This window comes from Mustela putorius, unplaced genomic scaffold (assembly GCF_011764305.1).
Source record: "Mustela putorius furo isolate JIRA1106 unplaced genomic scaffold, ASM1176430v1.1 tig00000281_pilon_pilon_pilon, whole genome shotgun sequence".
NCBI classification, from domain to species: domain Eukaryota; kingdom Metazoa; phylum Chordata; class Mammalia; order Carnivora; family Mustelidae; genus Mustela; species Mustela putorius.
The window spans coordinates 15910984-15983072 of NW_025421343.1; the positions used below are offsets into that span (position 1 = coordinate 15910984).

At 42.2% G+C, this 72089-nt stretch overlaps 1 pseudogene and 2 gene segments (V, D, J or C); all 3 read right to left on the bottom strand.

Annotated features, from left to right (window-relative positions):
- Nucleotides 1–2791: 2791 nt before the first annotated feature.
- LOC101672758 lies at nt 2792–3799 on the bottom strand. The segment is given in 2 exon segments: nt 2792–3249; nt 3653–3799. Coding segments are annotated over 2 exon segments (507 nt in total).
- Nucleotides 3800–14214: 10415 nt separating this feature from the next.
- LOC106004760 lies at nt 14215–15306 on the bottom strand (annotated as a pseudogene). The gene is made up of 2 exons (XR_006606525.1): nt 15258–15306; nt 14215–14855 (listed from the first exon to the last, which is right to left on the bottom strand). The product of XR_006606525.1 is annotated as an immunoglobulin kappa variable 2D-29-like (transcript).
- A 12170-nt stretch (nt 15307–27476) lies between these two features.
- LOC101673031 lies at nt 27477–48462 on the bottom strand. The segment is given in 4 exon segments: nt 27477–28187; nt 28579–28989; nt 47775–47950; nt 48348–48462. Coding segments are annotated over 3 exon segments (288 nt in total).
- Nucleotides 48463–72089: the final 23627 nt, after the last annotated feature.

Sequence of the window (72089 nt, forward strand, 5' to 3'; positions counted from 1 at the left end):
TTGAAAGGAAGGAACACTGACAGGTTCATTCAACTTCTGGAGGCAACAGTTTCTAAGACATAGTCAAGGAATACTGATGTAGTCCTCAGGCCAGGTGACAGGCAGCTTTGAGTGGCCCAGAGAAGCCCTGGGCTGGCTCTGCAGTAGGTCAAGCATGCAGTACAAATAGCCAGGACACCTGGACCATGAGGATACAGAAGACTTGAACAACACTATCCACCATTTTCATATCTTTACCATTTAAGATAAACTCCACCAAGCAATAAGAGAATACATACTCTTTTCAAAACATTTGCTGAGATAAATCATACTTGGGGCACCAGATAACTCAATAAGCTTAAATAAATTCAAATCATACAAAGTATATTCTCTAAATCCAAGGGATTTGTACTAAAAATTAGTAATAGGAAGCTACAGAAAAATCTTCAAATACATGGAAACTAAAATAACACCCTACTAAATAAAACCTGGGTCAAAGCAGAAATGAAAATGGTAATCAGATAGTATTTTAAAATAAAGAAAGCATAGCAGATCAAAATTGGTGAGTACAAGAGCGAGAATTTGTCCTGAATTTATAATGCTATGTTATCTACAAAACTTATTTACTGTTCACCTCTGTTTCTACCTTGACACAAGTCAAAGAAGCAGAAATGAAAACAACAACAAAGAGACCTTTGCTCTAGGAAATTTACATTATAGAAATGTGGGATTTGATGTGTACATGTCTGGGTTAGCAGTAGTGAACTCCTATCAATCTGGAAGTAAAGTCATTCATTAGAGACTTCAAAAGTAAGAAGACTGAGTCAACAGGTAAACTGTAAAACTGCTCAGAGACAATTCAGTGATAGGGAAGTCATGATAGGGTTATCACAGAATATCCTTATGGCACTGTACATATGTGAGTCTCCTGTGAGCTCTGACTTGCTCAAAAGCCAAAACTGACACAGTGCAGACAGCTTTCCATTCTCTGATGATTAGTGAGGATGATGATCATGGGACAAAGGCACTAAGCAGTGCCTCAAAATGAATAAGTGGAAGTAGGTGATGTGCAGACATACTAGGGTCTCCTCCAAGTGACATGACTGGGCTTCTGAGCAGCATAAGGTCAGAGGGAACCAGAGTGGATGCTCCAGGAAGGTCATTGTGGTCAGTACCTTCAAGGTCTTTGGAACCTAATTGCCCTCAGTGGGGAGGGAGGAAGAGGCTCTGGGAGGCTCTCCTGCCGTTGTCCTGGCCCCTGTTTACCAAAAGGAGACCCACTAGTCGTGACAGATGCCTGCATGACCACTACCTCAAAGGCTCCACAGCCATTTCCACCTGACCCTGCCTTCAGATAGATGGTCCATCAATTCTCCTGCCAACCTAAGAGGCTGAAACTCCTTGGGAGGTTTGTGTTCAAGGCTCTAACACTGCAGGGTACTTTGGTGTCTTACTCACAGAGTATGTGTGGAGTATTTCAAGCTTCCATTCCAGTGAGTATGAGGAAGAAACTGTCCCAAACCCATAATCACTAAAATGGGCTGGACCCCAAGAGTCCAGGTTGCAATTTCATGGAAGAGGAGTTGAGGAGGTTGCTCTGGTTGCTGCTGGAGTCACCTGTGGTTGTGTGTTCATTGCAGTATGGAAGGGTGTCCCTGACCTAGCACAGCATGATGACATTTTCTCTTGAAGGTGCAGAGATGAAAGCTGGGGACAGAGTTATCAGAATGTGGGCACTGGTTTCTAAATGAAGGAAGGAAGCCGAAAGGTTCACAACTGTTTTCTAACTGAAAATATCTTATGAAAACCCTAAAGGGAGTTGACTATTCTCTAGTAAATATATAATGAATATATAATGAATATATATATGAATATATGAATATATAATGAATTCAATTTTTGAAATTTCTTTATAATATAAGATCAACCATGTAGTTGTATACTATAAGGAATTAAAGAAGAGCAAACTAAACCCAACGTTAGCAGATGGAGGAGATTACAGAAATTAGAAAATATATTAATAAAATAAAATTAGAATATTGGGAAAATATACTACAGTTTGGTTCTTTAAAAACAATAAGATGGGGGCACCTGGGTGGCTCAGTGGGTTAAGCCTCTGCCTTCAGCTTAGGTCATGGTCTCAGGGTCCTGGGATCAAGCCTCGCATCGGGCTCTCTGCTCAGGAGGGAGCCTGATTTCCCCTCTTTCTTTGCCTGCCTCTCTGCCTACTTGTGACCTCTCTCTCTGTGAAATAAATAAATAAATAAAATTTTTAAGAAACAATAAGATTGGCAAATATTTAGCTTGCTGAAGAAAAAAGAGAGAAGACTCAAATTAATGAAATCAAATTTGAAAGTGCAAACATTACTACATTTTACAGAAATAAATGGACAGTAAGGGATATTACGAACCATTGTACATCCACACATGGAATTTTCCATATGAAATGAACAAATTCCTAGAAATATACAAGCTGACAAGAACTGACAATGAAGAAATAGAAGAAAGGCAAAGACCTATAACTGGCTGGAGAATGACTCGGTAATCAAATATGAAAATTGTCAAATACCAACAGAATTCCACTTTCATTTCCAGGAATGGCCTCTCTTCTCTGGCTTTCCCGCTGAGTTTGACTTCCAGCCTTATACAAGGCAGGGAGGATCAGATGAATTTTCATTCAGCTCCTCCCTCTGTCCTGGCTGGTGGCTTAGAGCTCACCTATTCTCCCTGACAAGTATGTCATGTCAAGGTTGTTTCAGGTGACACCCATAAAGGATGGTGCTGCAGTGCAGCCTTATTCATGGTCCAGAGCCTACAACCTCAACCCAGTCCCTTGGGGTCTCCAATGTCTTCTTATACTGACTGAGAGAATCTGCTGTGCCTGCTCCACAGACAACACATGTGGGTAGCTGGGCCACAACAAGCAGGGAGTTTGTGTTTGGGGCTGAATCACTGTGGGAGGATCATGTGTACCTTGCATGCAGTAATAAACTCCCATATCGTCAGCCTCCACCCTGCTGATTCTCAGGGTGAAATCTGTCCCTGACCCACTGCCACTGAACCTGCCCGGAACCCGAAGGAAACGGTAGGAAACCCCATAGATCAGAAGCTGTGGAGACTGGCCTGGCTTTTGCAGGTACCAATACAAATAAGTGTTTCCATCACTGTGTAGTAGGCTCTGACTGGCCCTGCAGGAAATGGAGGCTGGTTCTCCGGGGGTGACGGGCAGGAAGAGTGGGGTCTGTGTCATCACAACCTCCCCACTGGACCCTAAAGTAAGAAGAGAGAAGTGCAAAGTTAAGTTCAAACATTGTGGGTAATTTCCATAATTTCCCTTTTGCTCTTTATTTCAGACTAACAGGCCTTTTAAGAGATTTTGATTCAGAACTCAAAACTTTCCAATTTCAAAAAAGAACTAGAGATTGGCAAGACATAGCAGGGGCTTAGAAGTCACCTAAGCCCTCCCCATCTTCAGTGCCATGAAATCACCAGAGTACATACAGGTCCTTTTCCCTAGGATTCTTCCTCTCCCACAGATCTAAAAGTCACAAGCCCCATCCCAGTAGGAAGATACCCATCTCACATGGAAACAGAATTAATGTGGGAAAGAGCGGTGCCCTCAGGGTTCATCCTGCCCTCCCATTTTCCTTCCTCTTTGGGCACCTGTCCTTACCTGGAAACCAGAGCATGAGGAACCCCAGGAGCTGAGCAGGGAACCTCATTTTGGCAAGTTAAAGGGATGAGTCCTGGTAGGTCAAGACAAGTTGAGAGTTGACCTTTTATCTCAGGCTGGCAAGGGAGGGTTCTCCCTAGGGGACAACATCCCCTGTGGGTGCAGCCAAATGGAAAGAGCCTCCCAGAGAAGGGTATGACCTCTCATGTGAGCAAAGTGACATAAAAGATTGTCTTTGCTTGGAACAAAACTAATAGAGATGTAATCTATGCTACCTAAGCAGTAGGAGGGATATATTTAAATGTTTCTTTCTGTTTCCCTGTTACATTTCTAGTTCTTCAGCTTTTTCCAGGCCCATTTTACATTTTCATTTTAAAAGGCCAACCCTGAGTAGCCACAGCAATCTTGAGAAAGAAGAACAAAGCTGGAGATATCACAATCTTAGCCTGCAAACAATACTACAAAGCTATAGTAAACAAATCAGTATAGTATTGGCATTAAAATAGTAATAAAGGTCAATATAACAGAATAGAGAGCCCATAAATAAACCTGTGCTTATATAGTGACTTAATTTATGACAATGGAGGCAAGAGTACACAATGGGGACATCTGTTCAATAAATGGTGTTGGGAAAACATGACAGCTACATGCGAAGGAATGAAATTGGATCACTTTCTTACATCACAGTTCAAAATAAACTTAAAATGGATTGAAGACCGAAGTGTAAAATTTGAAACCATAAAATTCCTTCAAGAAAGCATAGGCAGTAATCTCTTTACCATTAGCCTTAGTAACGTTTTTCTAAATACATATTTTTAGACAAAGAGAATAAAAGCAAAAATAAAATATTGGGACTTCACCAAATGAAAAACTTTTGCACAGCAGAGGGAGCCATCAACAAAACAAAAAGGCAACTTACTAAATGGGAAAGGATATTTGCAAATAATACGTCCAATAAGGTACAATATCCAAAATATATAAAGTTCTTTTACTACTCACTACCAAAAATCCCCAAATAATCTGATTAAAAACCAACAAAGAATCTGAATTTACATTTTTCCAATGAAGACTGGGGTTGGCCAACAGACACATAAAAAGATCCTCAACATTACATCGGGGAAATGCAAATCAAAACCACAATGCGATATCCCCTTACACCTGTCAGAATGGCTAGTATCAAAAGGAAAAGAATTAACAAGTGTTGGTGGGGATGTGGAGAAAAAAGAACCCTGTGCAATGCTGGTGGGAATGTACATCGGTGAAGCCACTGTGGAAAACAGTATGGAGTTTAAACAGTGAAGAGTTTCCTCCAAAACCAGAAATTAAAATTCTCCGTAAGTTAAAAATAAGAATACCATACTATCCAGTAACTCCACTACTTGCTATTTATCGAGACAATGAAAACACCAGTTTGAAAAGATAATATGCAGCTATATGTTTATTGTGGTATTATTTATAATAGCTTAATATGGAGCAACATAAGTGTCCATCAATAAGTGAATGGATAAGAAGAGGTGGTATACACATACAATGAAATATTACTTAGTCATAAGGGACAAGGAAATCATGCCATCTGTGACCACATAGATGGACCTAGAGGATAGTGTGCAAAGTGAAATAAGTCAGACAGAGAAATCCAAATGCCGTATGATTTATTTGTATGTCAAAACTAGAAAGAAAATGGTAAAATAACAAAATGTAGAACCCAGACTGATAAATACAGAGAACAAACTAATGGCTGCCAGAGAGGCAGGAGGTGGGGAGACAGGAAAGATGAACAAGGGGTGAGGGAGGTACAAACTTCCAGCAATGGAAAGAATAAGTCACAGGGAAGAAAGTACAGCCCAGGCAATAGGGGCAATGGTATTAAAATAGTGTCCTCTGATGACATATGGGAACTGCACTGCGGTGATCAGAGTGTAATGTACAGGTTCTTGAATGACTGTGGTGTGCACCTGATGCTGATGTCACATTGTATGTCAACTAGACTTCAAAACATAAGTAAATAAAAGAAAATAAAGAGGAATCATAAATAAGTAAAGGAGAGAAAAGAGACTGACGCCATGGACTAGTGGAATAAGAACTAGTACTCTTATGTAAATACTTTTTATTACATATTTCCATTTATTTTGACATCATTTTACACTTAAAAGAAATTTCAAAATTATTAAGATTGCTTCCCTCCGCTCTCTCTCCAGCTTTCCCTAATGGGAACAGCTTACATAACCTTACTATAATTATCTTAGCCAGGAAATTAACACTGATACAATGCTATTGATTAACTAATTAATAATCCTTCTTTGGTTTCACTAACTTTTCCACTAAAGCCCTTTTTATGCCCTAGGATAAAATCCAAGACCCACACTGCCTGTAGTTCCATGTCTCCTTACTTTCTCCAATCTGTGATGATTATCTCCTTTTTGTGTATTCATGACCTTGAAACCTTTGCAGTGTACTGGACAGTTCTTTTTGGTTTGTCCTGCTCATCGGGTTTGTGTGATGCTTTCTATTGGTTGGAATAAGATTTTCAGTTTTGCAAGAATATTGCAGAAGGAATATAGCATCAGTGCCTCATACTAGGAGTTACCTGTGCCAACATTTCTGATTACCTGGATAATAAATGAAGATGGCTATTGAAAACCTTTTTGTAAAGAAGCCCTGGACAAACACATTCAAAGGAGCTACATTAAACATTCTCCTTATTTGGTCATATGTTGAACTTATTGGGAAGAGTGTATTTCTGTCTGAGTCTACCTGTGTTTTTGTTTTTCAGATTTAGTTATGTTTACACATGCAACCCAATCGACAATATTTAAGAAATAAATGATGTTAACTCTTAATGTCAAATGTTTCTCTGATGGTCAATGACAACTTGGATGTTAATAGCTTGGAGAAAGGAAAAGAGGAATAGGATGGATGAAAACATGGGACTTATGAAAAGGGGATTTATTAAAATACCCACCAATGCTTGACTGTTATTGTGTTGTTCATATAAGTGAAAAGAGTTTTCTACCACCTAATGTGCTGCAGAAATAAAAAATAAAAAATCTGGTTACATAATTCACTGAGCTACTCCCTACTAGGGAGATAGAGACACAAATTTCATGGTAGAATTGGTGCCCTACCAGGATTCACAGAGTTAGGACACTGTTCTGACAATCTCCCCTGAAGACTATGTAATCCTACCTCTAGCACTTTTTTCAATAAAGAGATGATCTTCCACCTGTTGTTTCTGATCTGATCAGTGAGATTGTGTCTTTTGATGATTGTGCAAGGTAGAAATGAGGGGAGGGAGCAGACGTTGTGTCCAGCAGGGAGGATGGCAGAGCAGGGCCGATCAGACTTACTGGATATAGTGAGTCTGACTTGGGATTTGGGGAAAAAATACTCTCCCTGGGGCCCCAGCACTGCCTATAACACAGTGAATGTGCAATGAGGCTGGGAGTTTGGCAGTGAGATCAGGGCAGAGCAGACCTGTGCTCCTGGTGTCAAGAAGAGCAGGGGTCATTCCTTCAGGGATCAGCATTGCCTGATCCAAGGAGAAGAGAGTCAGCATGGAACCATCTGTGAGCAGCCTCAGCCATACAGTCCTAAACACTGGTTGTCTAAAGAGAATGTACAGATGCCTGGGATGGTCCAACTGTGGGGTCAGTTGGCCAGACCCATTTTGGGGGTGAATAATGTGAGTATCCCTTCTCACTCTTAGGGTTCCCACATGTCATGAAGGATCAATATTAAAAGAGAAAAAGTCACAAAGTGACTTTTGATTTGGTCTTGAGAGATGTCCCTTCTGCCCAGTTTTCCATGCTGGCTGCAGCTACTGGTCTAAATCTAACCAAAGCCCCTGTTTCACCAGTCACCCTGTTGTTCACTGAGAGGCTACGTGCATAGTTGTGAAGTGTGGGGAAACCAGTCTACACCAGTTCTCTGGTGACTGCGGATACAAGCAAGTGTGAGTCTCGTCAATGGGCTCCCAAAGCCATGGTCATGGGCCTGTGAGAGCCTGCAGGCTTCCCACTTTCTCAGACCTGGGTGAGGAGCACCTTGCATGGTGTCCTGATGGCCCGTCAGGGACTACTCCACGCTCCTTTCCTTTGCCAGAGGGACCTCTCACCACAAGTCTTTCTCATGTGTGCTCTCTGGGTGGGCCATTTCCCCAGAGTTACACTCTGTCCAGGACAGTGTTTGATGGAAGGAACTTGTTTTCTGCTGAATCAAATGTGGTATTTTGGAACCTTCACTAAGTGCTATTTTCCCTGTCGCCATGGAATCTAATGGAAACATGGGTGGCAGGAGGAGATGTGACATTACCCCTGGGTGAAAAGGGGAATCTCTGAGATGTAATAATAAGTGGTAACAAGGAATAATAATAACATTATAACATCAGACTGTGCTCTTGGTTGTTAATACCAGACACAGCCAGAGTCATCCGGGATTCCCGTGGTACCCGTGCGCCCTCTTGTGGCCACATGGAGGGAGTAATTCTGAGGTTTTTTTTTCCTGTTCCTGAAAGTATCATTTCTAGGATAAAGTGAACTTCTTTCTTGTGTATTTTCAAACATATATTATTTATGAGGCTTGTAACAAATAATAATTGCTTTCCAGGTTCTTTGGCAGAGTGTGGCCACATGAGGTAGTGATTCATAGTTTTAAGTTCTGAATTGTGATTTCCCCATCATGTTTGGGATCCAAAGACCTCTGAGGCCATCCAAGATTTGGCTGTTCCACAGCTTAGGAAAGGAGAGACTGCAGAGTCACGAGAATCGGAGTCCAGAGCGATTCAGTCCCTCTGTACATATATTGCATTTCATTTTGATCTCTCAGTGTGCTGTCTGGGGCTGACTCCAGACTCTCCCACTGGCTGTCCCACTCCCCTGGGAAGGACTGTGAGCAGAGTGATGGCTGGTCTTCAAGTTCTCGGTCTGAGTGGAACTCACCTTCACTCCTTTCAGCGGTCTTAGTGGGGCAGGGTGGTGACTGCCCGATGAATATGGAGGGAAGGGACACCCTCTTCTGTGTCTTACACTGATCATATCTGGCAATTTTAAGGAGGTTTAAACCAATATATGCTGAAATCACAACCTGTTTTCCCAAATCTATATTGAATAGAGTCTGAATGGCAAGAGTAGTCCCTTTCTTTGCTGCTTTGCTCCCCAGTTCCACAAAGGTGATGGGCCTGCCATGTTTAGGGCTTTGTGGGTGTCCTCTGCATGTGTCCCTTCACCTCTCAGCTGGTCCCCATCCCCGTGCTGTCCCAGTACTCCAGCTAGTCCAGCAGGTCTCCCAGTGTTTGGTCTGAAACTGAATGAGTGCTCTGCTCAACCTGTAATGGAGGACCTTACAGTTTATGAAGCTATAATTCAGATAATTCAATGAAAGCACTGTTTTAAAAAAATTTTTTTTATTATGATATGTTAGTTGCCATATAGGACTTCACTAGTTTTCAATGTAGGGTTCCATGATTCATTGCTTATAATACCCTAGTGCTCATTGCAATATGTGCCCTCTCTAATTCCCATCACAGGTTAACCCACTCTCTTCTCCTCTAAAAACCTCGGATTTTTTCCCAGTGTCCATAGTTTCTCTTACTTCATCTCCTCCTCCAATTTTCCCACTTCATTATCCCTTCTTTCTCCTAATGTCTTCCATTCTATTCCTCGTGTTCTACATATGATTGAAACCACATGATAATTATCTTTCTCTGCTTGGCTTACTTCACTTAACATAATCCCCTCCAGTTCCATCCAAGTCAATGTAAATGTTGGGTATTCATCCTTTCTGATGGCTGAATAATATTCCACTCTAAATTATGAACTGCATCTTCTATATCCACTCATCTATTGAAGGGCATCTCACTTCTTTCCACAGTTGGGCTATCATGGGTATTGCTGCTATGAACACTGGTGTACATGTGCTCCTTCTTTTTACTACATCTATATCTTAGCAGTAGTATAATTGCTGGGTCATGGGGTAGCTCTATATTTAACTTTTTGAGGAAACTCTATGATGTTTTCCAAAGTGCCTGTACCAATTTGCATTCCCTCCAACAGTGTAAGATGGTTCCCCTTTCTTCACAACTTCTCCAACATTTGCTGTTTCTTGCCTTGAGGATTTTTGCCATCCAAACCATTCTGAAGTGGTATTCAGTGTGGTTTTGATATGAATTTCCCTGATGGCTAATGATGCTGAACATTTTTTCATGTCTCTGTCAGCCATTCGTATATCTTCTTTGGAGAAGTGTCTGTTCATGTCTTCTGCCCATTCTTTGACTTGATTATTTGTTTTTTTGTTTGGTTTTGGTTTTGGTTTTGGTTTTGGTTTTTGGTGTTGAGTTTGAGAAATTCTTCATAGATCGTGGATAGCAGCCCTTTATCTGTAGTGTCATTTGCAAATATCTTCTCCCTTTTCATGGGCTGCCTCATATTTTGTGGACTGTTCCCTTTGTTAAAAAAAAAAAAAAAAAAAAAAAAAAAAAAAAAAAAAAAAAAAACACTTTCCCCTTTTTTGCAGGAAGATTGTCTATTTGATAGTTTATAGGAGATTACCACACACTTGAACCTTTGGGAAACTGGTGAACATCCTGTCTAGGTTCTCTCTGTTCCCTGAGTCTCTTTCTGAAAGAAGGAACAGAATTTCATTTTTGAACATTTGTTGTAGATGCATTATGTAGTAAATCCAGATGGAAGTATTGTAGTAATTAATTTACTCTTCAGGCAATCCTATGATTAGGATGATTAATGTCCTCCTGTATGGATGAGAAAATGGACACAGTTGTCTGAGGGCCTACTGTTAGCACCCAGGAGCATTCAGAGTCAGAGTTTATACTCAGGCATTCCAGCTCCAGAGCTCACACTGCCCCCTGGATGCTGCTTTCATTTATCCTTAGAGCACTATTTGAAAGTGCAAAAAATGTAATCTGCTAGTAGGGCTCATTTCCATGTTCACAGATAGGAAGCCAGAGAAGATACAGCTCCTTGTGGTACCAAGGTGCCTGCTGTTCCTTGTACCCTGGGCACAACTTGAGTGTTTCAATTGTGTGTATTGTGACCACTGTTAGGTCGGCAGCCCCAGGAATGCAGGAGGAACAATAAAAATGGCCCTAGGCCGTCATATTCCAGGCCTCTTCCTATACCCATGACTCTCCTGCCAGAAGGAAATATGCCGAGGACATGTCACCATAAGTAAACCAATACCTATGCAGGAAAAAGGAACATCAGTACTCCCCCCCTACCCTCCAATCACCAAAAACCTTATCTTATATGGCTGTAAACCTATGCCCTGTCTTAATCCAAATAAAAGACCCACTCGACCCCCTCCCAGGCGCAACTTCTCCAACTCACCTCTCTTGAGTCACAGAACCTCGCCCGAGGGAGCCTTTAATAAACCTTGCCTTGTGTCTATCTTGCCTGGTGTCCTGTGTATCTCGCCTGTAAAACCTTACAGCTGCTGTTACAGAGGAGCTTGTTTGGGTGTAGAGCTTTGCTTAGAGCCAAAATCTTCTAGCAGTTTCTGTCACTGCATGTTAAAACCAAAGGAGAGTTTTCTGACTTCCAAACCTGGATTTTAAAAATAAAGAAGCAAGTCCAGAAGAACGAGAGCACCTAAAATTATATACCATATTCCAGAAGACATGAATAGATATTTCTCCATACAGACCCCAAGAAATGCAAGAAAGATGCTCCACATCATTCATCATCAGGGAAATACAAATCAAGACAATGATGAGATAACATCTCACACCTGGCAGGATGGCTAGTATCAGAATGACAAGGAATCCCAAATGTTGGCAAGTATGTGGAGAAAAGTGACCCTGTGCCCTGTTGGTAGGAGTGAAAATTGGTGCAGCCACTGTGGAAACATTGTGGAGGTTCTTCAACAACCTAAACATAGAAGGACCATAAGATCCAGTAATTCCATTGCTGGGTATTTACACGAAGAACACAAAAACACTAATTCAGAAGATACATGTGGCCCTGTGTGTATTGCTTCATTATTTGCAAGCCAAGATATGCAAGCCACACAAGTATACAATCACAGAGGAATGGATGTAGATGTGGTATATGTAAACCATGGTATCATCCTCCATCATAAGAGAGAATGAGATCTTGCCATCTGTAGTAACAGAGATAGAGCTAGAGAGTATTATGCTCAGTGAAATAAGACAGAACCAAATACTACAGGATTTCACTTATTGTGGAATCTAGAAACAAAACAAATCAATAAGCAAAGAAGCAGAAACACACTCATGACTCCAGAGAACCCACTGATGGTTGCCAGGGGGAGAGTGGTGAGGGGACGGGTGAAAGAGGTGAAGGGAGTCACGAGGTACAAGGTTTCACTTATAAAATAAAAAGTCAGAGATATGAAAAGTACAGCGTAGGAAATATAATCAGTAATAATGGAATAACACTGGCCCCCGGGGACTACACTTATGTGGTCAGCATTGAATAATGTGTAGAATTGTTGAATGACTATGTTGTACTCCTGCAAAATGTGACAAATTTCATGTCGACTATGCAAACAAGGAGGAAATGAATAGTATTCCTGGACGATTCCACTGAGGACAGCTCAAGTCTGCCCCAGAAGGACAGATATAAACTGTGTTCCAGATAAGTTAAGCCTTCCTGACCAGAAGGCTCAGCTGCCATCACCACCCAAGACTTCACAGAGTTTTGATGGGAGTACTGGTTGGGACAAGGAGTCTACACTGAGAAGAAGATCATGTAATAATAGACTCGTGATTATGGCAACCATTAATGCTACCGTATATGACATCACTCAAGGGAGTCTGCTGGGGTATGAAATCCTGTAGCTTCTGGAGACTCTCCTGCAAATGTGCTATGCATTTTGATACAGTGACCATAAGCACAAGATAAATGGGTTTGGGGGCACTTGTAGGCTCAGTGAGGAGAGCATATGACTCTTGATCTTGGGGTTGTAGATTTGATGGATGTGGAGAAAATGTTTAAATATATGTCAAAATAAAAGAAGGAATGAGTTTTTAAACCAAGGGCAGAAATTAAGAGCAGGGTCTCTAATCTCTACACAAGGTGACCAGCTGGGGAAAACCCGAAAGACCTGATGCAGCAAAACCACTTCCCTAACCAAGGGAGCCTTCCCACCCCAGGACAGTTACCTTAGAGACAGAGAAATCTTGTTCTATTCAGTCAACCCTATTTTAAGATTTTTGTGTTTCAGTCAATTTGATTGTGTTCTCATTCTCCTTGGTGTCCTCTCTCACTTTTATGACATCATTTATGTCATTTATAACATCACTTTTTACTATTTTATTTTGAGTACATCACCTTTGAGATACGAGCATCATGTAGGATTCCTTTATCTACGTCAGCACGCTGAGGGAGCTGGACTTTCTCTCCTGTCTGACATTGAAGCAGAAATTCCAGATCACAAGGTTCCATCAATCATGTGAGAGCAAGAAGACTATGACCCTGCTGAGCATCAGGTCTTCCTGCTTTACTGTGTTTGCTCCCAGTGCTGCCATAATCTCTTTCCATCTCATCATGCATTTATCAATATTCTAAATAACATTTTGTTTTCTAATTTAATTTCATATAATTTTTTATCAGTGATCTAAAATTCATTGTCTACTTTATTAAGTGTCATAAACTCCAAGGTCCGTGGGCTCCAGGATGCTGTATTTGTAGATGCATTTTTCCACACACCGTCAAAGCTTCCAGAATTGACCCATTGCATTTAGTTGTCCTTGACATGATATTCATTATCTTGGAAGGGATGATCATCTCTAATACACTTTATTTTCTCAACTAGAACTAGGATCCATTGTTCTCTCAATTTCATCACTTTACTTCCATCATACGTGTGATGACATAACGACATGACCAATTGTGGGGTCAGGGGTGATGTTGCTGCACTCTTGAATGGAATCTATACCATGCATAAATTTTCTATAGATTTATAAAACATTTATCATTCAGGGTAATTTTTGGTTAGTGGTCACATCATTTGAAAATAATTCATTTATTTTTTGTTCAAAATCTTCTCTTACTATACTTGAGAATCAGATTCATCTTATCTACAGCAGCGTTCAACTTCAATGTATTTAACACCCTTACTTACCATTTAGGAGAGAAGGAAAAATCCCATATACTCTGGCCTTTCCTGTGATGTAGAAAGGTAATATTTGTCTCTATTATAACTGTTTACTGTTTATTTTCAAAGCCTGATTTTGAAATTGCAAGAAACCCCTTTTCACTCAGACAAATGTAATTGAAGGAAATCAAAGACAATTGGCATTGGAATGTTATAATAACCAATGATTTGAGATGCTTATTTTGATTTTATCAGAATTAGATATTTCTACTGAGTTTTCCCACCCAGACTCTCCTGAGGGCAGCTTGTGCAGATTGTTCTCTGAACATATTAAAAGACAGATAGTGCAAGTAGTAGAGAAGTAGGAAAGGAGATGGTGAGAAAATACTAATATTACCAATATTAGCAAATGGTCCTATGGTAAATAGAGCATAAGCTGTTTGTTCCATAGGTGTTCACTTTTCTGTCCCAGATCAATGTCACCTGTCTGGTTACTGGAGTGGTTACATTTATTTGAGACACACGGGCATAGCACAGAGTATTAGAGGAGCCCACAGGAGCTCCTCCTTTCACTATAACCAGCTCCTCATGGGAGAGGACCCCCTTAGTTCCCTGCAGCTTCTACCATGCCAGGCGGGAGGCTATTGGGGCCTCAACATGAGGAGCATGACGCCCAGCTGCGAGCTGCTCCCCCAGGGCCTCCAGCTCCTTCCTGTCACACAGACTCAGAGAACGTCCTGTGAGCTCCCCAGAGAAGCTGCTCACTGGGGCAGCCAGGACCCCAGGCAGGAGGTTTGTGTTCGGGCCTGTACCACTGTGAGAGGAGACTGTATACTTTGTCCGCAGTAATAAATTCCCACATCATCAGCTTCCACCCGGCTGATGGTCAAAGTGAAATCTGTCCCTGACCCACTGCCACTGAACCTGTCTGAGACCCCAGAGAAACGTTTGGAAAGCAAGTAGATCAGGCCCTGTGGAGACTGGCCTGGCTTCTGCCGGAACCAAGTCAAATAGGTTTTTCCATCACTGTGCAGGAGGTTCTGATTGGCCTTGCAGGAGATGGAGGCCGGCTCTCCAGGGCTGATGGGCAGGGACAGTGGGGTCTGTGTCATCACAATTTCCCCGCTGGATCCTAAAATGAAGAGAGACAAGTGCCAAGTTACATACAAACATTTTTAATGATTTCCATTGTTTCTATCTCTTATAGTTTAGCTAAAACACTACTTTGTTTTATTCCCATTACTTGGGGCTCCGAGTGTGCACCAAAAATGCACAATCACAATAATCAATCTGAGATTGGCGAGAGGCCTCTCATCATTGCTAACAGCATCCACCACTTCTCTGTCACAGTCCCCACCAGAACACATGTCCTTGTTCCTTCTCGAATCTTCCTCATTCTCCCAGATCTACACATGCCCGAAGGACTAGTCACACGCCTGCTACAGGCACAGGGAATACACTTGGAAGCATCTGTGCCCTCACAGCTCACCCTCCACCTCCACTAATTCTCTTCCTCACCCCATTCTGTCCTTACCAGGAAATCAAACCATTAGCAGTGCAAAGAGTTGAGCAGGGATCCTCATTTTGAGAAGTTGAACTGAGAAGTCTTGGTAAGTCCAAGCAAGATTCAAGTTGGTCTTTTATGTCACACTTGCAAGGGAAGGTCCTCCCTAGGGTACACTATGCAAATCTCCTACTGGGTGCAGCAGTGGGGAAGGGGCAGGGAGGAGGTAGGAGGGGCTTAGCTTTCAGCAAAGTGACATAAAAGGTCTTCTGTGTTGGGAAGAAAATCACAAAACTCATCTCCATGCTAAGTGCAGCAGTGGGAAGAGGAATCCCAATGTCCGGTCCTTTAAGCTTGCCTTAGCTGTAAAGAAACAAGTGAGGATCCTCTCCCACAGGGTTCTTAGAGGGCAGGATCTGGCAACACCTTGATTTCAGACTTCAAGCCTCCAGACCTGGGAGAGAGTACAATTCTGTTGTTTGAGGCCACCAGGTTTGCAGTACTTTGTTAGGACAGCCCTAGGTAATGATGTGCCCACTATCCAACATGAAAATGTAGATTACAGGAAGTAGATTAATAGTGAGAATCCTGTTAGGTTGGATTTTACGACAGCCCCAGTTTTCAGAAACTCTTTTTTGCAAAAGTCTTTAAAATGTGTGAGTTAGGAAGTATTGCCTATTTTGGTGAAATTAGCATAAAACCTCTCAAGTTCTCCAAATTCTTTTTTTTTTTACTTTCAGTTTTAATGAGATAGAAATGATATCCAGTACTCTATAGATTGAAGGTGTATAACACAGTGACTTGACTTACTTTTTCTGCTACTGCAATTGATGCAATTTTGGAATGTTGGTGAGGTCCCTGGTTGATGGCCAAGAAAGAATTCTTGAGACATCTCTGGTGTAAAAGGGTGATTTTATTAAAGCCTGGGCACAGGAACCCTGGGCAGAAAGACCTGCTGCCCTGAGGTGTGAGGAGCAACTGATTATATACACAGGGGTTGGGGTGAGAAAATATAAGAGAAGTTTCAAAACGACATTTACATGCTTAAAAGAGGACTCACAGGAACCTGGAGGCCTTGCTTTTTCAAACCAAGTTTGTTTTTGCCTCTAGCAAGGTGTTAGGGTCTGTGATCAAAGGAAGGAGACTGATACAAAGTGAAAGTCAAGCAAAGATTTATTTAGCACCCAACATCAAAAATCAAACCGACCAGTCAGGGCCATCTCTTACAAAGAGGCGATGACGACAAGGACCCTGACCCTGACTACTTCCCTTACCCGATGATTCCCCCTATCCGACGACTCCCCCACCCAACACGGAAGCTCCTGGCAGTGCCACTCTCCAGCGAGGCCGCTCCCTGGCGAGGCTCATGATGCTCCAGATGACTACCCCAATGATCCCCACACTCCCAATGATGCTGCTCCTAACGACACTTACGCTCCCACTCCCAACGGCCCCAACGCTATCACTACTACTTCCCTGCCTCACAGACTAACCTTTATAGAGGTGGTTGAGCCGGCCCATACACCGGTGGCCAATGAAATTGCAATACACAGGGAAAACTGCACAGTCATGCTAGGTCGGCAGTACGGGTGACCAATTGAATTTCAATTTACCATAGTAAATATATGCACACCCCACTGATTGGATGTCTCCATCTGCCCTGGACTGCCCCTATATCTGTTGTTTGCAAGCAAGTTCCTCCAGGAGGGGCAGGATCAACCCAAGCCCACAATGAAATGGCTCCTCCTGGTCAACCAGGCTCCTACACAAGGCATTAACATGAAGACTGTTGGGAACTTCCTAGAAGAGCATTGTGCTCTGCCTCCCTTAGGTATTGGTCAGTGGACTGCAGGTTATGTTACTGTTATTCACGTTTCCTTCTGCCTTTCTTTCCCACATCATATATATAATAGAATATTATTCAGCCATAAAAAGATGAAACCAAGCATTTGTGACAACTTAAATGGACCTGCAGGACATTATGCTAACAGAAATAAATCAGACAGAGAAAGACAAAGAGTGTATAATCTCACTTATAAGTGGATTCTAAATGAAAGAAACAAACAAAAACAAAATTGACTCCAAAAAATCAGATTTATGGTTACTGGAGATAAGGGCCTGAGAATAGGGGAAGCAGATGAAGCTGTTGAAGAGGTCCAGACTTCCAGGCATAAAAGTCTCTAATTCTTATTGGCTGTTTCATGTCATAATCTGTTAACCTAAGATATGCAAAAAAATGCAAAATATTTTAAGATTCTCTGTCAGAAAAAGGCTATGAAGTGTTTCTGTACTATTTATAGACAGAAAGTACAACATTTGTAATTCTAAAAAGAAACTCTGTCACTCACAGACTTACTTACAAAGTATACTTTGGCCTGGACAACAAAACCAACCCCCATCCAACACCAGTTACTCCACAGCACCTAGCAATAATAAGACTTTGTACAGGTTGAAAGAACAAGGAACATGAGGTCCAGCTCAGCACCAGTCTCAGAATCTCCAATCTCAACCATTGTCCACTGAATGAGGAAGGACATAGGCAGGTAGTTCTCTTTGTACTTTGTCTCTATTGTCAGATGCTGTTGGTCTGAGCTCCATAAAGCTGGAAGCCAGTGTGTGACTGTGTGTGACTTGGAAAGACTGTCTCTGGGCACTGTGTTCTCTAGAATTTGTCAACCCATGCAGCCAGGCCCACACTGCTTTGGGTGAGATTACAGACATGGAGGCCTAGTCATATCCTGGAAGCAATGGGAAGACCCTCTCTCTGATGAAAGGGGAGTTGGTTTGTCCTTGAGGGAGATCAACAGGCCCAGCAGGGAGCTCCCTGGGCAGCAGTGGGGCTGGAGTGCACTGCAGAGCCCTGAGTCACCTCTGACTGAGGCTGGTTGCTTTGGACAAATAACTGAGAATGGTCAACCACAAAAAGTGAACTTCATGGACAGCTTCTGGTGGCAGAGAACTCAGGAGAGACTCCATGAACATGTTTACCCGCTGAGTGTGCATGGTCTCTGGAAACACTGGGAGAAACAGGTGTCCTTACCTGTCTGACTGCTCTGGACCCTCGAGGCCACATTCCCCCTCTGCTTCACATGAATCAGCATCCAAATGTCTAACTCACTTTTCTTTCCTTTCTTGGGATAAGTTTAAATATCGGATAGAGATCACACCTGGTCCATAAAGATACATGTGGTGATCATGTGCTAGATGGAGGCTTCTTATCTGTGAACAAGAAACTCCATGTTGATCTGAGTCACTCACAGACTAACCAGACAGAGTAACGCAACAAGTCCATTGTCTGCCTGAGCATCCTCGTGAGTCCTTCATTTCTAGCATTCTGCTTAAGGATTAATTTTGAAGGAATGGGCATCTGTCCTCAAAAGAAGTTTTTCCTTCAAAACCACAGCCTGTGTGGAAGTTAATAATATTTTCCATCTCTTTGCAGGTGAGGTTTGTCTTTTGAACTTGTATGAAGTTCTGGCTGACTCAGAAATGGGGATGATGGCAAAAGACAGGAACATTCTCAAGCCAAATCAGGGATTCTAGCTAGTTAAGTTTTAGTTGAAGCTGCCTGTGGTAGGAGAATTTGCACCAATTTTTCGCCAAGACCCCAGAAAAGAATTACTTTTATTTTTCATTATAAGAGACAGGCTACCTGAATAAAAATGGAGATTATAAGCTGAGAACTCTCAAGTTTTATGCTGCTTTTTCCTTATTCATCAGCTTCAGGAACCTGTGCAATTTTTCTTGGAATTTCCACTAGGGAAATGTTAAGACCCTCTGCAAATCTGTATCAAACTCAATGGCTTCAACCGATTCCTGAAATCCATGGAAAGGCTCCTTCACCACTTCTTTTCATTGTCTTTTAACAAAGATGGAATATTTAGAACATCAGCAAGACAAGCACCAAATGATGGAGTTAGTGGCCATTCCTGATCTTGTAATAAAAATACAGTCTCCGCATCTGTAAAGGAAATGGCTATTTTCTGCCATAGGAGAGCAGGAGCCACATGATGGTGAGTGTCCCATCTCCTCAGTCTCTGTTGACCAGGAACCAAGGATAACCCAAAGGTCAAATGTTTTTGGAAGCATTCCCTGCCAAGGCTTTCTATGCTTCCAGAAATGTGTATGTTGACCTTTCTAGAGCTCTTACTAGGCCAAGTAGGGAACAAGGATCATTAATAAATTAAAATAATCTGGAAAAACTGAATTGTAACCTAAGTGGAGTGGACACGGGAGGAAATCACAAAACTGAACAAGAAGCTCTAGGTTATGACAACTTGTTAGAAACTCCCTTGGGCACAGCTCCCTCCTATCTCCCATGTTTCACCTAGGAAATTGGGAACATCCTCAACCTAGAGAATGGCTCTCTCATATGCTGGATATTCAGCAACCCTGGGGGAGATGTCAAAGCAATTATGAAAATATATATTAATCTATTGTAATGGGGAATCTGCACCAAAATCACTTATTTAACACTTAAAAACAAGAGAGGCCTACTGATTTTATGTAAAAAGTTAAAGCAAATATTTGCTAGTCACTGACAATCCCAAGGATGAGAAATGGTTAATGGAAGTAACAACTTCTGTCTTTGGCTTAATGCTCGGGTTTCAAGATTTCCATCATTTGCCTTGGTTTCAAACTATATTGCAGTGTTGGTCCCAACAGCAGTTCGTTTCTACTCAGGATATGAAGAAGAGAAGGATCATGAACAACGTGTTACCAGATTTGTGTCAGTGATAACATTTACAGAGAGAGAGATGGAGACCTAGGGAAAGAGAGCGTGAGAGACAACGAGGAGAGGAGGAACACAATTTGAATAAACATCCTCATAGCAATAGAACCTTCCAGGTGATAGGCAAATGAGGAACAACTTTGACCAGGACCTGCCCCAAGAAAGCAGCAGGAATTCAACACTTGACTTGGCTGCCCCCTAGTGTTCCATTGGTGTAAAGACCAGGCAAAAGCCAGATTTTAAGGACAGATAGTAACTGCACATTTCACACCCTCCTGAGTAGAGCCACAATGCAGAAATTGTGTCAAGACAAACAGAATTCCTTACAAATGTTATGGTATCTCGTTCTGCAGGTGCTGGTGACATTCTGGATGTTGTCTTGTTGCTAATTTCCTCCAATCAGTATTGAGGCATGAGATGATGGCATCTTTAGACTCTGGGCTGTTGCTGGAGCACAGGATGGGGCAGAGTTTCACAGCTGTAGGAGATTACTGTACATCTTGTCCGAAGAAATAAACCCCAGCATCCTCAGCATACACTCTGCTGATTTTCAGAGTGAAATCGATCCCTAACCTGCTGCCACTGAAACTGTCCAGGACCCCAAAGTCCAGGATGGAAGCCAAATAGATCCGGCTCAGTGGAGACTGGCCTGGATTCTGCATGCACCAAGACAAGTGTTTTCATTACTATGGAGGAGGCTCTGACTGGCCTATAGGAGATGGAGGCTGGCTCTCCACGGGTGATGGGCAGTGAGAGTGGGGTTTGCTTCATCATGATATCCCCCCAGATCCTAAAATAATGGAAGGAAATGCAAGATGCACACAAACATTTTGAGCCATTTACATAATTTTACCTTAATATTTATTTCATGCTGAAATGTTTGATTGATTCCTCCTCATGTGCCAAAAATATCCAATTTCAAAAAAATTACAGACATTTTAAGGCACAAAGGGGTCTCCAGAATTCTCCTGCATCAGTGCCTTCTTTGGCACAGTCGTCACTACATCACAGGTTTTTTTTTTTTTTTTTTTTGTCCTTTTCATTCTCATGATTTAATCTTTGTTAATTATTTCAGGTTAATCATTTTTTAAAAAAATTTATCTTTACCATAATTTTAAAAATAACCATTTCTACAAGGCACAAGAGTGATTCTTTCTTTTTCAAGGTCTCCATTAGACCTATGGTCATTGTTCTTTTTAGGTGGTTCCTAACTTTGCAGGCTAAAGGTCAAATTCTGTTCCTTGGAGCATGAACAATATGCCTTTAATGCATGGTCAGAATACACAAGCAGAGCAGTGGTGTCCCTGTAGCTCATCCTCCCCACCCCATTCCTCTCTCTCATTGTCCCTCTGTACTTGCCAGGGACCCAGAGCACAAGAAGCCCCAGGCACTGAGCAGGAAACCTCACTTTGAGAAACTGAATGGATGAGCCCTGTTAAGTGAAGGCAAGTTTAGAGGTGACCTTTTCTCTCAGATATTTAAGTGAAGGTCCTCCTTAGGAAACAATATGCAGATCTTTTGTGGGGAACAGCAGTGTGTAGAAAGAGACAACAGAAAGGTAAGAGGATGATCTTGACAGCAAATTCACATAAAGGATGTTCTGGGTTTGGAGGAAAAGCAATAAAGATACAGTGCTTGTTGCCTAAAGAAGTTTGAAGACAGATCTGACTGTGGAAGTCTTGATCTGTGCTGATGACCCAGCACACCTGCCCTGACACCATAAGAGAGCACAGACACACTGATGATGGAGACATGTGTGTCTCACTAGGTTCAACCACTGGGAAGTGAAGGGCTATCTTCTTGGTTTCCTGCAAGCTCAGCTGTAGAAGCACATAGGTCCCAACAAGTCTAGTATTGATCAAGAGAGGGTCTCTAAAAACCAGATAGTGCTCTGCTAGTGCAAGTCTTGTCCAGTATAGGTTATTACCAGGATAATTGTTGAAGAATGTGAAAGGCAAGCATTAGAACTGCCATTACAATCATATAAAAAATGGGCAGAAGATATGAACAAACACTTCTCCAATAAAGACATACAAATGGCTATCAGACACATGAAAAAATGTTCATCATCACTAGCCGTCAGGGAGATTCAAATTAAAACCACATTGAGATACCACCTTACACCAGTTAGAATGGCTAAAATTAGCAAGACAGGAAACAACATGTGTTGGAGAGGATGTGGAGAAAGGGGGAGCCTCTTACACTGTTGGTGGGAATGCAAGTTGGTGCAGCCACTTTGGAAAACAGTGTGGAGATTCCTCAAGAAATTAAAAATAGAGCTTCCCTATGACTCTGCCATTGCACTCCTGGGTATTTACCCCAAAGATACAGCTGTCGTGAAAAGAAGGGCCATCTGTGCCCCAATGTTTATAGCAGCAATGGGCACGGTCGCCAAACTATGGAAAGAACCAAGATGCCCTTCAACGGACGAATGGTTAAGGAAGATGTGGTCCATACACACTATGGAGTATTATGCCTCCATCAGAAAGGATGAATACCCAACTTTTGTAGCAACATGGACAGGACTGGAAGAGATTATACTGTGTGAAATAAGTAAAGCAGAGAGATTCAATTATCATATGGTTTCACTTATTTGTGGAGCATAACAAATAGCGTAGAGGACATGGGGAGTTAGAGAGGGGAAGGGAATTGGGGTAAATTGGAAGAGGAGGTGAACCATGAGAGATTATGGACTCTGAAAAACAATCTGAGGGTTTTGAAGGGGCAGGGGTGGGAGGTTGGGGGATCCAGGTGGTGGGTATTGGAGAGCGCACGGGTTGCATGGAGCACTGGGTGTGGTGCAAAAATAATGAATATTGTTACGCTGAAAAAATAAAAAAAATTAATAAAAAAATGTAAAAAAAAAAAAAAAAAAAAACACCTGCCATTCCTAGTCACCTAGGGAGTTCAACACCATGAAAGGACTCTGTCAAAGGACTCAACAGGGAAAACGGGTTATCTCCTACAAAGAGAGCTGTAAGTCCAGTTTAAGTAAGAGGAAAATAGGAAAGATTTAGGTATCATGCATGTATATAAAATTCCTGGTCATCAGTGGATGAGCGTATAACCCATCATCTTACCTCACATACATCAGATTCATCAAAGCAATTTCTTAATGGAAAGACATCTGAAGATAATGGTATAACATAAACAAGGACTATTTTTATATCTTTTCAATTTTTTTCTGGTTTGTGTTCAGGAAACTTCTCTTGTACGTTCATACAGTGTTTCTCATCATGTAGAATAGGTCTTTTCATGGTTTCCAAGTTCTTGTTCCCTCTCTGGTAAAACCAAAGTCTCCCCCGCTGACTACTATGTGTCCCAGCCATGGCAGGGAGTCTAGAGTTCCATAGAGATTTCATGTGACAAGAGCAAGAAGTGGAGCCGTGGTTTTATATGTCCTGGGGTCACACTTCCCTAGGACAGATGTTTTCCTGAGATTTCCTTCAAAGATAGCCACTTCTCAGGGGCATCAGATTACCATACAGTTGGTGATTGAAATAGGGTAGCCAACTGAATATTCTTCTCTTGTCAGTGATGCAGGTCATGATTAATTGAACAGCTCGTGAGAAATGGAGCTTATTTTAAATTGCTTCTCAAGGATAGTCGCTGTCCTAATAAAAGAGAAAGAAAAAAGGAAGGCAAAAAACAAAACAAAGAAAGAACCCTAGAGCAGTTGAGAAGTAGAGTGTGTAGCTCTATGTAAACTTGGGTATCTTAACCAAAGTCATACAAGATTGCCACGAAACACAAGCAAATAAATAGAGTTCTAGATAGGCTTCTCAAAAAAAGCTTGCTTTGATTTTCTTCTGGGAAATCCTCAGAAATTAGAATTTTTTACAAAAGATTTTATTTCTTAAGTAAGAGAGAGAGAAAGAGAGCACAAAGTAGAGGGAGTGGCAGACAGCAAGAGAGGTAGACGCCCTGCTGAGCAAGGTCCCAAGCTGGAGTGGATCCCAGGACCCTGGGATCATGACCTGAGCCCAAGGCAGACACTTAACCAACTGAGCCACCCAGGCACCCTGAAAATAAGAATTTTTAACAAGGTTGGAAAATACAGTTGAGTAAAAATGACACAAACTTTTAACTATTGACCTCTATGGTCAGAATCTGGGTAGCCAGTAAGAAATTAACAATGAGGGGGCAGGGCTCTAATGAGTGTCACATATTTCATTACTTACAGTTTTATTTACTTTTTCCTTTCATTACCTTTTGGAAATTTTGTGTGTCTGGATTTCTTTATTATGCTAACTAATTCAATTTGGGGTCTTCTGAAAAGTTTAGACTCCTAGTGAATCATGCTGGAGAATGGAGTCAAAAACATATGCAGCTTGAAAAGAAGAAAAATTAAACACCAGAACAAACATGAAAACAAAAAGAGAACAATATCACAGGTCTTTTTTTTAAGATTATTAATTAATTTATCTATTTGACAGACAGAGATCACTAGTAGGCAGAGAAACAGGCAGAGACAGAGGGGGAAGCAGGCTCCCCATTGAGCAGAGATCCTGATGTAGGCTGGATCCCAGGACCCTAGTTCAGGACCTGAGCTGAAGGCAGATGCTTTAACCCACTGAGCCACCCAGGTGCCCCAATATCACAGGTCTTAAACCTAGTATTAAAGAATTATTCTGGAAGGGTGTGATTAATCACTTTTGCCCACTCTCCAGTATGAAATACTGATTTATGGGAAAATGAGTAACAGCAAAAAAGCTGCCATGCTTTCTTCTATTATAAATGAATTTTTAAAATGTCCTTTATACAAATATTTTTAAGATGATTGAATTTCAGAAAGTATTGCTACTTCCTGTGAAAATTAATAGATACCTGTCTTAAAAGTCTGACATTTTAATTGGTTGTTTTATCTCAAAATCTGTAGCCCTTAAGAATACAGAAATGCAAAATCTTGAAAGAATATTTCTTTATTCTTTCTTTCTTTCTTTCTTCTTATTAACATATAATGTATTATTTATTCAATTGAAAAAAGGCTTTGAACTTTTCTCTGACTATCTACAGACCAAATGTTCCCAATTCTAGACAGAGGTCTCTCCTATAAGTCAACACATCATGCCAGTGTCTGAGAGTGGGTTGGGACTGAGTTATTGCTGTGAGAGAATTCAGTCACAGGGAAGGTAAAAACTTTACCATAGCATATTCACATGGAAGGTGTATCTAGGTGGAACTCTTACCAACTTTGACTTGCTCAAAAGCCCAAAATCCCTCCAGTGCAGGCAACTTTCTGCTCTTCTGATGATTAGGGAAAGGGATGTTTCACTTGATGTATTAGGCAGCTCAGGCTGCTGTAACAAAATGCCACAGACTGGGTGCTTTCACAAGAGGAAGTTATTTCTTACAGTCCTGGAGGCTGGAGACTTTAAGATGAAAGGGTCAGTCTCTTCAGTTCCTGGTGATAGAACTCTTCATGACTTGTGGCCCATTGCCTCAGGGGCTCTGGTCGTGGGCCCCACCCTCTGAAGCTGAAGAAGCAACATCATTGACCTGGGGGGCCTTTGTTGGGAGTGGCTTTCCTGACCTTATCTTATTCTATCTGGAGTCCCCCTCCCTTTTCTTGAAGGATAGCACATGTGGGCACCCAATAGCTCTATGGTTGCATCCTGTAAAACCCCTGAAGCCCAACAATCCATCCCACCTCTTTCCCATGTGGTGTAAGCAGGCAATGTTTCTACAGGTATAATCCTATTTGATTCCAGCTTCTGCTGAGATGACTGATTATATCCTGGAGTCACACCCATGTTTCTTCCTCCCATGGAGACTCTCAGTTCACCCTGCGTGTTCTCTTTGGAAACTCTTTCATTTTTTTGCAGTATGAATTGGAAAAGATTTTTCCAAATCGCCAAGTCCCTGGGTTTGTTCTTTATATTTCCTTTTCTAATTTATTTCTCTGTGTCCATAGTTTACTATAAACAACAATGGGGACAGACCTAAGTTATACCTTCAATACTTTCTGTAGAAACAACCTCTGCTGAATCTCCAATTTCATTGTTTTCAAGATCCACCTGCCATATCTCTGCTATTATTAGCTACTGTCAAAGAAGGATCACTATTCGGGGTTCTTGACCGACTCAGCTGAAGAACATTCAACTCTTAATCATTTGGGGTGTGCTGAACTAGAAAGGCAGAAATCTAGTTAGGGTGTTTCCTCACCCCTTCCATGTCCCAAGGTTCTGTGCACACTCCTTAACATATATCCAGATCAGGGATACTGATCCACACCTCCATTGCTGATTGAGGCTCTGCTAGGCCTCCAGGTTCATGTGCGATGTCGCGTTGCATCTCCTTCAAGGCCTCTAGTGACCTCTACTGTGCAACCTCTTGAGAGCCCAGCAAGTTTTCAGAAGCTGTCCTCTGCTGAGGTGAGGCATGACTTCAGGTCCACTTGCACTGAAATGTCACTTGGCCTTGATTATTACATATAGCAAGCCCTCCCATCCATCATTTTGCTGTGAAGCTGTGGTGGCTCAAGGCTCAGACTAGGAAGCCAGGTAGCTGGTTCTTCAGTTCTATGATTCCTCCTAAGGACCACAGTAGGTTCCTTTCTAGGTTGCTATCACCAGCCCTCACCCCTGACGAGCATAATCTAAGAGCAGAGGAATGTCCAGAAGTGAATGTCTGTTATGTCCCCGTTTCCTGAAGCCCACTCATCGATTTAAAGTTTCATTCTTCTGGAAAAGGAAAACAAAAATTCATTCTATTCTTTTTCTTCCAAAGGGAAATTCTAAGCTCTACACCTTCCAGTTCATGATTTTTATCTTTATTTATTCCTTTATTTGAGGATATTTGGCACATAATATTCCATTTATGCTATTTGTTGTTGTTGTTGTTGTTGTTGTTGTTGTTGTTGTTGTTGTTTAGGAAAAAACACAAGTTCTGGAATGTCAAGAACTGGCTTTTACCCTCAGCAACAGATAATGGAAGCAAGTCAGACTTTTAGCATTAGGATATTTGACTGCTCTGTACAAGTCTGTTTAGATGTCCAAACACCACAACATTTACCAGTTGTTCTCAGCCAATTCCTCCAGAGGGGACTTTGGGTCGAATACCTACCTCAACCATCATCTTGGGATGAGAAGAAAAGGAATAAAAAGGAGTATAAAATTGGAAGGAAAGGAAACAGCAATTTCTGAATATAATTAAATATTACATTTTTAAAAGTTTCTTAAAAATGGCTAAATCCCAAAACTTGCTCAACTTTGATTACCAAGACTCTCCCTCAGTTGGGGGATTTATAAATTATTTATTTATTTATTTATTTATTTATACTTTTAACTTATTTTTTTAAACAATTTTTATTTAAATTCAATTATTTAATATATGATGTATTACTGGTTTCAGAGGTAGAGGCCTGTGATTCTTCAGTCTTATATAATACCCAGATTTCATTACATCCCCCACCTTCCTTATTGTCCAGTGCCACGTTAGACCATCCCCTCCCTCCCCTCCCACAATCTTCAGTTTGTTTCCTAGGATTAAAAGTCTCTGATGGTTTCTCTCTCTGTCTGATTTCATCTTATTTTTAAGATATTTTATTTTCATGCGACTAGATATAAATATATTATATTTATTTGTGACTAAATATAAATTGTAGGCAAGACAGGAGGAAATAGCATGAGCTTTCCCTCAGGTCTCCCAAGGGTCATGACTGGTTTTTCAGGAGGCAGATGGGCCCCCCACACCATGACTGGTTCTTCCAAGCCAGACCATTGCCATGGATGGGGCCTTAACCCATTACACCTGATGTGAAGGTGAAGTGCTCATCCTATACACATACACCTGCTCTCCTGAGTCTCCAACATGGTTCTCTTGCACAGACTCAGAGAATCTGCTGTGGCTGCTCTTTAGACCAACAACACATGTGGGCAGCTGGGCCACCCCAGGCAGGAGGTTTGTGTTCGGGCCTGAACCACTGTGGGAAGAAATTCTAAGCTTTGCAGGCAGTAATAAACTCCCACATCCTCAGCCTCTACCCGGCTAATTGTCAGGGTGAAATCTGTCCCTGACCCGCTGCCACTGAACCTGTCTGGGACCCCAGGGTAACGGCTGGAGGCCAAGTAGATCAGAATCTGTGGAGACTGGCCTGGCTTCTGCAGGTACCAATACAAATAGTTCTTTCCATTACTGTACAGGAGGCTTTAACTGGCCCCGTAGGAGATGGAGGCCGGCTCTCCAGGAGAGTGGGGTCTGTGTCAGCACAATCTCCCCGCTGGATCCTAAGGGAAGGAGAGTGAAATACAAAGTTCAAACATTATTAGCATTTTCATGTTTCCCTTCCATTATTTATGGTATGTGAGATTATTTCTTTTCTGTGTTATTTTGATGCATATTCCCCACATATTCAATTTTAAGAAGGAACAGATTTTCTAAGGTACAAAGGGTCCCTGGTAGTCACCTATACTACCCTCCCGTTTCTATGCTGCGGGGGTCACCAGAACACAGACTTTTCTCCTTTCCCAATCTTCCTTACCCTGACAGATCTCAGTATGTCACGCCCCACCTTGAGGGAAAGACATACACAACTTACTAGCAGATACCTTCCATCTAAACATGGAGAGCTCACCTTCCCCACCCTATTCTCCTTTCTCATGTCCCCTCTGCTCTTACCTGGGACCCAGAGCATCAGCAGTCCCAGGAGCTGAGCAGGAAACCTCATTCTGAGCAGAGCAGCTGAACAGATGAAGCTTGGTAAGTCCAAGCAATGTTTGAGCTGACCTTTTATGTCAGACCTGCTAAAAAGGATCCTCCCTAGGGGACAATATGCAAATTCCCAGGTGGGTGAAGCCATATGGACAGAGCCATGAGAAGGGTGTGGTTCTCCTGTGAGCAGAGTGAAATAAAGTATCTTCTTTGTTTGGGAGAAAACCAAGAAAACCGTCATCAAGTTGCCAAATGACATCAGGATCAGATTCTGAATATCCAGATCAGTATGTGGGAGATGAATGACCATCTTGCTTAGCTCCTTCCAGGCTCATATTGGTAGATGGCTTCTACCATGTTGGTATTGATGGGCAGAGTCTGCAAACACAAGAAGGACATGACATGAAATGGTTGCAAAGTAGTTTGGTATCTCTTCTTACCAGGTTAACAGTTAAAGAATGTTGAACGGTTAGGCACAGTCTTTCCTTCAGATGTAGTGAATTAAACTGTGTGGAAGCATTCAACTTAAAAGATTGAGACAAGGAGAAAAAAAAAATCTTCCAATAGAGACAGAGAGCAAAGGATCTGTTTAAGACAAGAGGAAAAACAGAATTTTATGTGTCAGACAGTGAATCTGAAATTCCTGGTAACCAGTTGTTAACATCTGGTGAATATCCCATCATACTTACCTCACTCTATATGTACCAGGTGAATTCAAAAGATTTTTTAAGGGAAGAACTTCCTTGGGAGCACAGAGCAGAATAAACAGGGATAATTTTTTAGTATTTTTGTCTGGGGTTTAGAATATCTCTTCTTTTACAGAATCACTTTGGACATGTATAATGGGGTCTTGTATTACTGTTTCCTATGAAATACAACATAAGAACTTCAGAAATTTCCAGAAATTTCCAGAAATTGTTGTGTATCTCACCATCTATTGCCCTGAAATGTCCAGGAAATGAAAAGTCTCACAGAAATTATTTTATGTTCAGAAAAGGGCTTTGAAATTTTCATATACCACCTGTACACTGAAGGATCAAGAATGCTTTGCTGAAATCCCTGTTTCCCTCATGTCTCCAAAGCGCACTGCATCCTGGACAACAAAACTGACCCCCTCAAAGCTGGTCACCGCACACAACACAATAAGTATGAAGCATTTGTCAGGAGTGGAGAAACACCTACCCTGAGGTCCAGAAGGGGAGCAGGTTTAGGGAAAGCCTGAATCATGCTGTAGACACCCTCCTTATCCTATCAGGAACAAAATGCTTCTGCATTACTCCTGTGACTCTGCAAACATGAAGCTGCTTGCATCAAGAGAAGGAATACTGAGTCAAGTGTATTGGAAGCAGTGCAGGCCTGTGCTATACTGGCAGTGTGAGGGAGTTCAAGTACAAGGCATGAAAGCAGCTGGAGGATTGCAGTTCATGTCAGCATACTCACAGCTCACTTGTGGGATGTACAGATAATGGTCCATGCCCTGCTGACTCCCACAGGGAAATCGTGTTCATGCTACTCAGTATGTCTTTCATGATGAACTGCTGTTTAAGCCAGAGGCTGGGTGGAACTGGGATGCAGAGGAAGGCCTAGGGCAACAGGCAGAAGCGTTCAGTCCTCAGGGAGTGACTGAGGCCCAGGGAACTGGTGGATCCACAGATTTAGTTAGGTGTCACATGTTTATCGTGGTGAAGACAGACACAGTATACCACACATGTTCCATGGGATCTAGTATCTGGAAGCAGGCAACCATCTCCAATGTCGTTTACTTCCTTAAGCAGACATAACATTGTTTTATTTTGTGAATCCAAACCTTCACTTACTTACCCCATAACTCCATAAGTAATATGCCCCTTAATTTAATCAAAATATTACTAGAGCACTATTGTCAATGGGGCATCTGTAAGGCATGTATATCTAGGCAATGTGCCTGGAATTTGGAAATACACTAATAATCAATTGCCATTTTTATGATGGCAGGACCAACATCTTTTCAGGGATTTCTTTTTCCTTTCCTTGAGGCATTGGTGTGCTCATACCATGTGCATAAATGGATTGATCTAGACCACCAGTTTTACAACGTACTACCTAAGTCCTACCCACATATTACACCTGAATTTGAAATAAAAGGCATTTCCAGGTTCAGGTAGGATGGAGTAGATCTCACAGGAACAACATAACATTGCAACAAATACAGAGGAGAACAAAAAAAATGTAAAAATCATGTTTATGATGAAATCAGAGAGCCATGGAAGAAGTGAGGACCAGAAGATCAACAATTCCAGAGACAGAAAGTATGTTGTAGGTGATGAGATGTTCTCCTGTTTTTTATATCCTCATGGAAATGCAAAATCTGAATGTGGGCATATCCTCTGGCTTGGTCCAGACAGAGGGTTCTGCTGGGGAAGAGAACACAGCTGAGCTTGGGCAGCTGCAGGAAGCTGCTTTAATAGATAAGCCAGGACCTGAGACTTTACCCCAGGGTGGATTTCTCCTGGGAACATCTGCTGAAGTCTGAGATGTGGCTGGGCCTCCAGGCCAGAAATACAGAGTAAACCTCCCACATTGTCCTGCATTTTCCCCATCTAATGCTGCACTGATTGTCCCTATGTCTCAGACATGAGCCTTGGCCCCTACCACTGCATCCCTGGCCAAGCTTCCCAGCCCTGGCTCTGCCTCTGGTCACTGTCCTCTTTGTCTACATGGTTTCTCAATGATCATTTTTCTCAAATTATTTCAGACATACCCTGGAGTAGAATGCAATTTTGGACATTGACCCATGCTCTCCTGGCTTACATAAGAATGTATGATAGATCTAGGTTAGGAATGAGGTAGGAACTTCACTAAACTTGGATTCAGGAAAGATAGACAGTGTCACTACAAGACCCACCATTTTCCATGTCACTGGCAGTATCAGCAGGGCATGGCCTGGGAGCCCAGGCAGTGGTCCCTTCACTCTGTCATCTCCCAGGAAGTACATCTGACTTTCCGTGTGGATTCAAATCTGGACCTCAACCCCATCAGCATCCCCTCCCCAACACACACGAGCCCCGGAGCTGGGTCTTGCTGAAAGAGCTGACCTCCATCACGTGTCTTCATAGTCGTGTTATGCCCCTACGTGAAAACACAAGATTCTGATTACAAGAGGCACAACCTTAGCTTTTGTATTTTCTTGTATTCATCCAAATTGTGCTGACTAAGGCATACATTTTATGCTCATTCGTTGTTCCAAATTGTTCTTTATATATAAAATCCAGCTTTGGAATTCAGAAATCTCAATTGACTTCAACTTGCTGAGATTTTTCAATGACTCTGGTGTTTGGTCTTTGTTTATGAAGTGTTTATTAAGATTATCTAGTTCAAAAATACAGAGCAGAACAATTTTTCTCAGTTCCTCCAATGAGGACAGTAATACACATCATTGACCATCCCAGCAGGACAGAGATAGGTGCTAGGACAGAGTATATATAGGTGAGAAGGTGAAGGAAGAGAAGACAACCGTGTCTTATTATTTCCAAATACCCTCCTGCTGCTGGATTCTGGCAACTATCAAACCTAACAAAACCAAAAATGTGTATTTTTTTGTGTGTAGCTCCCACCAATCAGACACAATGTTGGGGCTGAATGAAATTAATTGATGAGTGCATGCTTGCAGCAAGGACTAGCATGAGCTTTTACTCAGCTCTCCCTTCTGATGCCTCCAGTTGCTCAGAGGGAAATCGGGCCCCTCCACTCTGCCATGCCAAGGCTGCTGCCATGGAGGAGAAGCAACCTGTGGTGCTTAAGGGGTACCCAGCACAGGGAGGATCCAGAATCTGCAGCTGCACACAACTCCCCAGAGCTCTCCAAAGCCTTCCTCTTAGATTATGAGAGTCTGTTTTGCTTAGTCCCCAGAGACATAATACATGTGAGCAGCTGGTCCCTCCCCCAAGCAGAGACATGTGTGTGGAAGGCTGACCCAGGGTGGGAGGATACTGTGTACCTTGCTGGAAGTGATAAACCCCCACTTCCTCAGCCTCAAAACTGCTGATCCTCTGAGTGAAATCTGTGCCTGCCCGCTGCCACTGCACCTGCCTGGGATCCTGGAATAAGAGTAGGAAACCAAATAAATGAGGTCCTGTGGAGACTGGCCTGAAGGCTGCAGGAACCAGTGCATTTCCTTCACTGCAGGAATCTCTCTGCCTGTCTCTGCAGGAGATGGAGGCCGCTCTCCAGGGGTGACTGACAAGGAGAGTAGGGTCCCTGTCATCACAATACCCCCATTTTAGTCCTAAAATAATGAGAAATGTGCAAGATGACATACAAATATTATAAGCCATTTTCATCATTTTTTAAAGGATTTTATTTACTTATATGTCAGAGAGAGAGAGAGAGCACAAGCAGGGGAGTAGCTGGAAGAGCAGACAGAGGGAAAAGAAAGCTTTCTGCTTCGCAAGGAGCCCAGTGTGGGATACAATCATAACCCAAGCAGAAAACAGATGATTAACCGACTAAGCCACTCAGGCATCCCCCACTTTCATCATTTTATTTGCTAAATATTTCAGGCTAATTTACTTTTTTGTGAATTTGACTTATATTAAAAATACCCCATTCCAAGTAATTACAAAATTTTTCAGACACAAGGGGGTCTCTAGAATTCTCCTTTTTCAGTGGCACAGGCTTCACCACAGCACAGGCCCTTCATCTTTTAGGTTCTTCTCATTCTCATACATTCAAACATCTCATGCCCCTTCCCAGACACCAAGAAATATGTATTCAAAAGTGTGCAGAGTAAACATGGAGAAAGCACTCAAACATGGTGCACCCCGAGCTCACCTTCCCCACCCATTCTGCTTTCACAGATCCCCCTCTGTTCTTACTTGGGATCCAAGGCATTAGTAGCACAAGGAGAAGAGGAGGGAACCTCCTTTTGAGAAGTTGAACTGATTACTTCTGGTAATTCAAAGCAAGGTTCAAACTGTCCTTTTATCTCAGACTTGCAAGAGACTCCTGCCCAGGGAACAATTATGCAAACCTTCCTCTGCTTGCTTCCTTGTGCTTGTGGAGAGAGCCACCAGTAGGTCAGAGGACCACTGATGTAAGCCAAGTGAAGTACAATAGTTTCCTCTTGGAAGAAATCCAGTGGAGATACAGTCTTTGCTGCCAGCAGTAGTGGGGAAAGAATCTTGCTGTCAAAGTCTAATTCTCAGCAAGGACAAAGTGCATATTTCCCCGTCCTCTAAGAAAGCATCAGAAACAATGACAATGTACATATGTGTGTGCTTGTCGGTCTCCTGGAAGTCTTTGGATACTGAGATGCCTAAATTATAATCATAACCGCTATTTCTGCTTCTGTACCTTTGCTTGCTAATCCATGAGGAGATGGAAAATTACCAGCAAACTTTCTATAGGCACTCTGTAACCACACAACCCCCGCCCAGAATCGAACCTAGCAGAGTGGCCGCTCCCAGACACCCACCTGGCTCTGGGCCGAGAGATAACAGCCATCTGGCGCCAGAGAAACCCCCACCCAGAATTGGACATAACAAAGTGACTGCTCCCAGACCCCCAATTCAGCTTTGAGTACGGGAGATAATAACCACCTGGCACCCCACGGCTTGACAGGGAGACCCTGGCCAATCCTGAGGTGACACATACCCAGCGGTGCCAACCAAGCAGTTTGAAGAATGACAGCCCTTTGAGCTAACCAATAATCTGTTCCTAGCCTTTTCCAGCTCTGTAGCACACCAGTCATATTATGGAGTTGCTGTTCAATTTTCCCGCAGTATGTAGTGATTTGTTACGAGATACTATGATGTATGCTAAGTCCCTGCCTCCCCAAATAGTGTATAAAAAGTGCTGTGATCCTGAGCTCAGGACCTCTTAGTGTAACCGGCAATGAGTGCACAGAGGTCCGGGTTTGAACTCGTAATAAACGACCCTTGCTGTTTGGCTTTGACTCTGGACTCTGGTGGTCGTCTTTGGGCACAGCTTTGGGGTCTGGGAATTTGGGCACAGCTTCTTGGCTTCTTCCAAACTAATCATAAGAAGAAAGCAGCTCCCACGTCCACTGTAAAGAACTGACAGTGGCTTTCCCATTACTATAATGCTACTGTCTGACTTTCCATCAGTCTAACAGTGTTTCTTTCTCTGTCTACCAATGAGCTTGCTCTGTGGCCCAAGGTACAACCATCTCCTCAAGGAACTTTGAGTAATAAACCTTATCATTCCAAACTCCCTGAAGGAAATCAGATTACCAGAGATAGCTACACTCCCATCTTTGTTGCAACATTATTCACAATAGCAAAGATATACAGACAACCTAAGTATCCCTCTGTGAATGAATGGATGAGGAAGTTGTGGTATAGGCACACAATGGAATACTATTCAGGCATAAATAAAATAACATTCTGCCATTTGCAACCAATTGGATGGACCTTGAAGTCATTACATTAAGTGAGAGAAGTCAGAGAAAGACAAATATTCTATGGCATCACTTATATGTAGAATCTAAAAGAACTAAATTCAGAAAACAGAGTAGAATTGTGTGTCCAGGCACTGGAGATGTAGGGTGGGAAACCTGGGGAGATGTTGTTTAGGCATATGATGAACTTAAAAGTAAAACGGCCAGTATTTGATCAATAAAATGAGTTTATTAGGAATAGCAGAGGACAAGAAACCTATGACAAATCCTAGGCAAGTCTGAAGAGACCAAGAGAAGGTATTTTTAATTGGGGTATAGGAGGAAACTGGGGAGGGCTATTTGGACCAGATGTCACTGGGGAATAACAAGAGTCCCATTGGCAACAAGCAGTAGTTTGTGTAAAATTGCCCACCTTGGGGAGAGGAGGGATTTTTTTTTCATTTTTTTAAAAATCAGGGAATAAAGTCCTTATTTGAAAATGTTCTCTCTTGTCAAAATAATTCTTTTTATTCCTTTTAGCAATATTAAGTTTTATTCTATTCTTAAGGTTTTTATTGAAATTGCAGTCACCATTCTGTGTGGTATTGGTTTCACATGTACAAAATGACAACTCCACACTTCCATACAATACCAGGTGCTCAACACTGTCAAACACCAACATGGATTCCATTTGTTTTTCCAAGAATGGCTTCAGTTGTCTGGATTTCCTGTTATATTTAATTTCTAACTGTACACAAGGTGGGGCGGTTCAGATGAACTTTCATTCAGCTCTTCCCTCTGTCCTCACTGGTGGCTCAGAGCTCACCCATTCTCCCTGACAGGCATGTCATGCCCAGCATTTTTCAACTGACAAGTCCATAAAGGATGGTGCCGGGGTGCAGTTGAGGTCCTTGGGGTGTAGACCTCACAGCACCAACTACTCCTTGAGTCTCCTATCATCTTCCTCTTACAATGACAGGGAGTCCTGTGCCTGCTCCCCAGATAAACAACATGTGTGGGGCAGCTGGGCTACCCCAGCAGGAGGTTTCTGTTCTAGGCTGAACCACTGTGTGAGGAGCATGTAAATTTTGCCCACAGTAATAGACCCCCACATCGTCAGCCTCCACCCTGCTGATCCTCAGGGTGAAATCTGTCCCTGACCCGCTGCCACTGAACCTGTCTGGGACCCCAGTGAAACGGTTAGTGGCCAAGTAGATCAGAAGCTGTGGAGACTGGCCTGGCTTCTGCAGGTACCAATGCAAAAAATTGTATCTAGTACTGTGCAGGAGGCTCTGACTGGCCCGGCAAGAGATGGAAGCCGGCTCTCCCAGAGTGACGGACAGGGACAGTGGGGTCTGTGTCAATACAACTTCCCCACTGGATCCTAAAGGAAGAAGAGAAATTGCAAGGTTAAGTGCAAACATTATGGTAATTCCCATAATTTTCCTTTGCTCTTTATTTCAAACTAAAAGGCCTTTTAAGAGACCTTGATTCAGAACTCAAACCTTTCCCATTTCAAAAAAGAACCAGAGATTGGCAAGACATAACAGAAGTCTCTAGAAATCACCTAAGCCCTCCCAGTCTTCAGTGCCATGAAGTCACCAGAGTCCATACAGGTCCTTTTCCCTCAGGACTCTTCCTCTCTCACAGATAAAAGTCATACACCCCATCCCAGTGGGAAGACATCCATCTCACATGGAAACAAAATTTATGTGAGAAACTGGTGCCCTCAGGGTTCATCCTGCCCTTCCATTTCCCTTGCCCTTTGGGCACACTGTATACCTGGAAACCAGAGCATGAAGAGCCCCAGGAGCTGAGCAGGGAACCTCATTTTGACAAGTTGAAGGGATGAGTCCTGGTAGGTCAAGACAAGTTGAGAGTTGATCTTTTATCTCAGGCTGGCAAGGGAGGGTCCTCCCTAAGGGAAAACATGCAAATCCCCTGTGGGTGCAGCCAAATGGAAAGAGCCAGCCAGATAGGCATATGACCTCTCATGTGAGCAGAGTGATATTACAGACTGTCTTTGCTTAAAGCAAAACTAATGGAGATAAAATCTATGCTGCCTGAGAGGTAGGAGGGACATATTTAAATGTTCCATTTCCCTGCTAGATTTCTACATCTTCAGCCATTTCTAGGCACATTTAACACTTGTATTTTAAAAGGTAGATCCTGAGTAACCACAGAAGTCTTGAGAAAGAAGAACAAAGCTGAAGGTGTCACAATCTTAGACTGCAAACTGTGCTATGAAGCTAGAGTAACCCAAACAGTATGGTATTGGCATTGAAATAGACATAAAGGTCAATAGAACAGAACAGAGAGTCCAGAAATAAACCTATGTTTATATAATCAATTAATCTATGACAAAGGACACAAGAGTACACAATGGGGGTCTCTCTTCAATAAACACTGTTCGGAAAACTGGATAGGTACATGAGAAAGAATGAAATTACATCACAGACAAAAATAAACTCAAAATGGATTAAAGACCTAAGCTGAAGACCAGAAGTTCCAAAATTCCTTGCAGAAAACAGGCAGTAATCTCATTGACATTAGCCTTAGAAACATTTTTCTAGGTATGTCTTCTTAGGCAAGTGAGGAAAAAGCAAAAATGAACTCTTGGGACTATACCAACTGAAAAACTTTTGCACAACAGAGGGAACCATCAACAAAATGAAAAGGTAACCTAGTAAGCAGGAGAAGATATTTGCTAATGATTCATCCAATAAGGGGCTAAAATCCCAAATACATAAAATACGTTTAAAACTAATCACCGAAAAACAAATAATCTGATTAAAAATGGACAGAAAATCTGAATAGACATTTTTCCAAAGAAGATCAGGGATGGCCAACAGACACATTAAAAGATGCTCAACATCATAAACCATCAAGGAGATGCAATTCAAAACCACAATGAGATAACCCTTACACCTGACAGGAAGAGAAAGAAGAGGGTGGTGAGGATGTGGAGAAAAAGGAGGCCGTGCACTGTTGGTGGGAATGTACATTGGTGCAACCACTTTGGAAAACAGTATGGTGTTTAAACAGCATGGAGTTTTCTCAAAAAATTAAAAATAAGAATGCCACACAATTCAGTAATTCCACTGCTGGGCATCTATCCAAAAGAAAACGAAAACACCAGTTTCAAAAGATAATATGCAACCCTAAGTTTGCTGTAGCTGTATAGTCAAATATGGGAGCAACCCAAGTGTCCATCAATAAATGAATGGATAAAGGAGAGGTCCTATATATGTACAATGGAGTATTACTCAACCGTAACAAACAGTGAAATTTTGCCCTTTGTGACCTCATGAATGGACCTAGATGACATTCTTTTTTTTTTAAAAGATTTTTATTAATTTATTTATTTGTCAGACAGAAATCACAAGTAGGCAGAGAGGCAGGCAGAGAGAGTGGAGGAAGCAGGCTCCCGGAGGAGCAGAGATCCTGAAGAGGGACTCTATCCCAGGACCCTGAGATCAGGATCTGAGCTGAAGGCAGAGGCTTTAACCCATTGAGCCACCCAGGTACCCCTAGAGAACACTCTGCCAAGTGAAATAAGTCAGACAGAGAAAGCCAAAGCCATATGGTTTTATTTGTAATTCGAATCTAGAAAGGAAAACAAACAGACAAACAACAAAATGTAGAACTCAGACTATAAATCCAGAGAACAAATAAGTGTCTGCCAGATAAGAAGGAGGTGGGGAGACAGAAAATATGGGTGAGGGGACTGGGAAATAGAGGCTTCCAGTTGTGGAATGAGTAAGTCACAGGGATGAAAGTACAGCCCAGGCAACAGAGTCAATGGTATCAGAACAGTGTCCTATGGTGACTGATGGGAGAAACATCGCAGAGCGTAACAGACAAGTTCCTGAGTCACTCTGTTGTGTACGTAAAGCTGATGGAACACTGCATGTCAACTAGATAGACTTCAAGGTGTGGGTAAGTAAAAGAAAAGAAAAGGGAATTCCAAAGAGGTAAAGGTGGGAAGAAAGATTCACATCATAGAGCAGTACCATAAGAACTCACACTGTTTTCTTATTTTACATATTTCAATGTATTTTGAAATCATTGAAGACTTACTAGAAATTTCAAAAGCATCAAGATCATTTCCATACAATCTCTCCAGCTTTCCTTACTGTGTACAGCTCACATAACCTTACTATAAGTAGCCTTAGCCAGGAAATTAACATGGATACAATGCTATTAATTAATTAATAATCCATATTTAGATTCACTAAGTTTTCCATTAAAGCACTGTGTCCTAGGATAAAAGATTGGAGTCTGGAGATAAAATCCAAGAAACTATACTGCATTTCATTGGCATATCTCGTTAGTTCTCTAATCTGTGATGATTACCCCTTTTTGTCTCTTTCATGGCCTTGAAACGTTTGCAGTGTAATGCACAGTTGTTTGGAAGAATGTCCCTTTAAACAGATTTGTTTGATGTTTCTATTGATTGGAAGAAGATTTTCAGTATTGGCAAGAAATGGCAGAAGGAATATATCCTCAGTGCATGATACCAGGGGTTATCTATGCCAACATTTCGGATTACAAGGATCAATAAATGACTATGACTGTTGAAACCCTGTTGCACAGATGTACTGAACATATATAATCAAAGGAGCTACTTCAAACACTCTCCTTATTTGGACATATGCTGCCTTTATTGGGAATTGTCAGTCTACTTCTCTCTGAGACTACCTGTGTTTGTGGTTGATTTTCATGTTTTAGTGATTTTTATAGCTTGCAACCCAATAGAGAATATTGAAAAAAATGAATTACTTTCACTCTTAGATGACAAATGTTTCTCTGAGTCTGGAGGCAGGAAAAGAGGAATAAGATTGGTGAAAACATGGGACTGATAGAAACTGTGATTTAATAAAACACTCACAAATGCATGACTGTTACTGTGTCTATTATTTGGATAAATGAATAGAATTTGGTACCATGTAACATGCTGGAGAAATAAAACATAATAAATTCAGTTACATAATGCAGGGAGCTACTCCGTACTAGGGAGACTGAGACACCAATCGTTATTAGGATTGATGCACTATGAGGATTCACAGAGTTAGGACACTGTTCTGACAACCTCCCCTGGAGACTATGTAATCACACCTCTTCTACACTTTTTTCAATAAAGGGATGATTTTCCAACCTTTTATTTCTGATCCAAGCAATGAGATTGTGTCTTTTGATGATTGTGCAAGGTAAAAATGAGGGGAGGGAGCAGACGTTGTGTACAGCAGAGAGGATGGCAGAGCAGGGCCGATCAGACTTACTGGATATAGTGAGTCTGACTTGGGCTTTAGGAAAAAAATACTCCTCCTGGGGCCCCAGAACTGCCTATAATGCACTGAACATGCACTGAGGCTGGGAGTGTGGCAGTGAGATCAGGGCAGAGCAGAACTGTGCTCTTGGTGCTGAGGAGAGCAGGGGTCATTCCTTCAGAGATCAGCATTACCCAGAGCTGAGGGGAAGAGCGTCAGCATGGAACCATCTACGAGCAGCCTCAGCCATGCTGGCCAAGACACGTTTTATCTAAGGAGGATATACACATGGCAGGATGGTCCAACTGGGAGATCAGCTGGGCAGGCCAACTTTTGGGATGAATAATGAGGTTTCCCACATGTCATGGAGGATCAGTATTAGAAGAGAAAAAAGTCACAAGGTGATTTTTTATTTGATCTTGAGAAATGTCCCTTCTGCCCAGCTTTCCATGCTGGCTGCAGCTACTGGTATCAACCTAACAAAAGTCCCTGTTTCATCTGTCACCCTGTTGGTCAATGAGAGGCTGTGTGCATAGTTCTGAAGTGTGGAGAAAACAATCTACACTGGTTCTCTCTCTGACACCAATAGTGACTGCGGATGTGGGCAACTTGAGTCTGGTTTGGTCGAAAGGTCCCCAAAGCCATGGCCATGGGCCCGTGAGAGCCTATAGCTTTCCCACTTTCTGAGACCTGGATGAGGAGCACCTTGCATGGTGTCCTGATGGCCCGTCAGGGACTACTCCATGCTCCTTTCCTTTGCCAGAGGGACCTCTCACCACAAGTCTTTCTCACGTGTGCTCTCTGGGTGGGCCATTTCCCCAGAGTTACACTCTGTTCAGGACAGTGTTTGATGGAAGGAACTTGTTTTCTGCTGAATCAAATATGTCACTTTAGAACCTTCACTAAGTGCTATTTTCCCTGTCTCTATGGAACCTGACGGAAACATGGGTGGCAGGAGGAGATGTGACATTACCCCTGGGTGAAAAGGGGAATCTCTGAGATGTAATCATAAGTGCCAACAGGAAATCTAACTTCTAAGATGGGTCTGGGCCCTTGGCCATTAATGCCAGACACAGCCAGAGTCTTTCAGGGATCCCTGTGGTACCTGTGCGCCCTCTTGTGGCCATGTGGAGGGAGTCATCCCAAGGGTTTTTTCCTTGTCCTTGGACAATACCATTTGTAGGATAAAGTGAACTTCTTTCTTGTACATTTTCAAACATGTCTTATTTCTGAGGCCTGTAACAAATGATAATGGCTTTCCAGGTTCTGTAGCAGAGTGTGGCAACATGATATAGTGATGCATAGTTATAAGTTCTGAATTGTGATTTCTCCATCATATCTGGGATCCAAAGACCTCTGAGGCCACCCCAGATTTGGCTGCTCCACAGCTTAGGAAAGGAGTGACTGCAGAATCAGGAGAATTGGGTGCCAGAGCGATTCAGTACCTCTGTGCATATATTGCATTTCATTTTGATCTCTCAGTGTGCTGTCTGGGGCTGACTCCAGACTCTCCCGCCAGCTGTCCCACTCCCCTGGGAAGGACTGCGAGCTCAGAGTGATGGCTGCACAGGAAAATTAGTCTTCAAGTTCTCAGTCTGAATGAATCTCGCCTCACTCCTTTCAGTGGTCTTAGTGGGGCAGGGTGCTGACCGCCCAATGATTGTGGAGGGAGGGGACACTCTCTTTTTTGTCTTACACTGATCATAACTGCCAATTTCAAGGAGGTTTAAACCAATATATGCTGAAATCACAACCTGTTTTCCCAGATCTGTATTGAATAGAGTCTGAGGCCAAGAGTAGCCTGTTTCTTAGCTTCTTTTCTCCCCAGTTCCACAAAGGTGATGAGCCTGCCATGTTTAGGGCTTTGTGGGTGTCCTCTGCATGTGTCCCTTCACCTCTCTGCTCATCCCCAGTGTTGTCCCAGTACTCCAGCTAGTCCAGCAGGTCTCCCAGTGTTTGGTCTGAAATTGAATGAGTGCTCTGCTCAACCTGTAATGGAGGACCTTACAGTTTATGAAACTATAATTCAGACAAATATGAATCAAATATGTCATTTTAGAACTTTCAATGAAACCACTTTTTAAAATTTTTTTCTTTCTTTGTTATGATATGTTAATCCCCATATAGTACTTCATCAGTTTTCGACGTAGTGTTCCATGATTCATTGTGTATAACCCAAGTGCTCATTGCAAGTGCTCATTGCAATATGTGCCCTACATAATTCCCATCACCGGCTAACCCATTCCCCCACTCCCTTCCCCTTCAAAACCTCAGATGGTTTCCCAGAGTCCATAGTCTCTCTTACTTCATCTCCTCCTCCAATTTCCCCCCTTCATTCTCCCTTCCCTCTCTTAATGTCTACCATGGTATTCCTTAGGAACTACATATGACTGAAACCATATGATAATTATCTTTCTCTGCTTGGCTTATTTCACTTAACATAATCCCCTCCAGTTCCAACCAAGTCAATGTAAATGATGGGTATTCATCCTTTCTGATGGCTGAATAATATTCCACTCTAAATTATGAACTGCATCTTCTATATCCATTTGTCCATTGAAGGGCATCTCAGTTCCTTCCACAGTTGGGCTATCATGGGTATTGCTGCCATGAACACTGGGGTATATGTGCCCCTTCTTTTCACTACATCTATATCTTAGCAGTAGTATAATTGCTGGGCCATAGGGTAGCTCTATTTTTCACTTTTTGAGGAAGTTCTATTATGTTTTCCAAAGTGGCTGTACCAAATTGCAATCCCACCAACAGTGTAAAACGGTTTCCCTTTCTCCACAACTTCTCCAACATTTGCTCTTTCTTGCCTTGAGGATTTTTTCCATTCTAACTGGTGTAAAGTGGTATTCAATGTGGTTTTGATTTGAATTTCCCTGATGGCTAGTGATGCTGAACATTTTTTCATGTGTCCGTTAGCCATTAGTTTATATTCTTTTGGAGAATTGTCTGTTCATGTCTTCTGTCCATTTTTGACTTGATTACTTGTATTCTTGGGGTGTTGAGTTTGAGAAATTCTTCATAGATCGGGGATAGCAGCCCTTTATCTGTAGTGTCATTTGCAAATATCATCTCCCATTCCATGGGCTGCTTCTTTCTTTTGTGTACTGTTTCCTTTGCTAAAAGAAACTATGTTCCCCTTCTTTGCAGGAAGATTTTCCATTTGATTGTTTATAGGAGATTACCAAACACCTAACCAAAGGCCTTTGGGAAACTGGATAACTTCCTGTCTCGGGTCTCTCTGTTCCTTGAGTTTCTCTCTGAAGGAGAGAACAGTTTTTCATTTTTGAACATTTGTCATAGATGCATTATGTGACAAATCCACATGTAAGTATTGTAATAATTAATTTACTCTTTAGGCAATCCTGTGATTAGGATGATTAATGTCCTCCTGTATGGATGAGAAAATGGACTCACTTGTCTGAGATCATACTGCTAGCTCCCAGGAGCATTCAGAGTCAGAGTTTATACTTGGGCATTCCAGCTCCAGAGCTCATACGGTTATCTCCTGGATGCTGCACTCATTTATCGTTAGAGTGCCATCTGAAAGTCGAAAAAATGTAACCTGCTCGTAGGGCCCATTTCCAGGTTCACAGATAGGATGCTAGAGAAGATACAGCTCCTTGTGGCACCAAGGGACTTGTTGTCCCTTGTACCCTGGGCACAACTTGAGTGTTTCAATTGTGCACATTGTGGCTGCTGTTACAGAGGAGTCATGTGATGAACTGGTTTGAGTGCAGAGCTTTGCCTAGAGTCCAAATCTTCTAGCAGTCTCTGTCACTGCACGTTAAAACCAAAGGAGAGTTTTCTGAGTTCCAAACCTTGATTTTAAAAATATTTGTGGAGCATAACAAATAGCATGGAGGGCATGGGGAGTTAGAGAGGAGAAGGGAGTTGTGGGAAATTGGAAGGGGAGGTGAACCATGAGAGACCATGGACTCTGAAAAACAATCTGAGGGTTTTGAAGTGGTGGGGGGGTGAGAGGTCAGGGTACCAGGTGGTGGGTATTATAGAGGGCACGGATTGCATAGAGCACTGGGTGTGGTGCAAAAATAATGAATACTGCTATGCTGAAAAAAAAAATCTCAAATCCAAAAAAAAGATTAAAAAAAAATAAAATAAAGAAGCGAGTCCAGAAGAATGAGAGCACCTAAAATTATATACCATATTCCAGAAGACATGAACAGATATTACTCCATACAGATCCCCAGAAACACAGGAATGATGCTCCACATCATTCACCATCAGGGAAATACAAATCAAGCCGATGATGAGATAACATCTCACACCTGGCAGGATGGCTAGTATCAGAACAACAAGGAATCCCATATATGTTGGTGCGGATGTGGAGAAAAGTGATCCTGTACCCTGTTGGTAGGAGTGAAAATTGGTGCAGCCACTGTGGAAAAGTTGTGGAGGTTCTTCAACAACCTAAACATAGAAGGACCATAGGATCCAGTAATTCCACTGCTGGGTATTTACATGAAGAACACAAAAACACTACTTCAAAAGATACATGTGGCCCTGTGGGTATTTCTGCATTATTGACAATAGCCAAGATGTGCAAGCCACCCATGTGTTCATCCATGCAGGAATGGATGAAATGTGCTATATGTACACCATGGAATCATCCTTGGTCATAAGAGAGAATGAGTTCTTGCCATCTGTAGCGACAGGGATGGAGCTAGAGAGTGTTACGCTAAGTGAAATAAGACATAACCAAATACTACAGGATTTCACTTCTTGTGGAATCTAGAAGCAAAGCAAATCAATAAGCAAAAAGCAGAAACACACTCATGACTCCGGAGAACCCATTGATGGCTGTCAAGGGGGAAGGGTCAGGAGATGGGTGAAAGAGGTGAAGGGGGTCACGAGGTACAAGGTTTCACTTATAAAATGAAAAGTCAGAGATACAAAAAGTACGGCACAGGGAATATAATCAGTAATGATGGAATAACGTTGGCCCCCAGGGACTACACTTATGTGGTCAGCATTGAATAGTATGTAGAATTGTTGAGTGACTATGTTGTACTCCTGAAACATGTGACACATTGTATGTCAACTATGCAAACAAGGAGAAAATGAAAGGTATCCTGGAGGATTCCACTGAGGACAGCTCACGTCATACTCAGAAGGACAGAGATACTTTGTGTTCCGGATATAGTTAAGCCTCCCTCACCAGTGAGGCTCAGCTGCCATCACCATCCAAGAGTTCACAGAGTTTTGGTTTACCGATAGGAGTACTGGCTGGGACAAGGAGACCACTTTGTGAAGAAGATCATGTAACAACAATAGACTTATGACTATGGCAACCATTAATCCTACCATATATGACATCACTCAAGGGAATCTGCTGGGGTATCAAATGCTGTAGCTTCTGGAGACTCTCCTGCAAACGTGCTATGCATTTTGTTATAGTGATCATGAGCACAAGAATAATTGGATTTAGGGGTACTTGCAGGCTCGGTCAGGAGAGCATGTGACTCTTGATCTTAGGGTTATATATTCAATGGGTGTGGAGAATATTTTTAAATATCTGTCAAAATAAAAGAAGGAATGGGTTTTTTAACCAAGGGCAGAAATTAAGGGCATGGTCCCTATTCCTACACACAGCTGGGGAAAACCCAAGGGACCTGATACAACAGAACCACTTCCCTTCCAAGGAAGACTGCCCACCTCAGAACTGTTACCTTAGAGACAGAGAAATCTTGTCCTATTCAGACAACTCTATTTTAAGATTTTGAGATTTCCGTGTCACAGCCAATTTGATTGTCTTCTCATTCTCCTTGGTGTCCTCTCTCATCATTTATTTTTTAGTATTTTGTTTGAGTGCAGCACTTTTGAGATATGAGCATCATGTAGGATTCCTTTATCTACCTCAGCACGCTGAGGGAGCTGGACTTCCTCTCCTGTCTGACATCGAAGCAGAAATTCCAGATCACAAGATTCCATCAATCATGTGGGAGCAAGATAACTATGGCCCTGCTCTCACTGTCTTTGCTCCCAGTGTTTCCATAATCTCTCTCCATCTCATCATGTATTTATCAATATTCTAAATAACTTGTGTTTTCTAACTTAATTTTATTTAATTTTTTTTCAGTAATCCAAAATTCTTTCTCTACTTTATTAAGTGTCATAAACTCCAAGATCTGTGGGCTCCAGGCAGCTGAATTTGTAGATGCATTTTTCCACACACCATCAAAGCTTCCAGAATTCACCCATTGCATTCAGTTGTCCTTGACATGATATTCATTATCTTGGAAAAGATGATCATCTCTAATACACTTTATTTTCTAAACACTAGGATGCATTGTTCTCTCAATTTCATGACTTTACTTCCATCATATGTGTGATGAGATAACGACATGACCAATTGTGAGGTCAGGGGTCATGTTGCTGCACTCTTGAATGGAATCTATTCCATGCATAAATTCTATAGATTTCTAAAACATATATCATTTGGGGTAATTTTTGGTTAGTGACCACATCACACGAAAATAATTCATTTATTTTTTGTTCAAAACCTTCTCTTTCTGCACTAGAGAATCAGATTCATTGTCTCTATAGCAGTGTTTAACTTCAATATAGTAAACACCCTTACCATTTAGGAGAGAAGGAACAATCCATATACTCTGGCTTTTCTTGTGATGTAGAAAGGTAACTATTGTCTCTATTATAACTGTTTGCTGTTTATTTTCAAAGCCCAATTTTGAAATTGCAAGAACCCTCTTTTCACTTGGACAAATGTAATTGAAGGAAATCAAACACAATTGGCATTGAAATCTTATAATAACCAATGATTTGAAATGCTTATTTTGATTTTATCAAAATCAAATATTTTACATGCTCTCCTGACCGAGCCTGCAAGTGCCCAAATATTTCTGGACATGTTAAAAGACAGATAGTGCAAGTAGTAGAGAAGTAGGAAAGGAGATGGTGAGAAAATACCAATGTTAGCAAATGATCCTGTGGTAAATAAAGCCCACGCTGTTTGTTCCAACAGGTATTCATTTTCTGCCACAGATCTATGTCACCTGTCTGGTTACTAGAGAGGCTACATTAACTTGAGACACTCAGGCAAAGCAGAGAGGATTAGGGGAACCCTCAGGAGCTCCTCCCTTCACCATAACCGGCTCCTCATGGGACAGGACCCCCTAAATTCCCTGCGGCTTCTACCATGTCAGGCTGAGCGACTGTCGGGACCTCAACATGAGGAGCCTGACGCCCAGCTGTGAGCAGCTCCCCCGGGGCCTCCAACTCCTTCCTCTCACACAAACTCAGAGAACACCCTGTGAGCTCCCCAGAGAAGCTGCTCACTGGGGCAGCCAGGACCCCAGGCAGGAGGTTTGTGTTCAGGACTGAACCTCTGTGGGAGGATACTCTGTACTTTGCCCACAGTAATAAACTCCCATATCGTCAGCCTCCACCCTGCTGATTCTCAGGTTGAAATCTGTCCCTGACCCGCTGCCACTGAACCTGTCTGAGACCCCAGAGAAATGGTTGGAAACCTCATAGATCAGGAGCTGTGGGGACTGGCCTGGCTTCTGCAGGTACCAATGCAAATAGGTTTTTCCATTACTGTACAGGAGGCTCTGACTGGCCTTGCAGGAGATGGAGGCCGGCTCTCCAGGGCTGATGGGCAGGGACAGTGGGGTCTGTGTCATCACAATTTCCCCGCTGGATCCTAAAGTGAAGAGACACAAAGTGTCAAGTTACATAAAATATTGTTAGTGATTTCCATTGTCTCTGTCTCCTTTATTTTAGCTAAAATTTTGTTTTATTCCCATTAAGAGATTTTGAGAATGTACCAAAAACACACAATCACAATAATCAATCTGAGATTTGTCAAGTGGAGAAAGGCCTCTCATCATTGCTAAAACCATCTCCCCCTCCTCTGTCACAGTCCCAACCAGAGCACAGGTGCTGGTTCCTTCTGGAATCTTTCTTACTCTCCCAGATCTAAATTTCACCTTTCCCACCCTGGAGAACAAGGCACACAGAATATACTTGGAGAGAAGTGTGCCCTCACAGCTCACCCTCCACCCCCACTAATTCTCTTCCTCACCCCCCTCTGTCCTTACCAGGAAACCAAAGCATTAGCAGTACAAAGAGCTGAGCAGGGAACCTCATTTTGAGAAGTGAACTGAGGAGTCTTGGTAAGTCCAAGCAAGATTCAAGTTGGGCTTTTGTGTCACTCTTGCAAGGGAAGGTCCTCCCTAGGGGACACTATGCAAATCCCCTGCTGAGTGCAACCCTGGGGAAGGGGCAGGAAGGAGGTGGGAGGGGCTTAGCTTTCAGCAAAGTGACATAAAAGGTCTTCTGTGTTAGGAAGAAAATCACAAAACTCATGTCCCTGATTAGTGCAGCAGTGGGAAGAGGAACCCCACTGTGAAAGCGTGGATCTGCTCTGAGGACAGAGCGCATGTGCTTCTGCCCCTCTCTGAAGGAATCTGACACCCTGACATGTAGACTTCTGTGGCCAGGGTCAGTCTTCCTCAGACAAATGGCCAGCTTGCTCACATTCTTCCACCTCATCTACACAAGGAAACGGCTCCCACTCCACAAGTTCTGGTCATCAGAATTTTCTCCTAGTAACAGCATAGAGTTGAGCTATTTCAAGAATTTTTCTGGTATCCACTGTTATATGGGTTAATTGTTTAAGAATGTTAGAATCATGAGGTGTAAACAGTCTTTTCCTCAGGTCATGGAATTAAATTTTATAGAGCAACCAAGCCAAAAGAAGCTGACACGGAAAAAATAATGTGTCTCTAGAAAGAGCCTAGAGACAAGCATAGACCATAGTAAGGGTGAACAATTCCATGCTTCTGGCTGCGAATATGAAAGTCCAAGAGACGACTATAGTCGTTATACTCCAGGGTACACACACACATATATAGGTACACAACAAGTCAGTCAAAGGGTTTTGAAGGGAATAATTCCCTTGGGATGATTGGACTATTTAAGAAAGGAATGATTTTATGTATAATTTTTTTCTAAGTGTGTTTGAAAAACTCCATACTGCCTCTTTTACATCAAATAGAGCTAAGTTCTATCAGGATATTCTGGGTTCTTATTAGCACTGTGTGAGAACCTGAAGCTCCTGCCTGGCCTGTCTGTGGGGAAGCCATAGCTATGATCCTATAATCCATGAGCAGAGTCCATGTGTGAGAAGAACAATGACTGTATCCATTATTTTAATACTCAAGGCATCCTGGGCTCATCACTGATATAGTCCTGGGTTTTCACTAAATATGGACACTGTGGGATAAGGCCCTGAGTCAGAGCTGCCCTGGGGTGACCAACTATCTCACCAGCCTTCACTAAAGAGGGAACTCACCTAATTTTTCCTCATGTGCCAGCCTGATGCAGGTCATGTTGAATGGAACACCTCCTGACAAACACTGCCTGTGTCAAATTGCTTCTGTCAAACAAACAAAATTCTGGAGCCATTGAGAAAGCATATTTGGCCTTCTTATTATATTTGAGGTCATTTAAATTCAGAGTCAGGCTGAAGGACCAAGGAAACAAATTAACAAATACAAGTCCAGGTAAGATTCCACAAGAATATGTGGTCAGAATATTGTGAAAGGATTTCCCTTTAAAATGGAACCAGTAAATACGAAATGGAAAATCTCACATGTGGACCCTTGCAAGAATGGAAATTGAGAACTGGAGACTAATTTCCATTAAATGACTGATTTATGGAAGATGGAGATTTCTGTCCTGACCAATGAATATCTTCCACGAATCACTTCCCATCCTTAAGCCAGTGAATTCACTGCTTGGAATGTGGCTGGATTTTCCCTTCCTTGCATTCCTTGCCCATAAGTACAGCTTGCTCCAAACCCTCAACGGACGCACCTGTGGCTTGCTACAGCATGCACTTCTACTCAGTGTCTGGTCCTTTAAGCTTTCCTCAGCTTCCCTCATTGTTTAAGTTGACACTGTCTTCTGGGAAATCCACAAAATAGGTATTAAACACATGCTGAAAAAGACAATGAAGCAACAATTATGTTGACTTTTAAACCGTGAACTCTGTGGTACCAATCACATTTGCTGAAATAAATCCTGGTTGAAGAGTTAGATGTAAAATTCTACATGTCCCATATTCTGCCAGTTCAAAAGATTATTATAGGTTTTTTTTTTTTTTAATTTCCATTATAAACATTTTTGGTTTCTTTGTCCTAGTCATTTCTTATGATGTTCAACAAGGCAATTCTGGGACATACTCCTGCCTTGGGAAGGTACCGATATTAATAAATCTCTCTATTACAATTATCAGTAACATGTTGCTGTCCTAAAAATTCCAGATCTCTTAATTAATTGTGCCATGAAAGAATTCAGAAAGATAAGCATCTGAAGAAGAAAATAAAGTAACAAACAAAAAGCAGTTTCTATCAAAAATGTTAAAGGAGGTTTTATAGGACTCCTTTAAAATGTATTAAATTAAAAATTATATTTATACACTGTTATTGGTTGAACTGTGTCCCCTCAAAAACCATGTTGAAGGGTTACCCCTATTATTCCAGAATGTGGCATAATTTGGAAAAAAAAAGTCCTTGCAAGTATAATTAATTTCGATGCATCATACTATAGTATGCTGGGCCTCCGTGAATATGATTGATAGCAGAAGGGAAGAAGAAATTTTCCTCTGCCCAAGGTTTTTCTAGCTGGACTAAGAAATTTACATGAGGAAGGTGTGGATTGCATGGAGCACTGAATGTTATATGTAAACAATAAACTTTGGAACACTCATCAAAAACTAATGATCTGCTGTATGATGACTAACATGCCATAATAAAAAATTTTTTTAAAAAGAAATTTGCATGACATAGATTAACAGGAGAAAAAAAAAAGTAACAACAAAAACAGGAAAAAGCAGGAGAAAATATTTTGTCATGTGTGTGCAGGCACAAAGTAATGAAACTCACACCCTAAGAAATGACCAAGGCAGACAGTTTTCAAACCTTTCAGATAAAGGAAAGAAATCTATGAGGAATTGAAAGGCCAAAGAAAAGTTAACTTTGAGAACTTCAGTTAGTAAGGAATTCTAAGCAAGATTTGGACTATAGTAGTGACTTAGTGAAAAGTAACAAGGGTTGTTTCTACAGCCCTCTGGATTCTACATTCCCTATATATGACAATAAGGATGTCTTTTTAGCTCCTGGTCCAGGGAAGAATCCTTCCATATGGGAGATTTATCTCCTGCTTTCAGGGAAACACAGTGTGTCTTCCTTGCACAGGGTGACCCTCAATGAATGATTATTTAAAATACTAATATACCAAAGTGGCACATTTTCAGTAGCTTGCACATAGCTCCTAGGTTGCCTTATCAAAAGAGGAGAAAGAACACAGAGGCACACAACTACAGAGAAAGCAGACCACCTGAAGCCAGAGGCAGACATCAGACTTATGCTGCCCCAAGTCAAGGAATGCCTGTGGCCACTAGGGCTGTAAAGAAACAAGTTAGGATCCTCTCCCACAGGGTTCAGAGAGGGCAGGGTCTGCCCAACACTTTGATTTCAGACTTCAAGCCTCCAGACCTGTGAGCAAGTACACTTCTGTTGTTTGAGGGCAACAGGTTTGCAGTACTTTGTTAAGGCAGCCCTAGGAAATATGTACCCCCTATCCAACATGAAAATGCAGATTAGGGGAAATTGAATAATAGTGAGAATCCTGTTGGGTTGAATTTTATGATAGGCCCAGTTTTCAGAAACTCCTTTTTACAAAAGTCTATAAGATGCATGAGTTAGGAAGTATTGCTTATTTTGGTGAAATTAGCACAAAACCTTTCAAGTGCTCCAAATTCTTTTTTTTACTTTCAGTTTTAATGAGATAGAAATGATATCCAGCACTCTATAGGTTGAAGGTGTACAGCACAGTGACTTGACTTACCGCTATTGTGAAATTGTTGTACTTTTGGAAAGTTGGTGAGGTCCCCAGTCGATGGCCAAGAAAGAATTATTAAGACATCTTTGGTGCAAAAAGGTGATTTTATTAAAGCCTGGGGACAGGACCTTTGGGGAGAAAGACCTGCTGCCCTGGGGTTGTAAGGAGCAACTGATTACATACATTGGGGTTGGGGGACCTAAAGATAAGAGACGTTTCATAAGGGTATTTATATGCTTAAAAGAAGACTTACAGGAAACTGGAGGCCTTGCTTTGTCAAACCAAGTTCGTTTTTGTGTGTAGCAAGGCATTAACATGAAGACAGTTGGGAACTTCCTGGAAGAGCATTGTGCTCTGTCTCCCACAAGTATTGGTCATGGGCTGCAGGCTATATTAATGTTATGTACATTTCCTTCTGCCTTTCATTCCCACATGATATATATATAATAGAATATTATTCAGGGTGCCTGGGTGGCTCAGTGGGTTAAAGCCTCTGCCTTTGACTCAGGTCATGATCCCAGGGTCCCCGCATCGGGGTCTCTGCTCCTCGGAGAGCCTGCTTCCTCCTCTCTCTTCCTGCCTGCCTCTCTGCCTACTTGTGATCTGTCTGTCAAATAAATAAATAAAATCTTTTTAAAAAATAAAGAATATTATTCAGCCATAAAAAAGGAAGGAACACCTACCATTTGTGACAACTTAAATGGACCTCCAGGACATTATGCTAAGAGAAATAAATCAGAGAAAGGAAGACAAATAGTGTATGATTTCACTAAAAAGTGGATTATAAAACAAAGAAAGAACAAAAACAAAATTAACTCCAAAAAAATCAGATTTGTGGTTACTGGAGATAGGGGCCAGAGGGTAGGGGAATTAGATGGAGGTGGTGAAGAGGTCCAATCTTCCAGGCATAAAGGTGTCTAATTCTTATGGGTTGTTTCGTGTCATAATCTGCAATCCTAAAATATGTAGAAAACGTAAAATATTTTAAAATTCTCTGTCAGTAAAAGGATGTGAAATGTTTCTATACTATTGATAGACAAAAAGTACAATATTCATAATTCTAAAAAGAGCCTCTGTCTCTCGCAGACTTAAAAAGTGTACTTTGGCCTGGACAACAAAACCAACCAGCATCCAACACCAGTCACTCCATAGCACCTAGAAATAATAATACTTTGTGCAGGTTGAAAGAACAAGGAACATGAGGTCCAGCTCAGCACCAGTTTCTAGGAATCTCCAATCTCAACCATTGTCCACTGAATGAGGAAGGATTTAGGCAGGTGGGTCTCATTGTACTTTGTCTCTATTTAGTCAGGTGCTGTTCGTCTGAGCTCCATAAAACTGGAAGCCAGTGTGTGACTCTGTGACTTGGGAAGACTGTCTCCTTGGGTCTGAGTCTGGTATCCTGCAGCCCCCTTATGGAGGACAGAGACTGTGCTACATCTCCCCATTCTGGGCACTATGTTCTCCAGACTTTGTCAACCCATGCAGCCAGGCCCACACTGTTTTGGAAGAGATTCGAGACATGGAGGCCTGATAACCTCCTGGATCCAAAGGGAGGTTTTTCTCTCTGATTAAAGGGGAGTTTCTTTGTCCCTGAGTGAGATCAACCTGCCCAGCAGGGGAGATCCCCACCTGAAGATGGTCTGGAGTGGATTGCAGAGCCCTGTGTCACTTTTGACTGAGCTGGTTGCTTTGGACAAATAATTGACAATGGTCACCCAAATCCCCCTGCTGGGTGCATTAGTGGGGAAGGGGCAGGGAGGAGGTAGGAGAGCCTAGCTTTGAGCAAAGTGACATAAAAGGTCTTCTGTGTTTGGGAGAAACACAATGAAGTCAAGTCCATGCAACCTGCAGCAGTGGAAAGAGCAATCCCCCTGTGTAACGTGTGGATCTCAGCCAGGACTCCGTTTTGTATTGTTCCTCCACTCCAAACAAGTGTCAGAGAGCTGATCAGACATGTGTGCCCCGGGTCCATCTCTGGACAGTGAATGCCATGTTGCTCACAATCTTCCACCTAGTCTGGGTAAGGAGCAGCTCACACCCCACTAGTTCTAGTATCTGTGTTTCTCCCAATAGCAATTTACCTTAAGCTACTTCAAGAACTGTATGGTCACTGCTATTATCAGGGCAAGTGCTAAGGATGGTAGAATCAGGCGTAAGAAAGAGTCTGTTCCAGAAACCTAGTGAATTAAACTATAGAAATGCACTCAAACTGAACAAATTTGACAGGGAAGAAATCCTGTGTCTGTTGCGGAGAAAGCTACTACTCAGTGTGAGACAGTAGAAGAAGGTAAAGGATATTCTATCTCAGGCTGTGAATATAAAACATGGAATTCCGGGAGACCAATTGTTACAATATGGTGGATGGTCTGTCATGCTTATTTCACTTCATATACAGGTCCTATCTAAGGTAGATAGGATTAATCCAAAGATATCTCAGATATGTGATTCCCTTGAGAGGATGGGAAATAAAGAAAAACAAATGATTGTTTATTAATTGTAATTCAATGGTACTTAGAAGAACTCTACCCATACTCACTCCTTCTCATCAAGTAGAACCAGGGCTTGGAAGGATATCCCCAGTTCTAGTTAGCTCTCTGTGAGACCCTGAGGCTCTTATCTGGCCTGTAGGTTGGGGTTCCATGACCATGAGTCTATAATACAATGGGAGATTGCATTTGTGAGAAAAGCAACAGATGTCCCCATTGTTTTAATACCTCAGAAAACCTGGACCTGTCACTAGAAATTCCTGGGCTTTCATTTTAAATATGGTCACTATGGAATTGGTTGCTGGGTCAGAGCTGCTCTGCAGTGTCTGCCTACGCCACCAGCCTTTATGAAATAGGGAAATACTCCAGTTTTACTTCTCGTGTCAGACTGATGCAAGTCATATTGAATTGAATAATACCTGAATAATAGTGGCCATGTGAAAGTGCTTTTCTCCTGCAAATAAAATTCTGAAGGAGATAACAAGAAAACTCTACAATGCATTTTAATAACTTAGAGCTGATACATACAAAATGCTACTCCACGTTATCTGTTGTGGCCACTGCCATGTGAGCTACATGACAGAGCATATATTGTCACCAGTTTCAACAAACTGGAAAGTTTTAAACCCCATGCAGAAAAAAAGACTACCTTCTCCTTTATTTTCTCCTCAGTTTCATGTCTCATTACCTACTCCTTAGTAAGAGAAACCGTTAAATGTTCCAGGGGGAGGAAAATAAAATGGCAGAAAAGGAGTATTAAAAAAAGAAAACTGTTGACATTTTGTCCAAATTGTATGATTTACAGTTTTAAGAAGCCCCCATATTAAAACTAAAATCAATAAAATGAAATAACCGACCAGCTCCATGATTGCTATATTGCTATACATTAAAGACAAAAAAAATACCATAAAAACAAATGTGGAAGGAAAAGAAAGGCTTATCTACAAGAGAACATCAGTTAGAAAAAAAAAAGGAAAACAGGTAGAATGCCAGTTGCTTTCTCAACAGCACTGATGAGATAATGTGTTCTATATTCTAAAAGAAAGACAGTGCTAATCTATATTTTTATACCAAGCGCAGTGATCTTTCAAGAGGGAGGGATTATAAAGCATTTTCTGACATACCTCCCCCAAATCAAATAAACAATTAAAGAAGTTACTAATCACTGGATCACCATTAAATGAATTTCAAAAGAATGTACCAGAGGAAGAACAATAGTGAGGGTGGAAAGTTCTACATGAAACAGTGTTATTGATAAAAATTTGGTCAACATTTAAAAATTTTTTTTAAATTTGGTAATTATGAATAAAATTAGGCATGTCTGATTAGAAGTGCTAAAAAGAAAACAAGGGAAGACAAAAATATGGAATACCAATGATCTACAAGTGAAAAGAATGAGATAATAGAAAATCAGGATTTTTGACACTGAACTTCCAACTCAATCAGACATGAGAGAAACCAGTTGCCATTACATTCACCTTGTCACATAGATGATTTGTGGAGTCTATTTGGGGAACTGCATCACTATGGGAGGAAGGATGGAAGATGGTGGCATCTTTAGCCTCTGGGCCACTGCTGGAGCACAGGATGGTGCAGAGTTTCACAGCTGTGGGAGATTATTGTATACCTTGTCCAAAGAAATACACCCCAACATCCTCAGCATACACTCTGCTGATTTTCAGAGTGAAATCAATCCCTAACCTGCTGCCACTGAAACTGTCCAGGACCCCAAGGTCCAAGATGGAAGCCAAATAGATCTGACACAGTGGAGACTGGCCTGGATTCTGCATGCACCAAGACAGGTGTTTTCATTACTATGGAGGAGGCTCTGACTGGCCCTGTAGGAGAGGGAGGCTGGCTCTCCAGGCGTGATGGGCAGTGAGAGTGCTGTATGTGTCATCATGATATTACCCCCAGATCCTAAAATAATGAGGAAAACACAAATGTCACAAAAACATTTTGAGCATTTTCCATAATTTTACCTTAATAATGATTTCATGCTCAAATTTTTTATTGATTTCTCCTCACGTGCCAAAAATATCCAATTTCAAGCACAATGAGGTCTCCAGAATTCCCCTGCATCAGTGCCTTCTTTCTGCGGCACAGTCTTCACTATATCACAGGTATTTTTTTTTTTTAAGGTCCTTTTCATTCTCATGACTTAATTTGTTAATTATTTGTTAATTATTTCAGGCTAATCATTTTTTTAAAAAATTGATCCTTATCATAATTTAAAAAAACAATTTTTACAAGGCACAACAGTGATTCTTTCTTTTTTAAGGTCTTCATCAGACCTCTGGTCATTGTTTTTTTTTTTTTTTTTCAGCATTACAGTATTCATTATTTTTGCACCACACCCACTGTTTCTTTTAGGTGGTTCCTAACTTTGCAGGCTAAAGGTCAAATTCTGTTCCCTGGAACGCGAACAATATGCCTTTAATGCATGGTCAGAATACACGTGCAGAGCAGTGGTGTCCCTGTAGCTCATCCTCCCCACCCCATTCTTCTCTCTTATTGTCCCTCTGTACTTGCCAGGGACCCAGAGCACGAGGAGCCCCAGGAGCTGAGTAGGAATCCTCATTTTGAGAAACTGAATAGATGAGCCCTGGTAAGTGAAGGCAAATTTAGAGGTGACCTTTTCTCTCAGACATTTAAGTGAAGGTCCTCCTTAGCGAACATATGCACATCTCCTGTGGGGACGGCAGTGTGTGGAAAGAGACAACAGAAAGGTAAGAGGATGATCTTGAGAGCAAATTCACATAAAGTATGTTGTGGGTTTGGAGGAAAAGCAATAAAGGTACAGTACTTGCTGCCTAAAGAAGTTTGAAGAAAGATCTGACTGTGGAAGTCTTACACTTTTAACTTGTTTTTCAAACATTTTTATTTAAATTCAATTATTTAATATAGACTGTATTATTGGTTTCAGAGGTAGAGGCCTGTGATTCTTCACTCTTATATAATACCCAGATTTCATTACATCACCCGCCTTCCTTATTGTCCAGCACCGCATTAGCCCATCCCGCCACCTCCCCTCCCACAATCCTCAGTTTGTTTCCTAGGATTAAAAGTCTCTGATGGTTTCTCTCCCTCTCTGATTTCGTCTTGTTTTTAAAATATTTTATTTTCATGTGAATAAATATAAATTGTAGGCAAGACAGGAAGAAATAGGGTGAGCTTTCCCTCAGCTCCCCCAAGGGTCACGGCTGGTCATTCAGGAGGCACATGGGCCCCCAACTCCATGGCTGGTTCTTCCAAACAAGGCTGTTGCCACGGACGGGGCCTTAACACATGATGCCTGATGTGGAGGTGAAGTGCTCATCCTCATACACATACACCTGCTCTCCTGAGTCTCCAACATGGTTCTCTTGCACAGACACAGAGAATCTGCTATGGCTGCTCTTCAGACCAACATCTCATGTGGGCAGCTGGGCCACCCCAAGCAGGAGGTTTGTGTTCGGGGCTGAACCACTGTTGGAGGAAATTCTAAACTTTGCAGGCAGTAATAAATTCCCACATCATCAGCCTCCACCCTGCTGATTGTCAGGGTGAAATCTGTCCCTGACCCGCTACCACTGAACCTATATGGGACCCCAGGGTAACGGTTGGAGGCCAAGTAGATCAGGATCTGTGGAGACTGGCCTGGCTTCTACAGGTACCAATGCAAATAGTTCATTCCATTACTGTTCAGGAGGCTCTTACTGGCTCTGCAGGAGATGGAGGCTGGCTCTCCAGGGGTGACAGACAGCGAGAATGGGGTCTGTGTCAGCACGATCTCCCCACTGGATCCTAAGGGAAGGAGAGAGAAATACAATTCAAACATTCTGAGTATTTTCATGTTTCCCTTCTATTATTTATGGTATGTGAGATAATTTCTTTTATGTGTGATTTTGATGCATATCCACCAAATATTCAATTTTAAGAAGGAACAGATTTTGTAAGGTACAAAGGGGCCCCTGGAAGTCACCTATACTATCTTCTAATTTCTATGCTGCGGGGGATCACCAGGACAAAGACCTTGCTCCTTTCCCAATCCTCCTCACCCTGACAGATTTAATATGTCACACCCCACCTTGAGGGAAAAACATACACATCTAACTAGCAGATACCTTCCATCTAAACATGGAGAGCTCACCTTCCCCACCCAATTCTCCTTTCTCATGCCCCCTGCTCTTACCTGGGACCCAGAGCATCAGCAGCCCCAGGAGCTGAGCAGGAAATCTCATTCTGAGCAGTTGAACAGATGAGGCTTGGTAAGTCCAAGCAATGTTTGAGCTGACCTTTTACCTCAGACCTGCAAGGAAGGATCCTCCCTAGGGGACAATATGCAAATTCCCAGGTGGGTGAAGCCATGTGGACAGAGCCATGAGAAGGGTGTGGTTCTCCTGTGAGCCGAGTGAAATAAAATATCTTCTTGGTTTGGGTGAAAACTAAGAAAGCAGTCATCATGTTGTGAAATGGCATCAGCATCAGGTTCTGAATATTCAGATCAGCATGTGGGAGATGAATGACCATCTTGCTTAGCTGCTTCCAGGCTAATCTTGGGGAAGAAATGGCTTCTACCACTTGGTACTGATGGGCAGAGCCTGCAAACACAAGATGGACATGAAATGGTTGCAAAGTAGTTCAGTATCTCTTCTTATCAGGTTAACAGTTAAAGAATGTTGGATGAAACAATTAGGCACAGTCTTTCCTTGAGATCTAGTGAATTAAACTGCATGGAAGCATTCAACTTAAAAGAGTGAGAAAAGGAGAAAAAAAAATCTTCCAATAGAGACAGAGAGCAAAGGATCTGTTTAAGACAAGAGGAAAGGCAGAAAGAATTTTATGTCTCAGGCAATGAATCTGAAATTCCTGGTAACCAGTTGTTATCATCTGGTGAATATCCCATCATACTTACCTCAGTATTTATGTATCAGTTGAATTCAGAAGATTTCTTAAGGGAAGAACTTCCTTGGGAGGACAGAGGAGAATAAACAAGAAATAATTTTCTAGTATTTTTAACTGGTATTTAGAATATCTCTTCTTGTACAGAATCACTTTGGACATGTGTAATGGGGCCTTGTATTTCTGTTTCCTATGAAAGACAACATTAGAACTTCAGAAGTTTCCATTGTGCTTGTTGTGTATCTCATCGTCTATTGCCCTGAAATGTCCAGGAAATGAAAAGTCTCACAGAAATTATTTTACGGTCAGAAAAATGCTTTGAAATTTTCCTATACCACCTGTACACTGAAGGATCAAGAATGCTTTGCTGAAATCCCTGTCTCCCTCATGTCTCCAAAGCGCACTGCATCCTGGACAACAAACCTGACCCCAACAAAGCTGGTTGCTGCAGACAACACAAATAAGTAACACACATTAGTCAGGGATGAAGAAAGACCTACCCTGAGGTCCAGGAGGGGATCAGCCTTAGGGAAAGCCTATATTGCGCTTTAGCCACCCTACTTTTCTTAGCAGGAACAAAATGCTTCTGCATTACTCCTGTGACTCTGCAAACATCAACCTGCTTGAGTCACATAAGAGAAGGGATACTGAGTCAAGTGTATTGGAGGCCTGTCCTATAGTGGCAATGTGAGGGAGTTCAAGTACAAGGCACGAAAGCAGCTGCAGGATTGCAGGTTGTGCTCAGCATACTCACAGCTCACTCATGGGATGTACAGATAATGGTCCATGACCTGCTGACTCCCATAGGGAAATCGTGTTCATGCTATTCAGTATGTCTTTCATGATGAACTGCTGTTTAAGCCAGATGCTGGGTGGAACTGGGATGCAGAGGAAGGCCTAGGGCAACAGGTTAGAGAATTCAGTCCTCAGGGAGTGACTGAGGCCCAGGGAACTGGTGGTTCCATAGATTTACTTAGGTGTCACATGTTTATCGTGGTGAAGACAGACACAGTGTCCCACACATGTTCCGTGGGATCTAGTATCTGGAAGCAGGCAACGATGTCAAATGTCATTCACTTCCTTAAGCAGACATGGGATTGTTTTATTTTGTGATTTCAAATCTTCATTTACTTCCCCCATAACTCCATAAATAATATGCCCCTTCATTTAATGAAAGTATTCCTAGAGAACTATTGTCAATGGGGCATCTGTAAGGCATACATATCTAGGCAATGTGCTGGAATTTGGAAATACATTGCCCATCAGTTGTCATTTTGTTGATGGCAGGACCAACATATCTTCAGGGATTTCTTTTCCCTTCTCTTGAGGCATTTGCGTGATCATGGCATGTGTATTAATGGATGGATCTCTCCCCCGGGTTTTGCAAGGTACAACCTAAGTCTTATCCACATATTATAACTGAATTTGAAATAAAAGGCATTTCCAGGTTCAGGTAGGATGGAGTAGATCTCATAGGAACAATAATAACACTGCAACAAATGCAGAGGAGAACAAAAAAACAAATGTAAAAATCATGTTTATGATGAGATCAGAGAGCCATAGACGAAATGAGCACCAGATGATCTATAATTTCAGAGACAGAAAGTGTGTTGTAGGTGGTGAGATGTTCTCCTGTCATTTTATACTTTCATGGAATTTGCAAAATCTGAATGTGGGCATATCCTCTGGCTTCACCCAGACAGGTGGCTCTACTGGGGAAGAGAATACACCTGAGCGGGAGGCTGCAGGAAGCTGCTTTAATAGATAAGCCAAGAGCCAAATGTTACCCCCAGGGGGTATTTCTCCTGCAAACATCTGCTGAAGTCTGGGATGGGAAATGTGGCTGGGCCTCCAGGCCAGAAAGACAGAATAAACCTCCCTCATTGTCCCGCCTTTACCCCCTGTAATGCTGCACTGATTGTCCCTATGTCTCAGACATGAGACTTGATGACCACTACTGCATCCCTGGCCCACCTTCCTAGCCCTGGCTTTGCATCTGGTCATCATCCTCTTTGTCTACATGGTTTCTCAATGATCATTTTTCTCAAATCATTACAGACATACACTGGGGTAGAATCCCATTTTGGAAGTTCACCCATGCTCTCCTGGCTTACATAAGAATGTATGATAGACCTAGGTTAGGAATGAGGTAGGAACTTCACTAAACTTGGAGTTGTGAAGAACCTAGAGTGCCACCACTAGAGCCATGCCTTTCTGTGACACTGACAGTGTCAGCAGGTCAAGGCCCGGGAGGCCAGGCAGTGGTCCCTTCACTCTGTCATCTCCCAGGAGGTACATCTGACTTCCCATGGGGATTCAAATCTGGACCTCAACCCCACCAGCATCTCCTCCCCGACCCACAGAATCCCCAGAGCCAGGTTTTGTTGGAAGAGCTGACCTCCATCACGTGTCTTCACAGTCACGTTACTGCCCCTGCATGAAAACTTAAGTCTCTGATTGCAGCAGGAACAACCTTGGCTTTTATATTTTCTTGTACTTATTCAAGTTCTGCTGACTAAGGCATACATTTTACGCTCACTCATTGTTCTGACTTGTTACTTTATATATAAAATCCAGATTTGGAGTTCAGAAGTCCCAGGTGACTTTAACATGCTGGAATTGAGAATTTTCAATAACTTCTGCTGTTTGGTCTTTGTTTATGAAGTGTTTATTACGTTTATCTAGTTCAAAAGTACAGAGTAGAATAATTTTTCTCAGTTCCTACAATGAGGAGAGTAATACACATCAGTGACTGTCCCAGCAGGACAGAGAAAGGTGCTAGGACAGAAGGTGATGGAGGAAAAGACAACCATGTCTTATTATTACCAAATACCCTCCTGCTGTTGAATTCTGGCAACTATCAAACCTAACAAAATCAAAAATGTGTATTTTTTGTGTGTAGTCACCAATCAGACACAATGTTGGGGCTGAATGAAATTAACTGATGAGTGTATGCAGTGTGTCGAGGACTAGCATGAGCGTTTACTCAGCTCTCCCTTCTGATGCCTCCAGTTGCTCAGAGGGAACTCAGGCCCCATCCATTCTGCAGTAGGGTCTGCCATGCCAAGGCTATTGCCGTGGAGGAGCCGTAACCTATGGTGCCTAAAGGTACCCAGCACAGGCACGGTCTAGAACCATCAGCTGCACATAACTCCCCAGAGCTCTCCAACAACTTCCTGTTAGACTCTGAGAGTCTGTTTTGCTTAGTCCCCAAAGAAGTAAAACATGTGAGCACCTGGTCCCTCTTCCAGGTGAGAACATGTGTGTGGAGGGCTGACCAGAGTGGGAGGATACTGTATACCTTTCTGGAAGTGATAAACCCCCACTTCCTCAGCCTCCACCCTGCTGATCCTAAGGGTGAAATCTGTGCCTGACCTGCTGCCACTGAACCTGCCTGGGACCCCAGAGCAAGAGTAGGAAACCAAATAAATGAGGTCCTGTGGAGACTGGCCTGAAGCCTGTAGGAAGCAGTGCAAATAAGCGTTTTCTTCACTGCAGGTGGCTCTGCAGTCTCTGCAGGAGATGAAGGCTGCCTCTCCAGGGTGACTGATAGGGAGAATAGGGTCTGTGTCATCACAACACCCCCATCAGGTCCTAAAATAATGAGAGAAGTGCAAGATGACATACAAATATTATGAGCCATTTTCATCATTTTTTAAAGGATTTTATTTACTTATTTGTCAGAGAGAGAGAGAGAGAGAGAAAGAGCGCACAAGCAGGGGAGTAGCAGGAAGAGAAGATAGAGGGAGAAGAAAGCTCCCTGCTGCTCAAGGAGCCTGATGTGGGATTCAATCATTACCCAAGCAGAAAACAGATGTTTAACCGACTGAGACACCCAGGCATCCCCCACATTCATCATTTTACTTGCCAAATAATTCAGGCTAATTTACTTTTTCTGTGAATTTGACTCACATATTAAAAATATCACATTCCAAGAAATTTTCAGACACAAGGGGGTCTCTAGAATTCTCCTGCAACATCCCCTTCTTTCAGTGGCACAGGCTTCACTACAGCACAGGCCTTTCTTCTCTTAGGTCCTTCTCATTCAAATACATTCAAACATCTCATGCCCATTCCCAGACACCAAGAAATATGTATTCAAAAGTGTGCAGAGTTAACATGGAGAAATCTTTCAAACATGGTGCTCCCAGAGCTCACCTTCTGCACCATTTCTCCTTTCACATCTCCCACTCCGTTCTTACTTGGGATCCAAGGCATTAATAGCCCGAGAAGAAGAGCAGGGAATCTTCTATTGAGAATTTGAACTGATGCCATCTGGTAATTCAAAGCAAGGCTCAAGCTGACCTTTTATCTCAGACTTGCAAGAGGGTCCTGCCCAGGCAACAATTATGCAAACCTTCCTCTGCTTGCTGGCTTGCTGCTTGTGGAGAGAGCCACCAGTGGGTGAGGGGACCACTGATGTGAGCCAAGTGAAGTAAAATAGTTTCCTCTTAGAAGAAATCCAATGGAGATACAGTCCTTGCTGCCAGCAGTAGTGGGAAAAGGATCTAGTTGTCAAAGTGTAATTCTAGGCAAGGACACAGTGCATATTTCCCTGCCCTCTAAGAAAGCATCAGAAACAATGACAATGTACATATGTGTGTGTGTGTCAGGCTCCTGGAGGTCAATGGATACCTTGCTTGGCACCTTCCAAACTACTCTTGAGAAGAAACCAGCTCCTACGTCCACTGTAAAGAACTGACAGTTGGCTTTCTCATTATTGTAATGCTACAGTCTGACTTTCTCTCCCTTTGTCTGTCTGTCTGTCAGTGTTTCTTTCCCTGTCTACCAGTGAGCTTGCTGTGCAGCCCCAAATATGACTGACTGTCTCCTTTAGGAATGTTGAGTAATAAACCTTATCATTCCCAACTCCCTGAAGGAAATCATGTTACCAGAGATAGCTACACTCACATGTTTATTGCAACATTATTCACAGTAGCAAAGATGACCTAAGTGTCCATCAGTGAATGAATGGATAAGGAAGTTGTGGTATATGCTCACAATGGAATATTATTTTCAGCCATGAATAAAATGACATTCTGCCATTTGCAATCAATTGCATGGACCTTGAAGTCATTACATTAAGAGAGAGAAGTCAGAAGGAGAAAGACATTCTATGGCATCACTTATATATAGAATCTAAAACACTAAACTCAAAAAATAGAGTAGAAAGGTAAGTCCAGGAGCTGGAGAGGGAGGACGGGAAAACTGTGGAGATGTTCTTTCGGAGTATGATGAACTTAAAAGAAAAACGGCCAGTATTTGATCAATAAAATGAGTTTATTAGGAATAGGAGAGGACAAGAAACCTACGATAAATCCTAGGCAAGTCTAAAGAGACAAAGGAAAGATCACTTAATTAGGGTTTAGGAGGAAACTGGGGAGGGTTATCTGGACCAGATGTCACTGGGGAGTAACAAGAGTCCCATTGGCAACAAGCAGTGGTTTGTGTGGAATTGCCCACCTTGGGGAGAGGAGGCATTTTTTTTCCATTCCTATTTTTTTAATCAGGGAATAAAATCCCTATGTGAAAATGTCCTCTCTTGTCAAAATATTTTATTCCTTTTAGTAATATTAGATTTTATTCTTTTTTGGAAGTTTTTATTGAAATTGCAGTCAACATTCTGTGTGGTATTCATTTCACATGTACAATATGGCAACTCCACACGTCCATACAACACCAGGTGCTCAACACTGTCAAATACCAACATGGATTCCATTTGTTTTTCCAAGAATGGCTTCAGTTGTCTGGATTTCCTGTTACATTTAACTTCCAACATTACCCAATTCGGGGAGGATCAGATGATCTTTCATTCATCTCTTCCCTCTGTCCTCACTGGTGGCTCAGAGCTCACACATTCTCCCTGACAGGCATGTCACGCCCAGGATTTTTCAGCTGACAAGTCCATTAAGGATGGTGCTGGGGTGCAGCTGAGGTCCTCGGGGTCCAGAGCCCACAGCTTCAACTATTCCTTGAGCTGGCCATCATCTCCCTCTTACACTGACAGGGAGAATCTGCTCTGCCTACTCCCCAGACAAGCAACCCATGTGTGAGCAGCTGGGACACCCCAGCAGGAGGTTTCTGTTCTAGGCTGAACCACTGTGTGAGGAACATGTAAACTTTGCCCACAGTAATAAACCCCCACATCGTCAGCCTCCACCCTGCTGATCCTCAGGGTGAAATCTGTCCCTGACCCGCTGCCACTGAACCTGTCTGGGACCCCACTGAAACGGTTAGTGGCAAAGAAGATCAGAAGCTGTGGAGACTGGCCTGGCTTCTGCAGGTACCAATGCAAATAATTGTTTCCATTACTGTGCAGGAGGCTCTGACTGGCCCGGCAGGAGATGGAAGCCGGCTCTCTAGAACTGACAGACAGGGACAGTGGGGTCTGTGTCAATACAATTTCCCCACTGGATCCTAAAGAAAAAAGAGAAAATTGCAAGGTTAAGTGCAAGCATTGTGGGTAATTCCCATAATTTTCCTTTGCTCTTTATTTCAAACTAAAATGCCTTTTAAGAGACCTTGATTCAGAACTCAAACCTTTCCAATTTCAAAAAGGAACCAGAAATTGGCAAGACGTAACAGAAGTCTCTGGAAATCACATAAGCCCTCCCAGTCTTTAGTGCCATGAAGTCTCCAGAGTCCATACAGGTCCTTTTCCCTCAGACTCTTCCTCTCCCACAGATCTAAAAGTCAAAAGTCAAAAGCCCTGTCCCAGTAGGAAGATATCCATCTCACATGGAAACAAAATTTATGTGAGAAACTGGTGCCCTCAGGGTTCATCCTGCCTTCCCATTTCCCTTCCCCTTTGGGCACCCTGTTTACCTGGAAACCAAAGTATGAGGAGCCCAAGGAGCTGAACAGGGAACCTCATTTTGACAAGTTAAAGGGATGAGTCCTGGTAGGTCAAGACAAGTTGAGAGTTGATCTTTTATCTCAGGCTGGCAAGGGAAGGTCCTCCCTAGAGGACAAAATGCAAATCCCCTGTGGGTGCAGCCAAATGAAAAAAGAGCCACTAGAGAGGAGTATGACCTCTCATGTGAGCAGAGTGACATAAAAGATTGTATTTGCTTGAAGCAAAACTACTAGAGATGCAATCTATGCTACCTGAGTGGTTGGAGGGACATATTTAAGTGTTCCTTCCATTTTCCTGCTAGATTTCTACATCTTCAGCTGTTTCTAGGCACATTTAACACTTGTATTTTAAAAGGTAGATCCTAAGTAACCACAGAAGTCTTGAGAAAGAAGAACAAAGCTGAAGGTGTCACAATCTTAGACTGCAAACTGTACTATGAAGCTAGAGTATCCCAAACAGTATGGTATTGGCATTGAAATAGACATAAAAGTCAATAGAACAGAACAGAGAGTCCAGAAATAAACCTATGTTTATATAATCAATTAATCTATGACAAAGGAGACAAGAGTACACAATGGGGGCCTCGCTTCAATAAACACTGTTCAGAAAACTGGACAGGTGCATGTGAAAGAATGAAATTACACCACAGACAAAAATAAACTCAAAATGGATTATAGACCTAAGCTGAAGACCAGAAATTCTAAAATTCCTTGCAGAAAACAGGCAGTAATCTCATTGACATTAGCCTTAGAAGCATTTTTCTAGGTATGTCTTCTTAGGAAGGGGGAGAAAAAGAAAAAATGAACTTTTAGGACTACACCAACTGAAAAACCTTTGCACAACAGAGGGAACCATCAACAAAACAAAAAGGTAACCTAATATGGAGAAGATATTTGCTAATGATACATCCAATAAGGGGCTAAAACCCCAAATACATAAAATACATTTAAAACTAATCACCAAAAAACAAATAATTTGATTAAAATGGACAGAGAATCTGAATAGACATTTTTCCAAAGAAGTTCAGGGATGGCCAATAGGCACATAAAAAGATACTCAACATTATAAGTCATCAAGGAAATGCAATTCAAAACCACAATGAGACATCCCCTTATACCTACCAGGATAGCAAGTATAAAAAAAGAATGGAAATAACAAGTGTTGGTGAGGATGTGGAGAATTAGGGGCCCCATGCACTGTTGGTGGGAATGTACATTGATGCAACCACTGTGAAAAACAGTATGGTGTTTAAACAGCATGGAGTTTCCTTAAAAAATTAAAAATAGGAATAGCACTCAATCCAGTAATTCCACTGCTGGGCATTTACCCAAAGACAATGAAAACACCAGTTTCAAAAGATAATATGCAACCCTCTGTTTACTGCAGCAGTAGAGCCAAATACGGAAGAAACCTAAGTATCCATCAATAAATGAATGGATAAAGGAAAGGTCATATATACCTACAGTGGAGTATTCTCAGCCATAAGAAACAGTGAAATCTTGCCCTTTGTGACCACATGGATGGACCTAGAGGATAGTCTGCAAAGTGAAATAAGTCAGACAGAGAAAGCCAAATACCATATGACTTACTTGTAATTCGAATCCAGAAAACAAAACAAACAAACACCAAAATGTAGAACCCAAACCAATAAATACAGAGAACAAACAAGTGTCTGCCAGAGAGGAAGGAGGTGGGAGATGGGAAAGATGTATGAGGGGATGGGAGGTACAGGCTTCCAGTTGTGGGATGAATAAGTCACAGGGATAAAAGTACAGCCCAGGCAGCAGGGTCAATGGTATCACAACAGCATCCTATGGTGACTGATGGGCGTGATATTGTGGTGAGTAGAGCATAACATACAAGTTCTTGAGTCACTCTGTTGTGTACCTGAAGCTGATGGAACACTGCATGTCAACTAGATAGACTTCAAAGCGTGGGTAAGTAAAAGAAAAGAAAAGGGAATTCCAAATAGGTAAAGGTGGGAAGAGAGTTGACACCATAGAGCAGTGCCATAAGAACTCATACTGTTTTCTTATTTTAAATAATTTTGATTACATATTTCCATGTATTTTAAAATCATTTAAGACTTACAAGAAATTTCAAAAGTATCAAGATCATTTCCATGCAATCTCTCCAGCTTTCCTTAATGTGTACAGCTCACATAACCTTACTATAAGTAGCCTTAGCCAGGAAATTAACATGGATACAATGCTATTAAATAATTAATGACCCATATTTGGATTCACTAAGTTTTCCATTAAACCCCTGTGTCCTGGGATAAAAGATTCCATGAGCTACTTCGTACTAAGGAAACTGAGACACCAATTGCATGTTAGGATTGATGCCCTATCAGGATTCACAGAATTAGGACACTGTTCTGACAATCTCCCCTGACAACTATGTAAGCATACCTCTACTGCACTTTTTTTTTAAAAAAAGATTTTATTTATTTGACAGAGAGATCACAAGTAGGCAGAGAGGCAGACAGAGGGAGAGGGGAAAGCAGGCTCCCTGCTGAGCAGAGAGCCTGATGCAGGGCTTGATCCCAGGACACTGAGACCATGACCTGAACCAAAGGCAGAGGCTTAACCCACTAAGCCACCCAGGATCCCCTGCTGCACTTAGTTCAATAAAGAGATGATTTTCCAACATTTTATTTCTGAACTAATCAATGACATTGTGTCTTTTGATAATTGTGCAAGGTAAAAATAGGGGAGGCTGCAAACATTGTGTACAGCAAAGAGGATGGTAGAGCAGGGCCAATCAGACTTACTGGACATAGTGAGTCTGACTTGGGCTTTTGGGAAAAAATACTCCTCCTGGGACTCAGCACTGCCTACAATATAGTGAACGTGCACTGAGGGTGGAAGTGTGGCAGTGAGATCAGGGCAGAGCAGACCTGTGCTCTTGGTGCCAAGGAGAGCAGCCTCCTTGAAGGAGGTCATTCCTTCAGAGATAAGCATTGTCTAGAGTTGAGAGGAAGAAAGCCAGTATGGAACCATCTGTGAGCAGCCTCAGCCACGCTGACCCAGACACTTTTTATCTAAGGAGGATATACACATGGCTTGGATGGCCCAACTGTGAGGTCAGCTGGACAGGCCAAATTTTGGAATGAATAAGGAGGTTTCCCACATGTCAGGAAGGTTTCCCACATGTCATCGCAAGGTGATTTTTGATTTGATCTTGAGAGATGTGCCTCTTCCCAGTTTTCCATGCTGGCTGCAGCTACTGGTATCAATCTAACCAAAGCCCCTGTTTCATCAGTCACCCTGTTGGTCACTGAGGGACTGTGTGCATAGTTCTGAAGTGTGGGGAAACCAGACTACACTGGTTCCCTCTCTGACACCAATGGTGACTGTGGATGTAAGCAAGTGTGAGTCTGGTCTGGTTGACAGGTCCCCAAAGCCATGGCCATGGGCCCGTGAGAGTCACTGTCTCAGACCTGGGTGAGGAGCACCTTGCGTGGTGTCCTGGTGGCCCGTCAGTGACTACTCCACACTCTTTTCCTTTGCCAGAGGGACCTCTCACCACAAGTCTTTCTCTCGTGTGTTCTCTGGGTGGGCCATTTTCCCAGACTACACTCTGTCCGGGACAGTTCAAATATGTCATTTTGGAACCTTCACTAAGTGCTATTTTCCCTGTCTCTATGGAATCTGATGGAAACATGGGCAGCAGGAGAAGATGTGACATTACCCTTGGGTGAAAAGGGGAATCTCTGAGATGTAATCATAAGTGCCAACAGGAAATCTAACATCTAAGCTCGGTCTGGGCCCTTGGCCATTAATGCCAGACACAGCCAGAGTCATCCAGGGATCCCTGTGGTACCTGTGCGCCCTCTTGTGGCCATGTGGAGGGAGTCATCCCAAGGGTCTTTCCCTGTTCTTGGACAATACCATTTGTAGGACAAAATGAACTTCTTTCTTGTACATTTTCAAACATGTCTTATTTCTGAGGCCTGTAACAAATGATAATTGCTTTCCAGGTTCTGTGTCAGAGTATGGCAACATGAGGTAGTGATGCATAGTTTTAAGTTCTGAATTGTGATTTCCCCATCATATCTGGGATCCAAAGACCTCTAAGGCCACCCAGATTCGGCTGCTCCACAGCTTACCCCCTTCATTTTCCTTTCCCTCTCTTAATGCTATTCCTTATGTTCCATATATGATTGAAACCATATGAGAATTATCTTTCTCTGCTTGGCTTATTTCACTTAACATAATCCCCTCCAGTTCCATTCATGTCAATGTAAATGATGGGTATTCATCCTTTCTGATGACTGAATAATATTCCACTGTAAGTTATGAACTGCATCTTCTATATCCATTAGTCTATTGAAGGGCATCTCAGTTCTTTCCACAGTTGGGCTATCATGGGTATTGCTGCTATGAACATTGGGGTATATGTGCCCCTTCTTTTCACTACATCTATATCTTAGCAGTAGTATAATTGCTGGGTCATAGGGTAGCTCTATTTTTAACTTTTTGAGGAAAATCTATTACATTTTCCAAAGTGGCTGTACCAACTTGCATTCCTATCAACAAGTTTAAGACAGTTCCCCTTTCTCCACAACTTCTCCAACATTTGCTGTTTCTTGCCTTGAGGATTTTTGCCATTCTAACTGATATAAAGTGGGATTCAATGTGGTTTTGATTTGAATTTCCCGATGGCTAATGATGCTGAACATTTTTTCATGTGTCTGTCAGCATTCCTGTATCTTCTTTGGAAAAGTGTCTGCTCACGTCTTCTGCCCATTCTTTGACTTGATTATTTGTTTTTTTGGTGTGTGTATTGAGTTTGAGAAATTCTTCATAGATAGTGGATAGCAGCCCTTTATCTGTAGTGTCATTTGCAAACATCTTCTCCTATTCCATGGGCTGCCTCATTCTTTTGTGGACTGTTACCTTGGCTAAAGAAACCACTTTCCCTGTTCTCATAGGAAGATTTTCCATTTGATGGTTTATAGTAGCTTACCACACACCTGATCAAAGGCATCTGGGAGACTGGCTAACCTCCTTGAAAGGGCCTTCTTAGCCAGAGGGAACCATTTTATGTATATGCAGTAAACTTAGTTTGACCCTGTGCAGTAAACTTAGATTGACCCTATGCAGTAAACTTAGATTGACCCTGCCCCTCCCAGAGGAATTTACTTGTAAGCCCAGACACAAGGGCGGGTCAGGCCAGGTAGAGACATCCAATCAGTAGGGTGCTACATACTATCTCCCTAACTACCAAGGAGAGTGGGCCCCGCCTTTTCCAGTTCTGACCAAGGTGATAGGCTAGTTCAAGTATCTACTGGGGTAAATCATAATCTCATTGGCCACCTGTGTGTAGCCAGGCTCAACCACATGGCCTTTGCTCTAAAAAAGTTAATCTGTGAGAAGGGGAAGTGTCACCTCTTTGTAAGAGACAGCTCTGACCGGTCGGTTTGATTCTCCATGCTTGGCGCAAAATAAAGCTTTGCTTGACCTTCACTTTGCATCAGTCTCACTTCTTTGATTATGGACCCTAACACTGGGGGCTCATCCATGATCAGATGACAAGAACTGAGCCAGCATCAGAATTTCTGGGAAAAGCCTCCGGAGGTAAGATCATGGGATCCTGTCTGTCTGGTTGCAGAGCTCCAGGGTATGGCCCACCAGGGAGAAGCTGGATGCAGCCATACTCCCTAGGGCTGAGGTGGATGCGGGGATGCCCCTTCCTTCCAC